Consider the following 72,089-nt stretch of genomic DNA (forward strand, 5'->3'; position numbering starts at 1 on the left):
TTTTACCTCAAACAATTCATATCAATCATTGTTTATTTTCTTTCAGATGTCATTTAAAAGCTGGAATTAATTCATGTAATGATAAAAAAAAAGCATCATTTTGTTTTTGGTTCTGAGCACCACCATTTTGGTATTATAATGTGGCTGTCACAGTGATGGTCCATTCCATAATTCTTAGAGAATGGCGTCATCAACACAATAGCATCATGTACTGGCCTTTACATGTACTGTAATTCACTTTGTTTGAATCTCAGTTTCGTCATTAAAATCTTTGTTTTACAGATTTTGTTTAGGGTTTGACAACAGATAAATTTAATCTTTTTGGGTTACTAGGGTGCTTCACCCCCTGCTCGCTTCGCTCGCCAACCCCCATTTTTGTTTTTCCGGATACACACTTTTAAGATTTATTTTTTTCTTTGAATTGTTGCTATTTCATTAGTTTCACTTTTATTTCAGAACTTCTGTAAAAACAATATTTGGAATCTTTCGAGTCGTGTGCTGAATCTTATTAATGAGGTCAGTGAGACGTGTGTTGAATGACTTTGTACCATAATTCAGGATAGGTTTCTCTGTTTGGAATTTCAGCTCAGACAAAACGATCTTCATCATCAGCAGTTAATCATTTTTTTTGCAAAGTAACCAATAAATGCATGTGAGGTAAACTCCGTTTTTGAAATTCTCTTGACTTAAACTTCAAAGCCTTACAATATTTACATACTTCTGACATATCGCTTATGTCCATATATTCAATCTCTATTCGCCTTTTCATTATTTCTCCAAATAATAATTTCTATTTCTTTGCTCTAATGCGATCTTTACTTTCTTTGTTTTGACAGTGCCATTTTTTTCTGCTTTCATATTCTGTATCTTGCTGTGCATGTGTATCGCGCCTACGGTTTTTTTGAGTCTTTTGAATTCCGGTTTTCATTTTCTCTAACCTGCTCTGCATGTGTTTGGCCCTCTTATTTTTTAACCTCTTTATGACGTTTTACTTTGTTTTCTACTCTTTGTCTTTTATTTCTGACCTCGCTTTGTCCTGCTTTTGTTTCAATGACTCCTGGTCCGTGGTGATTACTTTCCCTTTTTCAAGTAACAATTTCTGTTTGTTTGCACTACTGCAATCTTTACTTTCTTTTTTTATACTTTCTATTTTTCCTACTTTCATATTCTTTAACTTTCTCCACATGTGTATCGCACCAACTTTTTTTTTTTTTTTTGAGCCTTTCGAATTCCACTGCTTTCATAATCTCTTACCTGCTCTACATGTGTATAACGCCAATGTCCGGATTGGATATTCTTTTTTTTCAGTTCCACCTGTTCCGGGCTGATAATTACTTTCCTTATTTTCTGAATTTGCACCTTGATAATTCTTTTTTGTTCTTTTTTCTCTCCAATGCTTTTGACTCTCTTTTCTCCATGCTGCTTTCTTCTTCGCTTAGTCATCTACGTTTCATTTATAACGTATTGTTCTTATACGCTTTATATGCACTGAGAGCCCTGGATCTGTGTGTGCTCAAAGCCAAAACACGACTGAGTGTGTTGCTGCCCGTGCTCTTATTTATTTGTAAGTAGGGCATGTCTTGCAAGAATCTCATGTTCTACATCATCGCGAGATGGTCCTGGGTCAATTTCTTGGCACAAAGTCTCATGTTTAAGGTCCCCGCGAGACGCTCTGTGGCCAGTCTCTCTAGTCTTGCAGGTCTTTAAAGTGTCTTCTGTGATCTTAACATGAAGATCACGTCTTGTCGCTCTACTGTTTCTCGCCAGGATTTTGTTTTATAATAGAGAGATGACCTTGGCACAATATTTTGACCTCATCTCTTTCTCCCAATCTCTTTTATTAAAATATTTTTCGTTCGAGGATGAATACCTTTGTCATTTCAGTCTCACTGTTATTTGGTTAACCAAACAGTCTTAATAAGTGGGTTAACTAAATTGAAGCACAAGCATGTTGCTTGAATAATAAGTGTTTTAATCGTTTCAGCAGCCATAATTGGCTTCAAAATTAAAAATCGTTGGCAACAAAAACTTGCAGCCACTATTGCTCTCCAGGACCAAACTTGTGGAATCCCATCTGAGAAGTTGCATTTTGTGTCTAACACACTCTGTCTCCATTAGCTTTGCATTATGGGTGTTGAGACAGGTTAGTCAGAGACATAATATGTCAAAACTTACATCTGCTTATGTCAGCTCTTTTATCAGTGTTCTTGCCTCACACTAGTTCGATCTTATTGTGGTTCCTGGCTGAGATTCTTCTTGTAGACAGTTTTTATATTTTTACTATGTCTGTTTGTGTTTCTTTTAGAAATTTTGATTTCTTACATATTCTAATAACCTGCACATAGGACAAATGAGAAGTCTAAATTGAGCAAAGTGGTAAATGTATTCTGTAATTGGCTGGCCTCTCGCCCAGGTCTGGTTTCTTTCTTTCATACAAAGCTTTCATGATCAACTTCAGATCACTGAAAACGTGGACTTCATGAATTGGTTAAGATAATTGGTGAATGGTCTGCACATATGCTGTTTTGCTATGTAAAATAAATCACAGGGTGCTGAAAAATATCCTGGCAGATGTAGGAAGAACATTTAACCTGAATGTGGCACTAGTCCATCACTGAGCTATTTCATACACAAACACCATTTCAATTTGGAATCATCATTCAACCTGCAGTGCAAGTCTTTTGGGGATGTTGGGAGGAAATACATACAGCAGGTGTGGCGGATGCTCTGTGCTCCACAGATCCTACTCTCACTTGGCCAAATCTGAAACCACAGTCCAGATAAGTCTCTAACCTTTCCAGTGCTTTTAACACCATTCTGGGGGAAAAGCTCAAGACTTTGAATCTCGATGCCCCCACAATTTTCAATCGTGGACTACCTGACCAACAGACAGCAGTTTGAGAGGCTGTGGGACTGTGTGTCAGAAATGGCGGTGTGCAATACTGGAGCACCTCAGGGAACTGTCCTGTCTCCCTTCCCGTTTCCCCTCTACAAAACACAATTCCAGAACAATACCCGTGCCTACCATCTACAGAAATTTGGTAATGGCTCACCTATCATAGGCTGTATTAATAATGGAGACAAGTCACAGTACAGGAGGCTTATGGAGGACTTCATCTTGAGGTGCAGGAATGTGAACCTATTTCTCAAAATCAGCAAGATGAAAGAGCTGCTGGTGGACTTCACAAAGCCTCTGAGACCGGTCATCATTCACGGGGAGGGCATGGAAATGGTTTATCAGTAAGACTTAGATCGCAAAATACATGTCAAAAATAAGTTCCTTGTATATTAAAACCTCATAAAAGATACTGTACATAAATTGACCCAAACATTACAAGAAAGCACTAGAAAAATAAAAAAATTAAATCAATCACACCATTAGCTACCTGTTCACAATACATCTCCTATTTCAAGTTGAACTGATAGACTCAGACATGAGTTTAGTGAATAAGGCCTATATTATTAGATATATTATTATGGACTTGAACAAAATATGATTTGGGTGGCGCAGTGGGTCATAGCTGTTGAGTCCAAAGTTCATCTTCCAGCCCAGGCTTTCCCTGCACAGAGTTGGCACCTTTTTCATGTGCTTGTATAGTATTCTGATTTTCCTCCTACATTTCAAAGACAGTCATGTTTAGTTGATTGTCATCTCTAAAATGGCCCAGTTACACTGAACCCGTGAGTGTGCCCTATGATTGGTTGTCTGCCAATATTGATGCTCTGTCCCCTTGGGATTAATAAAGTATCTATCTATCTACTATGGGAAATTCAGAATTCAAGAATGAAGAGGACAACAAATATTTGCAAACATTTATACTCACATTGCCCACTCGCTCTCCAAACCGAGTAATCCAATTAATGATTGCCATTATGTAAAACTAACCAGCAATGAATGGAGTATCAGTCCATTACAGGGTACACTCACTCAGATGGGGCCAAAGAACCAAAGAGATTAATGTAACAAAAGTGTCTTTACAATATGACAGGAAGTCTGAAATACCTGGAAAAACTGAACTCAAACACAGGGAGACAGAATTACCTCAGGCACAAAGCAGGCAGTTATTTCAACCAAGAATTTTACAGCTCTGAGAATGCAACATTACCTACTACACCAGAAAAAATAATAGCTTATTTTAGACACTATTTAAAATGTAAATTTCAAAATCAATTACATACACAAGAACATTCCTTTAGTTACTTAAATATGTTTTATTGCATAAAGTTATTCTTTAAAATGTACACATGTTAATATACACAGCATAGCTTGAAAGCTAGTTTAACATTGTATTTATTCGGCCATGAAAAAAAGAAAACTTAGTTTTTGTTCTCATAATGTAGTGCAAGTCATAAGAAAATTGAGAATCCATTCTGCAAAGGGCACTGTAGATTTCTTCAGAATATCAGTGCCAAGCCATCCCATGGCATAGACAGTGTTGGTTACAACTCATTGCTGTAGCTTCGATGCCAATCTCTAAATCCACAGTCATTTCGCAGGTAGAGCACTCTAATAGGATCCCTAATCTCACAAGATGAAATGATAAGCTTGTGCAAATGGTCATAGATCTGCAAATATAAGTTCTTTCTGACCGTTATTTTGAGAGGAGAGGCTGTTCACTTGTCTTCAGTCTTCAGTTTGGATCTCTTAAACCCATACATCGTCGCATTGTTAGGAGGATCTCCTAGTGCAATAGCAACATTGCAACAAACTCTAGCCAGTTCACATTTGGTCACTCACTAAAACTGATTACATCAAAAGTCACACTTCAATGATCTTAAGCTGTCGTAAAAGTCAGCAGAGATACCTACGGCATTCACTAATTAGCCTGGTCACCCACAGGTTCCATTTCTTTCCAAACACTCTGATACTGTTTAGTGGTAGGCAGGTAGATGGAGTTCCTCAGCTATATCCAGTGCACATCAGAAAGCCAGTGAGATACTGTCTAGTCACTAAAAGATGAGTAAGCTTCAAAAAACATGTGAAAATGAGCTATTGAGGAAGGTATCGTTTTGCTTCACTTCAGCAAAAACAAAAAACAATGCTACCTTAGGTTTGACTATAGTTTAAGTTTTTCTTTACAGTATTTTTTCCCACAAGGTCAATAGGCATTTAAAGTCAACCATGCCTTCCTCTTCTTCATACAATCTAACTATTTTCCACTAACTACAACCATCAGAATAATAATAATTATTATTATTATTTACAAAACAAGATGTATTGTCATCTTGACAATGGTATTTCTTCTCTTCTGTCCAAGGGAACCACAGCAGGCTTCACAACAGAAGGGTTTGGGTTTAGTAGGCCGTCACCCTGAGAAGCAGACCCTCTGAGTAAAGTGGGTCCTCGATGACTTCCTGAATTTCCTGTACACAGAATGCAAAGACAGGAACTTGGATGGTGAAGTCCGTGAGCAGCAGAATAGAAGGTAGGCTGTCTCAGACTAGCTAGTAGGTCAGGTCGTGGGTAAGGAGGATGAGAGAATCGCAGAGAGTCCAAGGGCCGGAGAGGGCTGCTGAATGGTCCAGTAGCTGGCGCCCCAGTGTTAAGTCCCATGGGAGAGTACAGGTGCAGAGGCATGTGAGGAAGAAAGGTGTAAGGAAGACTAGCAGCTGCCTGGCTCATCATGTAGGCGTAGAGAGTTGGGTCCATTGGGTTCGGCCAACCTAAAGTGTGCCTCTGCCTCTTGTCTTTCATCCTTCTGTTCTGGAACCAGACCTAAACATAAAGAAATACAACAACTTTGAGCAAATTTTGAAATGTATCATATGTGATGTTACATGTCTAAGAACTCTGTTTGATTCTCTATTGATTCCTTACTTAGTCATTTCTATTTGCTTAACTCTGTTTTACGTAAAATTATTTTATTAAGTCTGCATGGATAAAGAAATAATAATACCAGACATTTGTCTTTTTTTCTAGCCCAGTAATGGCAATAGAAATTTGATTCAGCTGTCAGTTCAACTTTTTAGAAATCTGTGATACTAAAACGATGGTTTTACCTCTTACAGCCCTTCTGTTTAAAGGACAGTTAAGGGATTTTGTTTTGTGTAGAAAATTCAGAAAAACCCAAAAACCAGAGACATGCAAAAACTGAAAACAAGGAATCAGCACAATCTTTCATCAGAACAGGGATGAAACAAGAATCATAGTTTAAAATTCAGAAAACGAAGACTTAAACTAGAAAAACACTAAGAAATAATCGCAAGTTTATCCAGTCTTAGATAAATGAATGCATCAGTATTTATATAGGTGCATCAACAATGTCACATGTGGCACAGCCCTGGAGAATTCTGGGACCCATCATCATGGCAACAATCAATGCTTTTGACAGAAATGTGGTGACATCCACAAGAAAACAAAATGGTGTTGCAGCAGCAAATAAGAATAAGTAACTTTATCAATAAGACTTTGATCGCAAAATACACGTAAAAAATAAGTTCCTTGTATATTAAAAGATACTGTATGTAAATTGACCCAAACATTATAAGACAACACTAGAAAAATTAAATAATGAAATCAGTCACACCATTAACTACCTGGTCACAATACATATTTAATGGAGACAAGTCACAGTACAGGAGGCTTATGGAGGACTTCTTCTTGAGTTGCAGGGATGTGAACCTATTTCTCAAAATCAGCAAGATGAAAGAGCTGCTGGTGGACTTCACAAAGCCTCTGAGACCGGACATCATTCACGGGGAGGGCATGGAAATGGTTTATCAGTAAGACTTCGCAAAATACATGTCAAAAATAAGTTCCTTGTATATTAAAACCTCATAAAAGATACTGTACATAAATTGACCCAAACATTACAAGAAAGCACTAGAAAAATAAAAAAATGAAATCAATCACACCATTAGCTACCTGTTCACAATACATCTCCTATTTCAAGTTGAACTGATAGACTCAAACATGAGCTAAGTGAATATGAGCTATTTTATTAAATATATTATTATGGACTTGAACAAAGTATGATTTGGGTGGCACAGTGGGTCATAGCTGTTGAGTCCAGAGTTTATCTTCTAGCCCAGGCATTGCCTGCACGGAGTTCACACCTTTTTCATGTGCTTGTATAGTATTCTGATTTTCCTCCTACATTGCAAAGACATTCATGTTTGGTTGATTGTCATCTCTAAGGTGGAGTGGTGGCTCTGAGGTCAGGGATCTGCACTGGCAATCCAAAGGTTGCTGGTTCGAATCCTGTAAATGCCAAAAGGGACTCTGCTCTGTTGGGCCCTTGAGTAAGACCCTTAACCTGCAATTGCTGAGTAGTGAGAAAGGGCTTTATAAACACAAAGAATTATTATTATTATTAAATTAGCCCAGTTACACTGAACACGTTAATTTGCCCTATGATTGGTTGTCTCCCATCCTTATCCAGAGCTGCTAGAGATAAGCACATCTCGCCGCAACCCTCATATGCTGGGAAGAAAATAGATGGATGGAAATAAGGGGAGACTTTAGCCTCCTTCATCCAGTTGCTCCCACTGATGTGACACCCTTAAAGTAAGTAGCAGTTTTAGGCAAGGGGACTGTTGCTCCATCCTGCTTTATTTACTAACTTGAACAATGCTTCTGGAATAGGCACTTTACCCTGTGATTCAGAAGTAAACTAAATGTGATTGCAAATGTTATTTATATTATGTTATGTGGGACGTTCAAAACGTTTCCTCACTTTTATATTTTCGTTGAAAACAGTGAAGGCGGGAGGAATAGTAATTGGTCGTGTCTGACAGTGTCATGTGACTGGGAAAATTGCATTGCAAAGGAAGGTGACTATGTAGAAGAGTGATGTCATTTGTTTTTGAAATTCTTCATATAAAGAGTTTAACGAAGTGCTGAGACTTTTTGAACATCCATTATATTTTCAAGCATTTAGAAAATATGCAATACTATTTTTGAACATAAAACTGTAAAAGATTATAACTCAGTTGACAAATACTAAATCAGCATTACTAATTGTCACTTTTCAAAATGACAGCCTAATACTTGTATTACAGATAGATGGAAAACATTCTTTTTTATTTGATCTGATAAAATAGTTACATATCCACTCTTATCACAACATATCTTACCTTGTAAAACAAGCCCATTCAGTATACAGGACATTCTATATGATGGTATTAATTTCACTGAACAATGTAAATTATAGAATAAAATACTTTGCATTCTAGTCAAATCCAAATTACTTTTTCACTAGCAGAACTGTTAGGGTACAGACCTATCAGGTTGTTGCAGGCAGTCACACTACCTGCACTTCAATAAAAGTCATCCACCTGAAGCTAATCATGCTTGGGCCCAGCCAGTACTTGGATGAGATGCCATACAGGAAAAAACGTGGGTTGCTGCTGGAAGAGATGTTGGTGAGACCATATCTGGGGGCGCTTACTCTATATGGTCCGTCTGTGGATCCCAATGGCCCAATGCAGTAATGGGGAAACTGTGCTGTGAAAATTGGTGTCATAGTTTAAAAAAATGTAAAACGGAGGTTCTGGCTCTTTGTGGTCATAAAAGATCTCTGGCCATTTTTCAAAAAGAATAGGGCATTTCCTGATGCCCACAATGGCCTAGTCATTCTGAGCCCCTAATTATCCCTGTCTATCTCTTTCACCATTTCACAGCATGATAATCCATCCATCCATTTTCTAACCCGCTGAATCCGAATACAGGGTCACGGGGGTCTGCTGGAGCCAATCCCAGCCAACACAGGGCAGGAACCAATCCTGGGCAGGGCGCCAACCTACCGCAGGACACACACAAACACACACCCACACACCAAGCACACACTAGGGCCAATTTAGAATCACCAATCCACCTAACCTGCATGTCTTTGGATTGTGGGAGGAAACCCACGCAGACACGGGGAGAACATGCAAACTCCACGCAGGGAGGACCCGGGAAGCGAACCTGGGTCTCCTAACTGTGAGGCAGCAGCGCTACCACTGTGCCACCGTGCTGCCAACATGATAATCAATATGTGGTGAACACCATATTGAATAAATGGCTGCTGCTACACCATCCAGGTAGATGTTTTACATTGGAAATGGTTCAAGTAGCTCTCCACTGTCTATGTAAAGCACTTTGAGTAGGTTAGAAAAGTGTTATATAAATGTGCTTTATTATCCATCTCCATCCATTTTCCAACCCACTGAATCCGAACACAGGGTCACGGGGGTCCACTGGAGCCAATCCCAGCCAACACAGGGCACAAGGCAGGAACCAATCCTGGCCAGGGTGCCAACCCACCGCAGGACACACACAAACACACACCAAGCACACACTAGGGCCAATTTAGAATCGCCAATCCACCTAACCGGCATGTCTTTGGACTGTGGGAGGAAACCGGAGCAAACCCACGCAGACACGGGGAGAACATGCAAACTCCACGCAGGGAAGACCCGGGAAGCGAACCCAGGTCCCCTAACTGCGAGGCAGCAGTGCTACCACTGCGCCACCCTGCTTTATTATTATTATTATTTAGTAGTAGTAGTAGTAGTAGTAGTAGTAGTAGTAGTAGTAGTAGTAGTAGTAGTAGTAGTAGTAGTAGTAGTAGTAGTAGTAGTAGTAGTAGTAGTAGTAGTAGTAGTAGTAGTAGTAGTATATGCACAAATCAGGGCATACGTCAAATGTAAATTGTGAGAAGACATATAGTAGGCTTTTATATTCTATAGTTTGGTGTTAGAATATGTCATATAACTCCAAAGCTGTGTAACAACAACCTCCCCTGGAACCTACAGTTTTAAAAGTGATGGTGAAAATGTGGTTCTTCAGGGTGATGCCATAGAAGAAGCAATTTTGGCTTCCAAAAGAAAGGTCCACAATCTTAAAATTAAGGGTCCCTGAGTGGTTCTTCAGAAGGATGCCTTAGTGGTTCCCCAAAACACCCATCCACATGAACATTCCAAAAAGACTCTTTTATCTATTTACATCTGTAACAGGATCCATACTGTAAATAACCACACACAGATGGTAACAGATTAGTGAAATACCCATAGCTCCTGATTTTAAAAGGACTCTCATACACACAGTAGCACAGGCTAAGTTCAAGTAGCCTACCATACATTAAATATTTCAGTTTTGTCCATATATTAGGAAGTTTCTCAAGGCACAAAATGCCAATTTTATATACAAAGAACCCAAGCAACAGATCTATGGGGAACCACTCAACACAGTAATGAACCCTACAATGCTATTAAAGAACCAGGATTGTTAAGAGTTTACATGACAGTGGAATAAAGAATCGTTATTGATTTATTTAGATCTTAACAGGCACCATAAATAACCATAAATAAATAATAGCAGAGTTATGAAATACCAATAGGTTACTGAAATACCAAAAGAATCCAAATAGCAAGGAGTTCCTGATTTTAAAAGGACTTTTGCTGCATACAACATCACAGGCTAAGTTCAGGTTTCCTTCATCTGCATGTTAGCTGCTATGTAACCTACTAGATGTTAAACATTTCTGTTTTGTCCACATATTTGAATTCTTTTCAAAGTCCAAAGAAACACTCCCCCAAACCCCCATGTCTGAAAGATGTACCTGTTGAATTGATGATTTTAACTGACCCTGTGTGATATGGCAGTAAAGTAGTTTGGAGTCATGAGTATAAATTCTAGGCCTGGTTGTTTTTTGTGAGAAGTATACTCTTACAAATAAAAGTGCCAGACTGGTTCTTCCAGCAATGCCACTGCTGGGGAACCATTTTTGGCTCCCAAACGCACCATCAGTATAAAAGCTTCAGAAAGAACCTTTGTTAATTTTGATCAGTAACAGGTTCCATAAATAGACATACTATAGATTATAACAAATTTGTGAAATACAAATGGGTTCCTGATTTCCTGCTGCATACAATAATACAAAGTGACTTCAAGTTTTCTTGACCTGTTTGTGTAGATAGCCTACTATACAATAACGATTTCAGTTTTCTTTAGATATTATGAACTTTTTCAATTGTTAAAAAAACAAATGTCAATAACACTTTCCAGAGTAAAACTGCTCTTTATCAAGCAATGAGTCTACAAGGAACCACAAAACCTAGTGAAGTGTCATTAAGAAACCATCATTTTTAAGAATGTAATGAATATGTTTGCATATTGGGAGTCAATCAATTTTGAATGCATTATTTTGGGATGTGGAATTAACTAACTCCCATTATTCACATGAGGATAGTACACTCAGTATATTTATTTTAGCATATTTAGTGTATTATATATTTTTATTCTATTGCTTTTTTTAAATTATACTATTAATTGGATGCCCGGTATTCTGTATTTTTGTTATGGTATGCATTTGAATTGCCCTAGAAGATTAATAAGAGTATCTAATTTAATTTAATCTAAAATAAAACAGTGACGTTTGAACCCAGTCTCCTGGAGCCCTTGCTATTGCACCATCACCGAAACAGTCGCGTCCAGGAGACCATTGTCATCATACACGGATACTACATCTGAAGAAAAGGATTTGGCTTTGCTGGAAATTGAATTTTACGTCTACCTTTATTGTAGTCTCCGGCAGGTTGAGCGCCGCGGCCAGCTCACAGCGCCTCGGTCGTGACACGTAGCTTTCCTTGCAGTATTCCTGCTCCAGGTGGGCGAGCTGCTCCCTCGTGAACGCCGTCCTGTGCCTCCTCGTTTGATCCATCCCACCGTGGAAAGAGCCTCGAGAAGCCGAAGAATCCTCTTCGACAGGATCGGGGTCTCCGGACCCCTTTATTGCCACGTGGGAATCTCTGTCTTCGGCCACTGTTAAAGATGCAACCGAAAGGAAAAGGATCACGGTTTTTAACTAATGAAAAATAAAAATGTTTCAAGTATCTACCATACAATGTATTACTAATCAACTGTTTCGCAAATCAAATTCCTGTTGCAATAAACACTTCATTCACACTACTGTAATAAGAGCACAACAGTAATTACATAGTGTATTGTCTGTGCATGCAGAACAATACAAACAATTAACAACATTAGTTGTATAAAAGCATGTAAAATGACTATTTTCTATGTATAAAATTATACACTTACACATTGAGCTTTTATGGAAGTGCACACCGCATACACAAATATCCTCCTGGTGAAAGTATATATATATATATATATATATCCCAAAATTTGTAAAAGAAAAAGACAAGGAATAAATGTCCCACTGGGTGTTTCAAAAAGTTCTCAGCGACAAAGCCAGAATTCCAGAAAATTGCAAAAAGCGAAGCAACTTGTTCAGCGAGTCAATTCAGGCCAGAAGAAAACTGAAAAAAGTGCGGCATCTCCTCTCAGCTGTTGCGCGTGTGTGTTTTCTCCCGCTGTTTGCTTCAGACTTCAGTCATGCTTGTTTACTCTGGGGAAACCCTAAGTGCCAGTTGCTTTTTATATCGCTTGGGTCGTGATATCTTCCTATAATAGTGAGACGAGGTCTATCCGCCGCGGCGCCGCCTTGATACTGGGACATGAGGAGGTGTTAACAACCCTTCGGTCACAAGATAGTCTTTGTACTTTTGTTATGGTGAATGAAAAAGACCACCTTCTTTTTATTGTAAAAGAGGCTCATCTATTGTGATAAGCTAAACAATATTGTTCTGCTGCGTTTGAAGTTTGTGTTTTGGAGGCAAATCATGAGTTTTCCGATACCACGCTCTGAAAGTTGAAATCAGAAAATAATTCGGCTAAGCGATCGATAAAAGCAGTGTTATGAAAACTCATTTACGGAAAATATTTAAAATGTAGACCTTCACCTACTTGTGCAACATGTACTTTTCAACAAGTAACACTCTTAAAAATAATAACACTTTAATGGGTTGTGTGGTTTCTCTCAGAACCATTGCTTAACAATCATTAGACTTCTTTGTGTATGAAGTTCGTTCGTTGGACTTTAATGTTTAATGTACACTCTTAAAAATTAATGTGCCAAAGCGGTTCTTCAGAGCGATCCCATATAGGGAACCATTTTTTGGTTCCCAAAAGACCCATCCAAATAAAGGTTCCTGAAAGACCATTTATTTATTTGGGTCCTTAACAGATTTGTGAAATACTTATGGCCCATGGTTTTTAAAGGATTCGTACGGCACACAGTCACAGAAGTTTTCTAATTCTGTTAGTGTCCGGCTAGGAACCCCATACCTTACAATAAAGATTTCATTTTTTATTAGGATGTTTTTGAAAGCACAAACAACCAACTTCATATACAAAGAACCCATCCCAGAATTAAACGATGTGCTTGATCAAGCAATGGTGCTAAGAGGAACCACACAACTTAGTAAAGAGCTATAAAGTGCCATTAAAGAACCAAAACTTTTAAGAGTGATGTGGCACGCTACATAGGATACAATAGATGAACAAAACCCGAACTTAAGTCTGTGCTATTTTAATGTTATAGAGATCTTTAACAACCAGGAACCATTTGATATTTCACAACTCATAGATCTGGATCCTGATACGAATATAAATACATAAAAGTTATTTCTAGACACTTCATGTTGATGGTTCCTTTTGGAAACCAAAAACGGTTACCTTATGGGATAGCTCTGAAGGACCACATTGGCACCTTTAACTAATGCTCAAACATTGATTGAATATCTATGGTTCATTCGTTTTGTGAAAACGTCAAAAGCCGCCGTTTCACGGGTCCGTTTGATGCCAGTTCACGAAACATGCAATCACCTGGTAGTTAGTAAACCAGAGTGTGCGAGAAACTCTCATGGGCGCGCGCAAAACCTTTTTCAGACACCCATGGGGTAACCGAAACAGAGTTAATAATTGCGATATTTGTGTGAGTAAGAACATTTTACTTTTTAAGAACAAATGTCACAAAGTGCTTTACAAATAGTCATCACGGGCACTCGCACAAAAACGAGAAAATAAGTTAATGAATTCAAGCCAGTAAAATGTTTAGACGCACAGAATAAAATTTAACAACACACATATTACTGTACTTTTAGATGTATAGTATATAGGCCAGTCGTACTGTATACCTGTAAGTAAATATTTAGTTTCCATTATAGCAAACGGACTGAATGTAATATACCAGGAGAAAACTGACTCCCTATATTTCTAAAAGTTCTATTATGCGCATACCGCTCTATTTACAAATAATTATATACCTGTTAGGAATCTATGTTATGACTGCAATACTACTTACAAGCTTAACCATTTTACCCAAATTAATATCATTTACCGTAATTAAAGCTTATTTTTTTGATCCGCTGTTATAATTTATGTTAGTGAGAGTGGTGTTTAAGTTTGCCGGAGGGATTACAAAAGCGTAAGAAATATAAAAAAGAATTTTACAAGTAGTAGTATATATAGACAATTAAAAATCTGTTGCCGATCCAAGCTCGCAGGTTTCTTATTATGAAGTCATAATGTCAACTGTGTTCTTAGTGATTGAAGTAAGATTATAATTAAAATGTTTTGAAGATGATTGCATTGCCTATAAACTGTTCAAAACACAACATTAAATAGACTACACACAGAACTACAGACGGTAAGCAGAGCTATAATGAACCCACCGCATCTACTCTCAAAGTAAGTCTAGCAGAATTAATATTTTGCTTTGCAATGAGTAATTTAATCCTAATTCCATATTTTGTGTTAAGTATCTACAGCTCCACATCATAAGTTACTAATTACAAGTGTTCTTCTTAGAGTGATCTGTATGCCACTGACTAGTATTTTATTTTCTATCAGAGTAGACGCTCAGAAAAGAAATTTAGAAAATAAATAGATATTATTAAGGCGAGTTAACATTAGATCAAGTGTATTTGCTATAATTCAAATTTAATTCATATAGAACAAAATTTTCAAACAGGGTTATCTAAAGTTATTTTTATTCTTTAATTTTTTTCGAAATCATTATCTTGTGCAAGAAGCTTAGACTGAGAAATCGCGCCATTATTTTAGTTATCTTTTGTGCAAACCAATTTCTTGAAAAATTCAAGAAGGAACTGTTTAGCCGCTTACCATTTGCGAATATTGTTTTAAATTATCAACTCGATACTAGTTGTTGGTTAATGATATCTAACCATGCGAGACAGCGAGTTTTCAACTGTTTTTTTTTTTTTTCTACTGCGATTTTTATCATTTTTGTAATAAACTTTGTTAATTCTTCAAGTGAATAAGATAAATGTTGGAAAGGATACTGTTCTAAATAAAGTTCAATCATTTCTTCGATTGTCCTGTTGTAATGTAAGCTAATAAGAAAGCTGCAAATTAGACGGAATTGGCGTCGCATTGATTGCATGCACAACAATAGACTTTTCATCAACTGTAGTCCGATTTACAGCCTAAGTAGGTCTCCTGGCCATGAGAAAAAATAGTTATTTTGACGGTTAGAGAATAGGAAGCGTCAAGTATCGAATGAATGTCTTGCAAATTACTGGCGCGTTAAGACCTTAAGCTTAATCCTTCTTTCTAACATTAATATGAAGACGTCTTTCTTTCCTTGCTTTTTGATGCACCTATAACGTCAGCCATTTCAAAATACAGTAAATTTAATTTGGGTGGTTAGAAGAAAAAAAAAAAAACAATGAGCTAATTGGCTAATTCGTCTGATGAAATTAAAACACGCGTATAGAGGGCGCCACATTGTTGGTTTCATGTTTCGGTTCTCCGAAACTTGCCAGTTGATAATTAAGACGAATCTCATTTATCCGACTGCGATTCAGACCATAACGCACAGGAGATGTATAGGACTAGAACATCTGTGTGTCGGACAGTAGTGCTGCTGGGTCGCAATAAGGAGACTACGGTTTGCGTCCCGAGTCCTCGGTGCGCGAAAATTGCATGTTCTCCCCGTGTCGGCGTGGGTTTACTCCTAGTGTTTTAGTTTCCTCCCACTGTCCAAAAACATGCAGATTAGGTGACTTGGCGATTCTAAATTGGCTCTAGAGAGTGTGTGTGTGTGTGTGTGTGTGTTTTTGAGGGTGAAGGGTGCGTGTGTTAGCCCTGCGATGGGCTGGTGCTCTATTCCCTGCTCATGGGTCTTGTGTTCGCTGGCTCCATCAGACCCCCATGACAGTGACTGACTGACATTTCTGTTTCAGTGGTGGAAAGAGAAGTTTGTTTGGATTAAGGAATTCTACATTTTAAGAAAACTGACCCTATGTGACTGTGACAGCCATGTCAGAAGTTTTCTTACTTTTTAATTTTCTTGCTTGTCAGTCGTTCTGGTTTGTGTTTCAGAACATATTGCATTTATTTATTTATTTAAAGAGCTTCAAAGCTTCTGTCTATCTAATGGATAGATTGCTGGATGGGTGGGTAAATAGATATCCCCATTTGTGACAGGAGCTTGGGTGATGTTCTGAGTGGTCAGATCTGTGCTAGAAAGATAGCACAAACAAATCCATTCATCCATTATCCAACCTGCATGGGGGTCTGCTGGAGCCAATCCCAGCCAACACAGGGCACAAACCCTGGGCAGGGTGCCAGCCCACTGCAGGGCGCGCACACACACACACACACCAAGCACACACTAGGGACAATTTAGGCTCGCCAATGCACCTAATCTGCATGTCTTTGGACTGTGGGAGTACCGGAGTACCCGGAGGAAACCCACACAGACAGGGGAGAACATGCAAACTCCATGCAGGGAGGACCCAGGAAGCAAACCCGGATCTCCTAACTGCAAGGCAGTAGCGCTACCCACTGAGCCACCGTGCCACACAATCAAATCCACTTTGACATTTAAAATGTAAGCCTAAAATGCAATAAATATTTCAACTGCTGTGACGTGAAAGGTTTTTGCAGGTATACAAGTGAACTTCACTTTTAAAAAGAATGGCTCTGTAATGGCACTGGATTGCATGGCTCCTAATCCTCACAGAACCATTTCTTGAAAAAGAACCATTTCATTCAGCACTCTTAAAAATAAAGGAGACAGAGTGATTCTCCTCCCATATAAGGGAGCCATTTTTTGTTCCCAAAAGAGCTATCCCAAAGAAGGTTCCAGAAAGAACCTTCATTTATTTAGATCCCTAACAGGCTCAATATGGTGTATATGGTAATCAACTTTACATGCAAAGAACCCTTCTCAGAATGAAGTAGTTCTTTGTCATTGTCAAGCAATGGGTCTCTGAGTCTATGAGAAACCACACAACCTATTAAAGAAGCATATACTGCCATTAAGGAACCAGTATGTTTAAGAGTGTGGAGAGATTTCTTTCTGAATAAAATTGGCTCTTTGAGATTTGAAAATGTTCCCAATATGCGATTGAAAAAGAAAAGTGCAGGATATGAACAATATCTCCACATCTCTGTGTTATACACAGCAAGAGACCCTTAACAAGGAACACACACTGTTAACTGTCTCTTCATGGTTGGTAATGGTGTTAATGGAATTCTTTCTTAAACTTTCATGTGGATGCATCATTTGGGAGCCAAAAATGGTTTTCCCACAGCATCACTCAAGAACCTTTGACATCTTTATTTTTAAGAGAGCAGGTGCATTCATTTGTCTTTTCTCCAGTAGTGCTTGTAGCTGTGCGCATGGATGCACCCTGCCATTGAATGTAAAGTGAAGTCCCTGCCTCGCACACCGTGCTGCCTGGGTAGGGTAGGTAGACCCAGAAATCTCAAAGCTCTCACCAATCTCGCCATGGGAGGCACCTTTTAAGGGGTGGACATTTTTAATAAACTTTAGAAGACTTTTTAGATGTTTATGACAATTTTGTTTGACAGGGCTTTGGCAAGCTAATTTGTGTTATCTATGTTAAAATTAAAAACATGCAGACTCCATGCGGGGTCTCCTTACTGCGAAGCATGTAACGCTAGCCTGCACTGCACCACCGTACCTCCCTTCAGGACGTAATGGGTTTAGAAAATAAAAGGATGGATTGAATAAAAATATTTAAATGAATTCATATAGTGGTTTTTTTCAAGCTTACTGAATGTGCAATGCCTGTGCATATAAAATATGTTATGTGTCAGTCTTTATTGGAATTGTCTGGAATCTAAATGAAAATAAAAAATGAAACCTGATTCGTTTCTTCCAAAAATCTGTCTAGTCCCTTAATCCTCTTACACAGTCCAAAACGAAGGTTTCAAATGATTCTTCATGCAGGGCGATGCCATAAAGGAACAATTTTTGTTTCTCAAAGGAACCATAAATATGAAGGTTTTAAAATGACTATTATATGTTGTTATCTGTAACCGTTTTTTCTCAATAACTATGAACATATTCATGAAATACCAACAGGCTACTGATTTTAAAAGAGCCTTTAAGCAGGCTAACTTCAAATTTTCTTGATCTGTTAGTATCCTGCTTGGTTGCCTATACAGATTGTTTTGTCCATATATTGGGGACTCTTTCAAAGCCCAAAGAACAAACATCATACACAAAGAAACTTTCCCAGGATGAAATAGTTCCTTGCAAAACACAACCCTGAAAGTGCCATTAGTATTTTTAGTGGGTAGTCTAAAATAATGTGCTCGTATAAAATAGAATACAAGTCCTCCAGCATTCAGGGATTAATCCAAGATAAAGATTAAGCTAAAATAATCTATATGATAGATAGATAGATAGATAGATAGATAGATAGATAGATAGATAGATAGATAGATAGATAGATAGATAGATATTGTATTGATCCCAAGAGGAAATTCACATACTCCAGCAGCAGCATACATACCGATAAAGAACAATATGAAATTAAAGAGTGATAGCCATGCAGGTATAATAGACAGACAATAACTTTCCATAATATTAACGTTTACATCCACCCCCCCGGTGGAATTGAAGAGTCACATAGTGTGGGGTCTCCTCAGTCTGTCAGTGAAGCAGGACGGTGACAGCAGTCTCTGGCTGAAGCTGCTCCTCTGTCTGGAGATGATCCTGTTCCTGAATTTCCCATAGTAGATAGATAGATACTTTATTAATCCCAAGGGGAAATTCACATACTCCAGCAGCAGCATACTGATAAAGAACAATATTAAAGTAAAGAGTGATAGCAATGCAGGTATAACAGACAATAACTTTGTATAATGTTAACTTTTACCCCGCCGGGTGGAATTGAAGAGTTGCATAGTGTGGGGTCTCCTCAGTCTGTCAGTGGAGCAGGATGGTGACAGCAGTTTGCCGCTGAAGCTGCTCCTCTGTCTGGAGATAATCCTGTTCAGTGGATGCAGTTGATTCTCCATTATTGACAGGAGTCTGCTCAGCACCTGTCGCTCTGCCACGGATGTCAAACTGTCCAGCACCATGCCTACAATAGAGCCTGCCTTCCTCACCAGTTTGTCCAGGCGTGAGGCGTCCCTCTTCTTTATGCTGTCTCCCCAGCACACCACCGTGTAGAAGAGGGCGCTCGCCACAACTGTCTGATAGAACATCTGCAGTATCTTATTGCAGATGTTGAAGGACGCCAGCCTTCTAAGGAAGTATAGTCGACTCTGTCCTCTACACAGAGCATCAGTATTGGCAGTCCAGTTCAATTTGTCATCCAGCTGCACTCCTAGGTATTTATAGGTCTGTACCCTCTGCACAGTCTCCTCTGATGATCACGGGGTCCATGAGAAGCCTGGGCCTCCTAAAATCCACCACCAGCTCCTTGGTTTTGCTGGTGTTCAGTTGTAGGTGGTTTGAGTTGCACCATTTAACCAAGTCCTTGATTAGGTTCCTATACTCCTCCTCCTGCTCACTCCTGATGCAACCCATGATAGCAGTGCCGTCAGCGAACTTTTGCATGTGGCAGGACTCCAAGTTGTGTTGGAAGTCCGATGTATGTTGGCTGAACAGGACCGGAGAAAGTACAGTCCGCTGTGGCACTCCTGTGTTGCAGACCACAATGTCAGACCTGCAGTTCCCGAGACGCACATACTGAGGTCTGTCTGTAAGATAGTCCACGATCTTTACCACCAGGTGTGAATCTACTCCCATCTCTGTCAGCTTGTCCCTAAGGAGCAGAGGTTGGATGGTGTTGAAGGCGCTAGAGAAGTCCAGAAACATAATTCTTACAGCACCAATGCCTCTGTCCAAGTGGAAGAGGGATCGGTGTAGCATATAGATGATGGCATCCTCCGCTTCCACCTTCTCCTGGTATGCGAACTGCAGAGGGTCGAGGGTGTGGCGGACCTGTGGTCTCAGGTGGTGAAGCAGCAGCCGCTCCATGGTCTTCATCACATGTGACGTCAGAGTGACAGGTCAGAAATCGTTCCAGTCTGGTTTTCATCCCCTCCACAGTACAGAAACAACACTTATAAAAATGACTAATGACCTCCTTATGGCAGCTGATTCTGGTTTAATTCCTGTTCTCGTCCTCCTTGATCTGAGTGCAGCCCTTGACACTATTTGTCACACTACTCTTCTCAATAGATTATCTTCAGTTGGCATTACCCACACACCACTAGATTGGTTCAGATCCTTCCTCTCAGGGCGCACTCAGTTTGTTCAACTTAAAACTTTCACATCCCAACCCACCGCTCTTACTTCAGGTGGGCTCTGTCCTGGGGCCCCTCATTTTCATTATTTACCTCCTTCCCCTTGGTAATATCTTTTGTAAATATAACATTAGCTTCCACTGTTATGCTGATGACACCCAGCTCTGTCTCACCAGCAAACCTTACTGCATCCTTTCCACCCTCCTCCCTTACTGATTGCATAGCAGAAATCAGATACTGGTTTTCTTCAAACTTTCTTAAATTAAATAAGTGACAAAACTTTGGTTCTCCTCATTGGTACAAAATCAACATTATCCAAAACTGATCATTTTTCCTTTGTTATTGATAATTCCTCTGTCTCCCCTTCCCCACAGGTTAAGAGTCTGGGTGTCCTCCTTGACAGTACTTTATCCTTTCAGTTCCACATCAATAACATCTCCCGGTCTGCATATTTCCACTTGCGTAACATTAATCGTATTCGCACCCCCTTCCCTCACTCCCCACACCACTGCTATCCTTGTTGATAGCCTTGTCACTTCTCGTCTGGATTATTGCAATTCCCTTTTCTTTGGTCTTTCTCGCAAATCTCTTTATAAACTTCAACTTGTCCAGAATTCAGCTGCCCACCCGCATCATTACTAGAACTCCCTCTATTCACCATATCACTCCTGTTTTGCAGCATCTTCTTTGGCTTCCAGTTCAGTTCCGAATTCAATTCAAAATTCTCCTACTAACTTCTAAGGCTCTCCATAACCTTGCCCCTCCATATCTATCCAACCTCCTCAATGTTGCCATTCCCTCCCACACCCTCATATCCTCTTCCTCCATACATTAGACTGTCCCCTTCGTCCGTCTTACCACTATGGGGAGCAGAGCATTAAGTTGCTCTGCTCCCCAGCTTTGGAACTCACTACCACCTAAGCTTAGAAATAATGAATCATTTTCACTTTTCAAATCTTAACTTAAAACTCATTTGTTTAAGACGGCTTTTTCTCTTTAATTACAATTGCTCTGTCTGACTTTAACTTCTGTGTTTTACTTTTGTTTATAATCTGTGTTTTGTCTATTGTATTATTATTATTATTATTATTAAAGATGAGGGTTTAAGCATCTCAAGATAAAGTGAGGGTTTGAAACCCAGAATCCAGTCTTTGAAGATAACGCCATATTAACTGACCAGATGTCGTTACTCATGGTCGATGAGTTTAAAAGCGAATTTGAACCTTAAATACAAACTGCCTTAAGGAACGCTATTACCGGTATACAAGATGGGCAAAAGGCAATAAAACATATAAGCCAATGTATACCCATATAAGATTAAAATAACTAACTGGCCCAGTCGCCCCACAGAGCCTTATTTCATGTTATTTTTTACATAAGGTTCAGCACATTTATATCATATGATATACCTTTTCTGAGAAAGATTAATTGCTTGTTGATTGTCCCGAGACCTGAACAGCTCTGTGATACAAGTTAGCGCATTAAAGAAAGAACTGAAAGAAGAGAAAACTAAACTTGGAATGAAAGAAACATCAAAGAAGTGCTTGGTGCCATTTTATGAAGAGTTCACGCAGAAGAAACCATTAATAAGATATTTTAGGGAGGGAGGCTGAGACAGACTTGAAAGGATGAAAGACAGGAACCGAGATATAGAATTTGGAAACTTAGAATGAAATTCGATCATACGATTACACTGATTTGGTTGTTTTAGAATGTAAAAGAACCCTGTGAAGGCTTGCTACCCATCCAAGGATTGTTCCTGCCTGCACCCGTTGAGTGCTGGGAGAGGCTAAGGCTGCCTGGCGACGGTTGAATCAACGACTCTAGAAAATGAAATTTAAAATGCTTAAGAGAAATAATGTGCAATGAATGAAGTATTTGCTTACGTGCCGGTGTTTTGTTATTTTTTTAATCGCATGAACACCGGCAGCTTTCACGTCCAAGCAATGTTTTGACCTCTATAAAGGTCTTTGCAATTGAATACTGGAGCAACCAGGAAAGAAAGATAAATGGACAAACTGAAAAAGGCAAAATAGTGGCCCATTAACTCTCTTAACAATTTTAAGTCCACATTTAATTTATAGGAAATGTTTGTTTACATTTGCAACAATAAAAGGAGAAGCTCCAAAAATGACTACCCCACTTTTTTTTATAGTATGTGTGTTTCAGTACAATTTTTTAATCAGGTGCAAAATTCAGACTACGTGGAGCTTCACACAAAAATCACAACGTCATTCTCACAAAACCTAAACTGAACAAAATGTTCTTCTCTGTGAAAGTCCTTTTGCACAAATTTCCCACTCTCAATCACTTCCTGGGTTAGTTAACTACAGAATTCCCAGGCTTGCATTTCTGAAAATGGCTACTGCTAATAATTTCAAGAGCACATTTATCATGGGCACTGCATCAATGGGGCCTATAGAGGAGCAGCGTGCTCACTGCCACATGAATCTGGTTTTCTATACCATAACTGGCACTGTGTTTTCTTTGCTTGTAAAATGATTTAGATAGCAGTGAATGATACAGCCGATTGTTTTTGATAAGTGTATTATTAAACTGCACTGATCCACTTAATGGCATTTTCTGTTTTGGTGCATTCATGGTAACCTCCACCTGTAAGATACATTTCGTCAGAACCATTTGAGGGGCTGTTTACACAGTTGGCCTGGAATTCTGCCCTCACACCACTCACGTCCTCCTTTATAACCTTATACTCAGTCAAAGACAGGGCTTATGTCATCTGCCTGTCACTTTACCCCAAAGGTTTAATAGAAATGACAAAGAAATGTGGCAGTCAGTACCTTGTTTAAGAGACTACCACTTTCCCCCTCTCTAATCATTCTCTATAGTTTCAGAGGTTCACAATTTAAAAAAATGATTTTGCTCTTGTTGTTGCCTCATAGCAAAGGAGCCCCCCTTATAGACCCTTGTCTGCATGGGTTTTCTCCCCACATCTCAAAGATGTGCATGTTGAATTGGTATTTCAAAACTGACCATGTGTGGTATGGTAATCGATGTGCTGATAGGGCATCGCCGCAGACTTAAAAATAAAAGGTGCCAGAACGGTTCTTCATAGTTCCATGGTGGAACCATATTTGGTTACAAAGGAACCTTAATTTATTTAGATCCATACCAGGTTCCTTGAATAGTCATGAACAGGTGATAAAAGGTTTGTGAAATCCCAGTGGGTTCCTAATATTCTGATACTTATAATAACACAGGCTGAGTTCAAGTTTTCTTGATCTGGTAGCCAGCTATACACTCCGAAAAATACTGGTTCTTTAATTGCATTTTATGGTTCTTTATTGGGTTGTATGGTTCCTCATAGAACCTTTGCTTGACCGGCACTACTTCATTCAGGGAAGGGTTCTTTGCATATGAAGTTGGTTCTTTGTGCTTTGAAAAAAACTTCCTAATATGTAAAGAAAAACTTAAATCTTTAATCTATGGCAGACACTATTCCTAGAAGGGTTCTAACAGATTAAGAAACCCTGGACTTGGCCTGTTTTATTGTGTGAAATGAGAGTCCTTTTAAAATCAAGACCCATTGATATCTAACATACCTATTACTATCTGATCATAGTTATTTATTGTATAGCGCCTGTTATGGATCTATATAAATAAAGGTTTTTTCTAGAACCTTCATGTGACTGGGTCTATTGGGAAACAAAAATGGTACCTCTGTGCCACCGCTCTAAAGTACCACTCTGGGACCTTTATTTTTATAAGTGTACAACACCCTTTAGACTAAACCGTGTAGGCCAAGCACCCACTTGACAGGAATGATGTCCATTTCACTGTTCTGTGACATAATGCATGAACTGTGTTATCAAACAGCCATTTTTGACTTAGTGTCCTGCTAGGAAACCACACATTTGATGATTTTGGGCTTTTTGTACATATTAAGAGGTTTATCAAAGCAGAAAAAAAACAACCTCATATGCAAAGAACCCTTCCTAGAATTGCATGGTTCTTTGTCAGTGAAAAGTTCTATGAGAAATTATTCAACCCATTAAAGAGACATATAGTCCATTGAAAAAACAGTATTTTTAAGAGTTTTGTCCATTTCCCCCAATATTTAAAATATATTTGTATTAAGTTAACTGGTGTCTCCAGATTGTCTCAGTATACTGTAAGTGAATGTGTAAGGGAGTAAGGATGTCATGTGAGAACAGGCATCGTAAGGGTAAGATTAGGACCTGGCCTCACAGACCACAACAATATAATATAATATAATATCATATCTCTATATATAATCTTCATTTGGATCTTGATCTTTGTTTGTCCGCGAATGAATTAGAAGAAGAAGCACTAGATGGCAGTAGAGAGACAGCTAAAACATAGGCATTGCATTAAGAATCTCCTCCAGGCTTATACTACTGAAGACTGTAGTACTCCAGTCACACCTCAAAACACAGACATTCAAACAAAACAAATTGTTGTTCTTTAAATTAGCTAAAGAGATCTTCATTTAGATCTTGATCTTTGTTTGTCCGTGAATTCCACGCATTTGTAGACCACCTTCCAGTTTAGTACGTTGTTGTTACTCACGGATGTCAACAATGTGCCAGAATAACGAAAGGGGTGGTGGACAGTGCGACGCTGGTTAGCTCCTGAGGCCTGGTTAGAGAATGAGATTGCCAAAGATAAAAGGTACGTGCCTACGTAACACATGAATGAAAGAAAGACAGTGGGTAAAATGACAACGTAACAGCATGTTCTGGAATTTATTATTGTTACGTTGTAGCCGGCGAGTGCTGCACGTCTCACAGTTGTACTGTGCCCTGCTCACATGTCAGTGAAGTGATCCCTATTTATGCTTTAAAGAGCCTGGATACCTATGTGTCCCCCTTTTATAACCATTGCTCCGTGTATATTGCCTTACTCTTTGGATTGCCACAAAACAACCTGCGAGACTGGAGAAAGGTTGAGAAGACATCGTGAGAGGAAACGATAGCGTTGTGAAAATGAGACGGACTGTGAACGGACAGACGCAGAAATGCTCCTACACCAGCACATAATTACGATTCAGACAGTGATTCCGAGTAGGCTGTTCCTATCGAATCAATGTCCAAGGGTTTTCTTTTGTAATTTTGTTTCCCTTATATAAAATCATAATGCTGTGCGATGAAGGGGCCAGTTCACGACTGGCTGCCGCTTTTAAACAGGGAGCCCTTCACAGACAACTTTAACACGCGCAACGTAGTTGGGCGCACATGGCTAGTAATATAATATACGTCTCCCGGCTGGCCTGGGAATGCCTTGGGATTCTCCCGGAAGAGCTGGAAGAAGTGGCCGGGGAGAGGGAAGTCTGGGCTTCTCTGCTTAAGCTGCTACCCCCGCGACCCGACTTCGGATAAGCGGAAGAGGATGGATGGATAATATAATATGGGTGGCATGGTGGCGCAGTGCGTAGCTCTGCTGCCTCGCAGGTAGGAGACCCGGCTTCGCTTCCCTGCGTGGAGTTTGCATGCTCTCCCCGTGCCTGCGTGGGTTTCCTCCGGGTACTCCGGTTTTCTCCCACATTCCAAAGATATGCAGGTTGGGTGCATTGGCAATTCTAAATTGTCCCTAGTGTGTGCCTGGTGTGTGGGTGTGTGTGCGCCCTGTGGTGGGTTGGCACCCTGCCCGGGGTTTGTTTCCTGCCTTGCACCCTGTATTAGCTGGGATTGGCTCCAGTAGACCCTCGTGACCCTGTAGTTAGGATATAACGGGTTGGATAATGGATGGATGGATGGCTAATATAATATAATATAAAAACACTTTAGAATACTGACTCAATTTGAAATCAATCATTTTTGGCCCTTTCCATACTCTTGCTGAAAAATGTTTACAACAACAAAACAAATAGGGTTTTATATCTACTGCATGCATGAAAATAACATTTCTATACATACATTTTAAATATTTAACGCTGGAAATTTTGTTGGGAACTACTTCGTTTTGCAACATACATTTGCCCTTATTTGCATAACACTTTGAAGCTGGGACAGTTAGAGACATGCCTACACTACTTAGCACACTTTAAATTTTAACATTTATGGTGATATATGTATTTACAGAATGTAAGAGAGAGTATTAATAATCCCAACTTGTTTTTTTAATTGTGTTTTGTATATTTACCTTTAGCATAATTTGTTAATCGTTGTAACAATATGAAATTAAAAACACAATTGTTTTAACAGGTCATTGAGTAAATGTAGCGTTTGGGTGGCTCTGTGAAAGCCTTCCCTGTATAAGAAGAACTTCCAAAGCCTCTCCGACTTTGCAAAGACTCGACACGCAAAAGCTGGCTTATGTGAAAACTGAAATAGCTGCATTCTTTAAAGTAAAGGTGCTGAGGTGGTTCTTCACAACGATGCCATAGGTGAACCATTTTTGTTTAGCAAAAGATCCATCCTCATGAAGTTTCCAGAAAGAACCTTTATTTATTAAGATAAGAAAAAGGATCCATAAATAGCCATGAATAGATGATCACAGATTTATGAAATCCCAAAGGGTTCCTGATAAAAAGATTTTCGCTGTATACAATAACACAGAGTGACATCTAGTATCATGCGATAAGTAGTATACATGAAGTGTATCTGTTTTATCCACAGGTTTGTCATAGTTTCAGATCCCAAAGATGTTTAAAATCCCGCGTTTTACACCGCAGTGCATGTTTTAAATTACGTCTATTCTTCAATAAGTATTTATCTGTTAATTGAATTAATCAGTTTCAACTCAAGGTCGAGGAGAACAGAATACAATATAAAAAAGTCACAAAACAATAAAACAGAAGGCCTTTATTTTTAAAACACTGACGAAAATTATTATTGCAATTGCCAATTTAACCACCTGTTAATTGTGGTTAGTTTTCTGACTCCGCTTAGTCCTACTGCATAGTATGGCTTGCTGTTGTGAACGCGAAATAAGTTATAAAGCTTCCAAGAAAGAATATATGATAAATGTAAAATACAGTCAAATTTTACTAAGTCTTTAATGTTTCAATCAAATTTTGCTTACTTTTACTTTTTAAATTTGCTTTATATTTAAGAATGAAAGAAAAATATCAAAAACACAGAAATATACTTCTTCAACGACTACAGTGGATTCACTTTTTGGCATTTAAACAAGAAATAGTATAAATTACATTGAAATCACACCCCTTATTTTGATATTTTTTACATATTGAATAATGGTAATCTCTTTCTGTTTCAATTTTTCTTTTTATTCTATGTTGCAGGTTTTTAGTCATCCTTTTGTCATTAAATAAGAGTGCGCTAAAGGGCTCTTAAATGCACCATTAACAGAGTACGTTAGACTCAGTTTCGCATTTTGTATCTTAAAGAATAAGTGAATTATTAAAATAAATTGAGTAAAGTTTTAATTACTGAACTAATGGATTATAAGGTTAATTACATTAATGTGACAAAAAATTTGCCAAAATGAATGGACTAAGGAAGGTGTCTTGTTACAGTTAGGGAGTTCAGGTGTTTCTGCCAACTCTTTTGCAAACTCTCAACTTGTTATAATAACGATTTCAAAACAACTTTGAACAAATTGATTCGATAGCACGAAAACAAAACAATGATCGAATATATACGTTTAACTATAGAATTCACTGTGCAAAAATGTTAGTGTTATAAGTTCACATAGGTTTGCAAGAATACAACTTTACACTAATGTCTTTTTCGCTCATTTATAATACACATAATGGAAGTCTGTAAAAATGAGAAATGCATTAATCGCTTAGGCATCTGTTAACACTTTTTGAGGTATTTAACATTTTTTAAGTATTTAAATCACTTTTAAAATGCATATTAAAAAGAACGGCAATATTGCGTATCGTATTCAATATATTCGTTATCCATCCATCCATTTTCTAACCGGCTGAATCCGAATACAGGGTCATGGGGGTCTGCTGGAGCCAATCCCAGCCAACACAGGGCACAAGGCAGGAACCAATCCTGGGCAGGGTGCCAACCCACCACAGGACACACACAAACACACCCACACACCAAGCACACACTAGGGCCAATTTAGAATCGCCAATCCACCTAACCTGCATGTCTTTGGATTGTGGGAGGAAACCGGAGCGCCCGGAGGAAACCCACGCAGACACGGGGAGAACATGCAAACTCCACGCAGGGAGGACCCGGGAAGCGAACCCGGGTCTCCTAACTGCGAGGCAGCAGCGCTACCACTTATTAATTTGGTAAATAAAACTTTATAAGAAAGGTAATGTGTATTATCTATTTTCTTAACCTGTGCTATCGAGTACACTTTCGAGGAAGAACGAGTTAGAAAAATGTTTAAAGTCTGGATGAAGTGCACTGAAGCAGAATTTTTCTTATACATTTTAGTTTATATAGATTTCTAGATTTTAATTATATATTTTAGTTTAATTTTTATTTTATTCTGTTATTTTTGTTTGATTGCGTGAACAAGCGCTCCTTCCAGTCTTCAAAAACTGCAAAACTTGTTTGTCGTGCGCACATTTGCCTTTTAAAGCCATGCGTGGATTCATGTATTTTCAGTCATGATTTTCTTCAGCAGCCTACAAATGACATATTTTTTCTCTTAATCAACCGTGTTTAAAAGTTTATTAAAACTATATTATTTGCGTGCTAAAACACAGAAACATGTTATGCTTCTGCAGGGTTAGGCTGTCGCTTTCGCGAAGGAGAATCAGCTAAGATATATTGAATATGCTTGTGGATTAATAGACATTTCTGCTAGTGTACGTCTGTTTCTATTTTCTTATGACAATGACAATTAAACTTTGGTATTGTTTCTGAAATTCTATTTTTCAGATGGAACTTGCGCCGGTGAGAAGAGCTTGGCAGACTTTCACTGGCTTTGTCGAAATGAGCGACATTCGCAGTCCCGCGTGAGAATCATGAGAATCGGCTTATTGGTGAGGAGCTTTTGATCAGTTGAATTCATATGGTACTTACCGTGTCGGCATACAAAACACTGATGTTTCACTGCACTCTGTTCTTCAGACACTGAACTTTTCGACAAAGACACACATCACAAGAGAATAAATGTCGAAGAAATATTGAAAATATTTATTGGCAAAGCAAATGACTAAGAAATGGTCTAAAAAAGCAGAACAGTTACACTACAACCCTTTGTTTAAAGTTGAATAAGACCGAAGTAGCCCCGGATACTAAACGGCTGGTCCACTAAAAGAGGCTTTTACAGGTTCTTTTTGGAATGTCCTGCGAGATGCACTGAATATTTTGTCATTAATCATCTCGGTATGTGCAGTGCCTATCATTGTCCCGCCGTATATAACATGACCAGCAGACAGTCAAAACAAGGTGTCTTGCATTTTATGTACTTCGAAATGTGATGGGTGGTATTGACCTCATGACACAAATATTATGATCCAATCCCCAATGTTCGTAGAAAAGAGCCTCCTTCCCTAAATATGAGAATGACGTGCGAAACCAAGTTCATAATAAGGAAGGTTGTGGCCAATTTGCCAGAAACTGTGTAAGATGCAGCAATATAACCGACCTGCAATGCTATGGCAGACGAGATTTCATGGTGTGTGGCGTTTGGAAGACAAAGGGTTATCTTTAATTATTATCAATAACAGTTAATTGAGTTACCAATCATGTTGTTGTCAGACATACAGACCATCAGTATTATTCATCGCTACAAATTTAGTGCTTAGAAAAGTGAAGTCATGATAACTGGAGGAAAAGGAACAGTTGCTTTTGTAAGGTAGGGTATGCTGCAGGTTCATCAGTTTATCAAAATTAAATAAATAAACAAAGCACAATCATTTTCCACAAATAATCTTCAGCGCACAGAAAAATAAGTTTGCAGGCCATCTTTAAGGTTTTATTTCTTACAGTGCGAAGGTGTGGGAGTCATTTACAATGCTGCTGCATAAGTTACTTATGTAAAATCTGATAACTTCATGCTAATTTAGTTTTCTGTGCCATTGTGACTTTACAACAATACAATTATTCACAAAACTATACTTGCACTGTGAAATAATTAACTGATAAACATTGCTTAAAATTAAGTGCATTCAGTGTATTCACCTATTTTCCCCAAAATTTACATCAAGTTGAATTTTGAAGGATCCTGAACTCTTTCTCCTGTCGATCTCATTATTGGATCACTTACTCCTTTTGTCTCGATTTCTCTGTGTGAATGAAAACTTTCTAATGTTTACAACAACAACATTTATTCATATAGCACATTTTCAAACAAATAATGTAGCTCAAATTGCTTTCTTTACATTATGAAGAAAAGAGAGAAAAAAGACAAGGTAAGAATTAAAATAAGACAATACTAGTTAACATAGAATAAGAGTAAGGTCCGATGGCCAAGGAGGACAGAAAAAAAGAAAAACTCCAGACGACTGGGAAAAAAAAAAAAAATCTGTAGGGGTTTGGAGGCCACAAGACCACCCAGCCCCCTCTGGGCATTGGTGTTCATGTAGCCAGGATTTCATTTTTAACTGTCATCGTCCCACACAACTAAGTGAAACTCTATGAAAATGCACAAGCTGGATGTGTCCCACGATGCAAAGCGGACCAGTCCAAGCACAATTTTACAGTAATTTGCTGTCTTGTGACACAAGATGGCTTAGCCTGCTGTGATTACATAATACATTGTTCATTATGGCGTTTTATTGTGAAAAATTAGAGTTAATGCATGTGAAATGCTGGAAGTTGTTTCACACAACTTTACACATCATTCTTGTCAGGTGAGTGAGATACAGTATGGACCCTGACAAACAATGAAAGTCATTGCAGTTTGTATCGGTTTGTTAATAGACGGCCTCATGTATCAGTTGTAGTGCCCTGTGGTACCCTCCCAACAAATTCGCACGTTATTTATTTGTTTTTGTTTTGGTCTTTTTTTTATTCGTCCTGGCTCTACCTAATCGACCTACCACAACCAACCTTCAGTCATTTTCTTCTCAATTTCTATGCATTCTCACCGACATTTCTTCAAGGTCTTTGCCATTCATTGAGGTCGGATTTTCCTCCTTTATCATACGATAATTGTACATTCCATATACATTTGCCTTCTCGACATGCCCCTTCTCCAATACTGGAATTTATTTACACACTCAGTGTCTGACAATCGTCAATGCTCCTTAGCTGCAATGCTAAGTTATTTATTTATTTACTTGATTGTTTGTTTTTTTGGAGAATCATTCATAGTTGCTTCAGTTATTATTGCATTTCCTATACCCTGACATATCGAATGCCGTTGTTATTTCTTTATTTAATTTGCATTATCATCAGGGGTTCCTATAATTTAAAATTCTCGTTAAATCTTTTGTCGACCAGACCTCTCAACACTTTTTCTGACTCAGTTTTTTTTCACCAGTGTGGGGTCCTCTCTTCTTACCAATCTTTTTGAAAGCTTTCGAGAAACTGGCCAAAGAGGTTGAGGAAAGGTAAGTGAGAACAGCATGATTGTTATCGAGAAACCAGCCCTTGGCCTCGTGTATTGCTGAGCTCCAAACTGGGTTAGACGGATGTCCTTTCAAGGGAATGTTCTCTATGTGGTTTGAGTTTCTTGTGAGCCGAATGGTACATTACGTACGCACAATATGTACGAGGAAATTAAAGCCCAATGTCTATAGGCACAAATTTCAAATGCTCCATTAAAAAAAAAAACAATAAGCAAATTGCTTGCATTACGTTGCTAAAAGCGTCTAAATAAATTACGTTGTGGTAAATGGATGGCACGTTGTGGTTGTTATCAGTCAAAAAAAAAAAAAGTCATACAATTACGGGAAGGTATGGCACCGCCAGACTGATGCCAAAGGTCCACTTCCCTAAAATGTTTCTTGCACTGAGCTTGCTGTCACAGATGATTTGCCGATCTTTTCTACAGTTCCAAAAGTCGTTTTGATCTTGATATGTTTCAATAATATAATCTCAATAAAGTCATATTTTGAAACCCGCAAATTGCATGGAAGCGTTCTTTACCTGTATATGGGCCATACACTATTGTAAGATATTGGATGGCTTTGGTAGTGGTTAGAAGCACAGAAAAGATAAAGATACTCCTAAAGTCCGCCATAAAATATTTCCTGTTTTCCGTCTCATGGGTTCTTGACGCAGTCAATCAAAATGCGAAATGGTCTACTGTTAAGATAAATATATATGCAACATTCAAACACAGCATCTAAAACGTATTCTTTATATATCAAACGTACAATTTGTAACCAACATATTTTTTTAAATTAACAGGTAATGAAAAATATAATCATACCCTTATGAAATTGCTCTCAGGGCTATAGGGTTATTAAAGAAGTACTCCTTCCCAAACTCTTAAAAATAATGGTTCTTTAAAGGCACTTTACAGGATTGCGTGGCTGTTTTTTCTGGAACCCTCATGTGCGCGCTTATTTAGAGAACCAAAAATCGTTCCTCTATATCATCGCCATGAGACCTGTAATATTCCAAAATCATTCCGCAATATATATTTCAGTATTTCCTGTACTGCCTTGTAAATTGTATGCATATGTGTACAATGAATTTATCTCATGTGTGTACTTATCAATTCTGTGTATGTTTGTCATATCTGAGACATCAAAAAACGGAGCTAAATTTAGTATGCGTGCATACTTATTTAATTTGCTTCGGTCTTGTATCTTCATTTCTGTTGAAAATATGTAGATGCCTTAAGGGCACTTTTTTAGTCTGAAAGCTTCAGATGTGGTGAGGAGATTCGCCGATTCTGTTTACTCTTCGAGAAAGCCGGCAAGTCTCCTAAGCACTTCTCTGTGCAAGGTGAGAACAGTCTGTGAAATTTCCATTAGTTTTCTTGAAAAGAGTGACACACGCGATTTTTATGAAGAATAGGTGCTTCTTCTCACGACTTGGGGATGTAGTGAGAAGGTTTCGGGCGGTTGAATCTATACAATTCTTGGCAATAGGTAATGGAAAACGGTTGCATTACCACACATCGTGTTCGTATAAGAGACCGACATTTTCTTCAACAGAGAGGAAAGTGCAGCAAATATGCGAGTGAAAGATGACCAGCTATACAAATATATACTGTATTTTGTCAGGGTAAGTGAGGACGGAATAGTTAAAAAATGTTGGTTACAAAAGCACGCCATTCACACGCAAAATCTCCGTGAATAGAAGCGGCAGCTGCAGTGTTGCAAACAGCTAAATACAACATTTATTATTTATTTTAATATGGTGTACAGGTATAATCTCCAAGTTAAGTCCGAAAAGAATTGGTAAAAGATTTCTTGCAGTAATAATAAATGTCCTGCTGTTTTTACTGTTTCACTCTAAGTTCCTCCATTGAATATCTTGATGCATTAAGAAAGTGGCGTAAAGCGTCCATTTTCACCGATATATTCAGAACCGTAACGGAGGTGCGTCGGATTCCAGAATTACAATATCTTTATTGATATTAAAACTATAGGTTTGCAGTACATGTTAACAAGTACAGTATGCGGAATTTTAGCGTCGCTTTCTCACATATGCCCGCGTACTATTACTGAATGTATACTTTTTGCGTGTACTCTGGCTTCCCTTTCATCTGAAGATGTGCGTGTCTAGTTATTTCTACGTCGTAAATGTGTCCATTGTGGTGCAGTGCTCTTGCTCCAAACTTTTATTTCTGCACCTTGCAGCCGGGAACGACGAGTCTATAGTGCCATGAACGGGCGGCTGTTTGTTTGTGTACGTGTGGATGAGTGTTTTAACTAAGTAACACACAAAGAATGATAGTAAAGGTTATTTCTGCAATATATTTGTCTTTGATGACGCAAAAAACAACCGAAATCCGAAAAATTCATTTAATCTAAACCAAGGAATCGATTAACCGCATAGCTTGACTTAGACATAAGCTAAAGTTTGGGGCCTCGCTGTGTGCTACAGCCTCTCAAAATGTATTTTTCTTTATTTTAATGCGTTACAGTAGTGCTGGTAAATCTTTAAAGTTCTAATGGAGCAACACCTTCCCCCATCGCACGAGGTTGTTATGCTATCTTTGGATATATCGCTTGGTTCCCTTGGCCAGCTTTAGGGGGCTTTAGTATCTTTTAACCCTTGACAAACAGCGCTCCCCTTAGTTTACAGTCTCGCTGCATGTCTGCCGGTATCTTGATAACGAACGGTGAGAGTTTCACTCGGGGTCCTCTCAATAGTTTTTCACCAAGCTGTTTCGTCCGTTTCCCGAGAGCTGGCGAGAAGATCGTTGAGAAGGAAGAATCGCTCACCAGTGAAAGGAGACCACGCCCAACCAAAATCGCCCCCTTTAGAGGCGCGGAGACGTAAAACTTTGAGTGAAAGTGACAGGATAAAACAGGGGACCAGGGGTGCTGTTGCACCTTTGCTATCATTTTATTGTCTTTCGTAAGGTATCCTGAGACCTCTTCACTTCTAGTACAGAAATTTATGTTTACAGCCGCCATCGTGACATTGCCTTCTTCCGAGGGTTTATTTAAACACTTTTAAAAGGTTTTATAAATGACCAAGAAGGTCAAGACTGATTTGTGAAATGACTTAGTGATTCTAGAAGGACTCTGGCATGCAGTCTTACATGCTACATTTTTTTTGTATCTGTTGTATCTTCTTGGGCAGCCTACTGTACATTACATATTTCTGTTTTGTTCAAATATGTGGAATCTTATCAATGTCCAAAGAACCCTTCACAGAATTAAATGGTTCTTTGTCGGAACCACACAACCCAGTTGAATGACATTAAGAAGCCGCTATTTTAACGACTGTGACTGGTACTGGAAGACCAATAATTTGGGACATGCGGTCAGATATACTGTCAGGGTGACTTGGGTGTACATACCATACTTGCAAAAATATCCATCCATCCATTATCCAACCCGCCATATCCCAACTACAGGGTCAGGGGTTCTGCTAGAGCCAATCCCAGCCAACACAGGGCGCAAGGCAGGAAACAAATCCCGGGCAGGGCGCCAGCCTTCGGGTAATCCAAAATACCTAATTACCGGAAAAATCCAGGTTTTCACAAGTAGAACTGGCGCTAATTGCAATTTGCTGTCCAGCACACTCCCTACCCCACTTCGAGCCTCACGATTATAAACCTATCTAAAATCAGACCTAAGTAAAAAGCTGGAAACTTCATGAGGATGGATCTTTTGCTAAACAAAAATGGTTCACCTATGGCATCGTTCTGAAGAACCACCTCGGCACCTTTACTTTAAAGAATGCAGCTATTTCAGTTTTCACATAAGCCAGCTTTTGCGTGTCGAGTCTTTGCAAAGTCGGAGAGGCTTTTGCAAGTTCTTCTTATACAGGGAAGGCTTTCACAGAGCCACCCAAACGCTACATTTACTCAATGACCTGTTAAAATAATTGTGTTTTTAATTTCATATTGTTACAACGATTAACAAATTATGCTAAAGGTAAATATACAAAACACAATTAAAAAATAAGTTGGGATTACTAATACTCTCTCTTACATTCTGTAAATACATATATCACCATAAATGTTAAAATTTAAAGTGCGCTAAGTAGTGTGGGCATGTCTCTAACTGCCCCAGCTTCAAAGTGATATGCAAATAAGGGCAAATGTATGTTGCAAAACGAAGTAGTTCCCAACAAAATTTCCAGCGTTAAATATTTAAAATGTATTTATAGCAATGTTATTTTCATGCATGCAGTAGATTTAAAACCTATTTGTTTTGTTGTATTTGTAAACATTTTTCAGCTAGGAGTATGGAAAGGGCCAGAAATGACTGATTTCAAATGGAGTCAGTATTCTAAAGTGTTATTATACTATATTATATTATATTATCAATCCATCCATCCATTATCCAACCCGCTATATCCTAACTACAGGGTCAGGGGGTCTGCTAGAGCCAATCCCAGCCAACACATGGCGCAAGGCAGGAAACAAACCACGGGCAGGGCGCCAGCCTTCGGGTAATCCAAATTGCCTAATTACCCGAAAAATCCAGGTTTTCACAAATAGGACTGGCGCTAATTGCAATTTGCTGTCCAGCACACTCCCTACCCCACTTCGAGCCTCACGATTACAAACCTATCTAAAATCAGACCTAAATAAAAAGCTTTAAAAAAAAAAAAAAAGAGTCCTGGTGTGTTTTCCCAAAGCTTCTTAACGCTAAACACTTCGTTATCTCGTACTTAAGATAGTTTTTTAATTAGCGAATGTTTCCCGAAACCCATCGTAACTAAAGTAGAACTTAATCTCTTTCGTAAATTAAGGAGGGAAATGACCAACGCGTTATTTTTAACGTCGTTCTATATTTAGATTTTTGCCTGCGATTCTGTCACAGAGAGACAGAGGTCGCCCAAAGTATATCACGATAAATGCACTGACGATTTTATTTAGACAACCTAATAACAACAACGACAATAATAATAAGAAGAAGAATAGGTTGATGTTGCCATCATAAATATAAAAATACAATGTAGGCTACACAGCTGTGTTAAAAAAAATAACAGTATAACATCTGTAACCTGATGAACCACTATTATTAGTAATATTGTTATTGCTGCATTTCAAATAATTTACTTGTAATGTAATAGAAAAACAACAGACCGAGCTGCCATAACATCCACGGTGCTTGTTCTGAGTAATGCATTCATTGAAAGGAATGGGTTCAAAATAATAGCAGTGTGGAGTTTAATTAAATAAATCATACATTCATTCTGTGAAAAATCAGGTCTCATTAATTGTCCTTTATTAAGGAGTTAGGGAAGTAAATGTTTCGCACATTGTAACATATATTTCCTTCTGAATTGCTAAGTAAAATGGTCCGTTCCAAACTTTGTTCGGAGGAACAAAGTTAATTAAAAAAGTTAATTGAGGAGTAAATATATAAAGAAGCGCAGCTAATCATATGCTGCTCAGCTATAATGGTCTCAAATGCTTTAAAATAACAACAAAAAAACCGAAACACGCGGAAGAAAACGAGCGACTACGAAGATTAGTCAGAATGGCAAAGATTCAGCCAATCGTCGCCTCCAGAAAGATCAAAGATAATTTAAAATTACCTGTAAAGTACTGTTACAATCAGAAGACATTTGATCGGAGTCAGCAAGAAGATCCTGTATAGCACCATTGTTGAAATAACGGCAGGTGTAGCATCCGTTAAAACTTGCCAAGGAACATTCTGATTGGTCCAAAGAGAAATTGCGTTACATTCTGTGGACTGATGAGAGTAAAAATGTTGTTTTCAGTCATCGAAAGTACGTCAGACGACCCCCAGGTACTAAATTCAAGCCACAGCACACTGTAAAGATTCAGTGAAGCATGGTGGCGCAAAATTCATGGTATGGGGATTTGTTTTCGTACTATCCGGTGTGGGCCTATTTATCCTATACTAGGGATCATGGATCAGTTTGAATACATCAAAATACTTGAAGAGATTATACCGAAGAGGAAGACGTGCAATTTTTAGTTTGAGTTTGAAGAGAGAAATGTTGACATTGCTTAATATTCCTTTTCTTTGCTTCCTGTAAAAGAATAACGCAGACTTGATAAGTGAATGGCTTGATTTGGATTTCAATGTGTAATGTTTCCATTACATTTGAAACATGGAAATAAAAGCTATTACAATATTTCACTGTATTCACGCACTGCTTTTGACCAAAACTGGAGATTAGCGCTAAAAGCGCTCTATAGCTTTAACACCTGCAGACAATTTATGTACGTAATGAGTTAACTAATCAAATTTGCTATGTCATCAATCACATCATTTAGAGTCGAAAAGTGAATCGCCCCTTGATGCCAGCACAAACAACGTCACCTTTCTGGAGAAATGTGCGAAAGCACCGTCCAGAAGTCGCAGATCTAAATCCTCTGCTGCTGGCGGACTTCAACCCCTTCGGACTATTTCAGTAATCAGCAATTACTAGAGAAATACAGGCTACTTGGAATTAATAACCCAATGTTTGGTCTGGTGTAGAACAAACTGGAAAGAGGAACCCACCAAAATTTTGTCCTCAGTCCCACTGCAGCTTCGAACAGCTCTCTCTTTTTACGCCACCGGTAGAATCCTCCAGAAAGTCGGTGATGCACATGACCTCACCATGGCTGCTGTGTTAATATCTGTAAGTACATTAACCAGATTACTATTGTGCCATGCATGCAACAACACTGAGGTTACGTGTTTAAATCCTACTGGCACTCTATGATTATGTCACTTCACCTGCCTGTGCCCCAACTGTTAAAACAAAATAAATGTATCCAATTGCATGTCAAACGTCCTAAGTCGCTTTGGAAAAAGATGTAGGTCAAGTAACTAAATAATAATATAATGCCTTCCATGGCACTAAAATTGGTTATAATGCCATTGCATTCATATACCCTGTATACTGTATTTGCAGTGGATGGAGCAATCATCCATATTCATACTCTCAGACTCATAAACATCATCCTACATCTGTTGAAAAGTGTCCTCTGCCCTAAACGCCCAAGTGATATGCAACTTCAGATACTCTTTACAGATATTGTGTCCAAGCAGCTTGGGAATACACCTGATACTCATATCGGGGCTCCATCTCTACAATAACAACAACAACAAAATTTATTTATATAGCACATTTTTATACAAATAATGTAGCTCAAAGTGCTTTACACGATGAAGAAAAGAGAAAACAAAGACAAAGTAAGAATTAAAATAAGACAACACTAATTAACATAAGAGTAAGGTCCGATGGCCAGGGAGGACAGAAAAAAACTCCAGACGGCTGGAGAGAAAAAATAAAATCTGCAGGGGTTCAAGGCCACGAGACCACCCAGCCCTCTCTGGGCATTCTACCTAACATAAATGAACAGTCCTCTTTGAATTTAGGACTTGATGATGATGATCATGTAGACTTCCGGCTTTTAATCCATCAATGTAGGAACATCACGGTGCTTTGATTAGGTGGTGATGGTGCAGGTTGCCACCACAGAAAACCGGGAAAGGAAAGAGTAGGGGTTAGCACAGATTTTAGAGCCACCATGAATAGTTATTATAATATATTGAATATACAGAGTATTAGGATTAAATTAAAATGAAGTTATGAGATGGCCATGTTAAAGTAATGTGTTTTCAGCAGTGTTTTAAAGTGCTCTACTGTATCAGCCTGGCGAATTCCTATTGGCAGGCTATTCCAGATTTTAGGTGCCTAACTGCAGAAGGCCGCCTCACCACTTCTTTTAAGTTTAGCTCTAAGCAGACACTCATTTGAAGATCTAAGGTTACGATTTGGAATATAAGGTGTCAGAAACTCTATAAAATGGAGCGAGATTATTTAAGGCTTTGTAAACCATAAGCAGTATTTTAAAGTCAATTCTGAATGACACAGGTAATCAGTGCAGTGACATCAAAACTGAAGAAATTTGCTCGGATTTTCTTTTCCTAGTTAGAATTCTAGCAGCTGTATTCTGCACTCGTTGCAAACGATTCATGTCTTTCTTGGGTAGTCCTGAGAGGAGTGCGTTACAGTAATCCAGTCGACTGAAAACAAAAGCGTGAATTAATTTCTCAGCATCTTTCAATGATATAAGAGGTCTAACTTTACTTATGCTTCTTAAGTGAAAAAATGCTGTCCAAGTGATCTGATGAATATGCGATTTAAAATGAAGGTTACAGTCAACAGTTACCCCTAAATTCTTTACCTCGGTCTTGACTTTTAATCCTAATGCATCAAGTTTATTTCTAATAACCTCAATAGATCCATTATTGCCAATCACTAAAATGTCTGTTTTCTCTTTATTTAGCTTGAGAAAATTACTATTCATTCATTCAGAAACACAAGTAAGAGATTGTGTTAGTGAAACAACAGAGTCGGGGTCATCAGGTGCTATTGATAAATACAGCTGTGTGTCATCAGCATAGCTGTGGTAACTCACGTTATGCCCCGAGATAATCTGACCTAACGGAAGCATGTAGATTGAGAAGAGCAGCGGACCCAGGATAGAGCCTTGTGGAACACCATATAGGATATCAAGTGTCTTGGAGTTGTAATTACCACAACTAACAAAGAATTTTCTACCTGCCAGGTAAGATTCAAACCAATTTAAGACACTACATTACTTAAGATCTCTAGAGTGAGTCAAACGACAAGTGATGGTGCATTTGCCAGAGGCTTGGGAAACAGTGGTCATCCTTTTTGCGAATACCTGCTAACTCCATTGTCGAATCCCCATACCGTGACTGAGGAAACCAAACCATATGCACTATTGCAGATTGAGTTTATTTCCTAACTCTTACGTAGGTTGTTTTAGCTCCTCTTTTGTGTAGTGTTGCGTTTTTCTTAGCATTGCTCACCTTTAGTCTTCTTGCAAGAAACAAAGTCACATTTTGAGCCTGTTTATAAATTATCGACTAATAGTTTAAATAAATTTTACGTATTAGTCAGAATTATAATTTATTTGTGCTTTTTGCTTGTCAATTGATTTTTATTATTTTTTTACTTTTGCACATGTCTGGTGTAACAAAATAACTCTTTACAACTGAAATACGAGGAATCAATATTCCTGTTATCGGCAGTCTGCTTTTGTGACGGAGAATCTATGAGCGCAACAAAGTACTTTTCGTAAAATGTCGAATAACGAAGGCACTCGCCAAACCAATTCGTTCTTTAAGTACACTCTTAAAAATGCTGTTGTTAATGGCACTATATGATTTTTTTTTTTTATTTGTGTAGTCCCTCGTACCTCCAATGCTTAAGCCAGCACCATTTCATTCTGGGACTGGTTTTGGTATGTGAAGATGTTTTTTGTGCTTTACAAAACTTCATAGTATGTAAAAAATCTTTAATGTATGGTAGGGTACAAGAAAACCTGCGTTATTAGACGTACACAGTGAGAGTCCTTTTTAAACTCCTTTCATAAATCTGTTGCCATCTATTAATGGTTATTTATGGAACCTCTTATAGATATAAATAAAAAAAGGTTCCCTCTAGAATCTTCACCTGGATGGGCTTTTGGGAACCAAAAAATGGTCCCCCTATGGCATCGCGCTAAACAACCGTTCTGGCCCCTTTATTTTTAAGAGTGTACGTCGCTTGTTATCTCGTTCGTTATTCATTAAGCTCGATCATTTTTGGGAAAGCACCACAGAAAAGTTGAACAATCTCATAACAGTGACTTTAATTTTTTCCATATTTGATGTGTTACCCTGCCGAAAAAAAAGTGTACATTCAAAATTAAAGCTGAGTGATATGACAAAAATAACAAAAAAAAAAACCTTTAAAACTTCGACACCTGAGTCTTACTCCATCCTTAATTTGGGATTAGACTAAAAGGCATGGACGGACTATAGCGGTGCTGTCAGACAGTTATCCAGTTGTCGGGAGTATTGTAGGGCTCTGCCCTGATGATGAAGCGACTTTTTAATAAACCAAAACGACTCGTTTGTTTATTTAGCTTTTTTCTTTTTTTTCGTTCAGGGCGCGTCTCCAGCGAAGGACAGGGAGTGCTTCATAGGCATCAACAAATACTGATAGATGGTAAGAAATGTCCGCTCTACCCCAGACGCCATGCACCATAAAACTCACTTTCTCCCAGACACTAGTACTGTAGTCAGGGGCATATTCATTTCGAGAGCGTGGACATAAAGTACATAAATCATAATTCCGTCTGTGATCAGTCATTTGGAGCTGTAAATTTAAAGAGGGGTTCAAAACTGAAATCCACCCCTGGTTATATACGTCTATGATAGCTATTCGCACATTGCTCCATCTCCTGGCAACTTCTCTTCTAAAGAGTTTCCACTCTCTGACAATTTCCACATTTTCGAAGAGATGTTATTCTCCACTGGCAGTTTTGGGGTTCGATTAAGGGGTTTGATTCCAATACGCGTGTTGTCAACAACAGTAATCATATTTGGAAACTCGCAATTGGCATTTAGACCTTCTTTAGTCTATCTACAGGCCATGCATGTTATAAACTGCAGTGAAATTGACTGTTTAGGTCCTGTATTCGTTTAACGCGCATATCCCGGAATATTCCGAACAGAAAGGTATCTTTTTGAGTTATCAGAGATTTTCTGGTCAGGTGAAGTTTCGACTTGTTTGCCGGAAGGTTACAGTGTAAATGTTCTGCTTGTTTAAACAATATGTTTAACATCTCACTTAGCTCAATCAATATACGTTTTAGATATTTTTTCATTCGTTTCTGCGTCGTCGTGCCTTTGACTTTGAGGAGTATTTCTGAGATTTAAGAACACGGCGTTTATAAACGGATCTTTTCCCGTCATGCAATACGTTAAGAACTATAGACTCACCCGTGGAGTTGACTTTCACGCACGGTCGATTGCATCGCTTATTTCGAGGAAGACACTGAAAGCCTTGTAAGTTTATCTCACACGTGAAAGGAGTTCGATAAAGTGGACCAGTCTTGATTACCTGGTTAAATTCTTTACAGTAATTTGTATAATGATATAAAGAGCGCGTACAATTTATGCCGGCTGCTCCATTACCATTGTTAGAATTTCAACCAAACGGCATGTGTGCAAACTTTTCCCTCTGTTGTGTGGAACCCAAAGCGGTGTTTTATGAACATGTTGAATATCTTCTTTTTACAAATGCACATTTGCTTTATACGGAAAGCGTATTAGGGCCACGGTGAAAAAAAAATACATACACGTTTTATGATCGATTGGCTGTTTACATTTCATGTTTCGTGGCATTTATTATTTCTGTTTCCTTCTGCATGTATTGGTTGTTGAGAGAACAACACTCACTGGTTTCATAAAGCAAATTAAATTTCAATTTGAATGTAAACATTTTCTAAATTAAAACATTATAAAGCAAGAAGTATGCGTGTACAACATTTCATCAATTATTTTTTTATTATTTGTTTCTAAATCAAGACACTGTTACTTCGGTGCTCAAATAATAAACTAAGGAATGTGAATGTACATGGATTGAAGTCTTTCACAGAAAACAAGACTTATTTTCCATTTAGGGGTTTTAATCTACGTATATCCACATATTTAAACGTATACTTTTGCTTTTGACAATTAAAACATGCACGTGCGCATTCCCATCATTCCTGCAATATAAGCAAATATATGTTTTATTAATGTTCAGTTTAAATACACATTTTTTACTTCGATTTTATGTATCCGTTCATTTATGCATCGGATTAATCATACAATTTTATTTGATAAAATATTTAAATTGCAAAGTACAAAGCAGTTTTGCCAATAAGCCTAACGCAAAAACATTTGGAATTTATGGGAAGCATCAAAACTGAGAGGGATTTAGAGGCTGGTAATCGGACCTGGACGCTTAAAAATCCTTGTTATTTCATGGCACTTTACTGGGTTATGTAGTTCCCGGAGACCTATTGCCTGACATATACAATTCCATTCTGTAAAATATTCTTTTCATTCGAAATTTATTTTTTGGGATTTGAAAATATTTAAATATGTTGGGAAGCCTGCTTCAGGATACAACAGGTCAAGGACACCTGAACTTAATCTGTGTTACTGTATGCAGCAAGAGACCCTTTAAATTCAGGAACTTCGCAAATCTGTGATCTTCTATTTATGAAATATTTTAAGGACCTAAGCAAAAACGATCTTTATGGAACTTTACTATGGATGGTTCTTTTGAGAACCAATAAATTGTTCCATATTGCTTTGAAGATCCACTTTGGCACCTTAATTGTTAAGAGTGTGGAACTCTAACACCGAGACGCAGCATTGTGGTTGTGTAGTCATTTTGATGTCATTATAAACACTCCAACAGAGGAGGTTTACAAACTGAAAAAAGATTTTAGTCTAAGAATGCTATTTTATATTTACTTTCGGCCGCTGGGCATGACAAATACAAAAATATGGCTCAAGCATGAGATGCTAGACTTCTCACTCAAACCAGAACCTTGCTGTTTTATATGAACGCGTCTAGGCTTTTAATTCCAATTACAAAATATCAACAGAACGTGAGGAGAATATATCTGATAGTGAAATATTCAGGTGCTCAGCTGACGACTCCAAACAGCACTTATCGTATGTATAAGTCTCTTCATGTAGACTGTAACACCAAATCACTTTGATAAAAAGAATTCATCGCTTCTCCGAATTCGTTTTCCCAACTAAAGGGTCGCAAGAAGAGAAAGCAATTTTACTCGCATGTAGCGTCATATTTAACACGAGCTCCTTCAAGGAGCAACAAGGAATTAGAAAAAGAAAAACAAATCTGCCCAGAAACTTTGTTCTGAGGATCTGACAGCACAGCAGAAGAATTCTCTGTAAAGCACTCAGGTGTCAATGAAAGAGTATTATACTTCACCTACTGCATTTTAATAAATATAAAATGCACTCCTTGAAATGAAGTTTTACAAAAGAAAGAAAACCGGTTTATAGTTTACTTTTCTTTTTACAGAAAGTGTGTCGGTTAATTTAAATCCCTCGGGCGCTGCTGTTTCTGCCAACGCAGCAAGTTTAGCGTGTCCAATTCGTATAGAATTAATGTTTTAAATTGCACTTACTCAGTTAATTTTGTATACAGATCAGGCCATTTCGTAAGATGTTTCAAACGCGAATGCTGCCGTTCCAAAACCAATCATTGCATCAGAACCTTCCAGGAGATGGAAACCGTGTTACCTGGCCGCGTAAATGACAGAACGATCTCGGGCTCAAAACAAAATAGTGGCAACCAACAGAAAAAGTTAAAGTCAAACGCATGAAAAGAAACTGTTGAATTTGTGACGTCAGTGGGACAAACGCAAGTAACTAACCCTCGACAAGTGTGTTGACATTCAAGTTGTGTTTACCTTTCATTTTAAACATTCGTTTAAAGTGCCCATTACAGGGGAACTGCGCTTCAGACCTTCAGACACAGGCATAGACACAATCCATCCATCCATCCATCATCCAATCCGCTAAATCCTAACTACAGGGTCACGGGGGTCTGCCGGAGCCAATCCCAGCCAACACAGGGCACAAGGCAGGAAACCAGCCCCGGGCAGGGCGCCAGCCCACCGCAGTAGACACGATCGCAATACTTAAATATTTAAATATATATACATATTGGTAATGGGGTATTTAATATTTTCAAAGATCAATTTAATTTTTTTCTAATATTTTAATTTAAACATTTCAAAATGTAATGAATTGTAAGTTAGCATATTCGTTAAGATAACTGATAACATTTCTATTTAAAGTGAGTAAATTAAAGACTAAACAGATTTTGTAGCACTCCTCATAACGCAAGTTGTGAGGAATATGTAAAATATTTCTCATATTTTTTCCCCCCACAGTCGTCCATAATCTTTACGGATAGAGTTTTCGAGACAGTGAAAGGCTCATGTTAGCTTTCCAAAGAAGTTAGGGAGGGAGCAGTCAGGGCGACGAAGAAATACACAACACTCACTATCTTGTTAAGTTATTAAAATGCATATGCAATCGTCCAAATGAAATTAATAGCACACAGAAACATGGGTGGTGAAACCAAACTGAAATTGTAGACACACCAATATTGCCCTATACTCCAACATATACGGAAATCAGTGATTGAATAAAAGACAAAATAGACAACTGAAAACAATGATGGCGTTCTATAAACAAAATATAAAGCGATCATAAATATTTTGGGCTCATACTACATGACGCCATCTGACTAATTAAGTTAGCTCAGGCGAGATTTAATCGGACATCTGACCCTCCCAGAAACTGGTCCCGTCTTTGTCGTGTCTGCCATTCAGTTCTCGTCCTGTGACAGCTTTTAAGCAGTTAGTCATATATCTCAAAGGATTTGAAGAATATGACGATATACTCTTACCAACATTAAACTACTAAACGTATTAGAAACTTCATGACAACCTGTGTACAGCGCTTTGTTTCTTCACAGTCACGCGATTGTTAAAATTTCTTCCTTTTCCAAAGTGGTTAAAGCTAAACCGACTTATTGTGCCTTGGTTAACTTGCAAGTCTTAATTATAAATACTATAGAAGAATAATCAAATGTTGTATAGAATATGCACATTTATTCTATAAAGGCATACATTCCTCAAACAACAGACTACTCGGAGCTCGCCAAAAGAGGAGGTTTAGATCGCATTGCCCCATGATGCGACTCCTCCATTATTGGCTACACACGTCGTAAACAGAATTTCACACCAATGACTTTATGATTCCAATCGAATCAGTTACAAAATTTAGAAAGATAGTCAAGCAATAGGTGAGCACTGCCGTATTTTATCTGTATGGTTATTGGAGTGACTTCATATAACTTGTATAATGAGCGTGCATTTACAAAACCAATGTGTCTTCAAGAATTTGCTGTCTCTGTCTGCCCCTAAATGCATTCATCGTCTGAGGTTTCATACTAATTAGTTTCATACTAATGTTAATTCCTTCGCAAGTATATTTATTCTCCGAGGTGGAGTTTCTCACAAAGTAGAAGATGAGTTACTATTAATAATGACCCACCTTTTAACAAACCACCTGATATAGTCAGTTTGTAGTAGCTGGAGACGTATGGAGAAATCAGTGATAGAAGTAATCAGAATAACCATACATATCACAAATGTGCACTGTTAAAAATAAAGGGGCCAGAGTGGGTCTTCAGAGCGTTACCTATGGGGAACCATCACAAAAGAACCATCTATGAGAAAGTTCCAGAAAGAGCCTTTAATTATTTAGCTTCCTAACAGGTTCAATAACCGTAATCAATGATAACGGATTTGAGAAACAGCCGTGGCTTCATAATTTTTAAAGGACTCTCGCTGCATATTAAAATTAAGTTCAGGTCATGATTTGTTAGTCTTCTGCTAGATTTCTGCTTTTTCCACATATTTGTCATCTTTTCAAAGCCCAAATTACTAACATATGCAAAGCAGCCTTCGCCGAATAAAATGGTTCTTTGTCAAACAACTGATCACGACGAACCAACCACACAACCCAGTAAAGGGCAATTTTAAACCCGTTACTTTTAAGAGTGTGGCAGAAGCTGCACTCCATGCATATTATTGTTCGCAAGCATAAATTTGGTATCTAAGCACAACTTCTTTGGAAAATATTGACAGTTTTGAGTTAAATAAACTCATATATTGAACTTGTTTTAAGAACTTGAATTGCTATAGGTTTAACCATTTAGTGTTAACATTTAGACTCATAATGTTATTTAGGTATTAATCTTTTACATACGAATGAGATTAATTAACACAACGGCTATTTAAAAATGCAGGTATGGACTATTGACAATCAGACAAGGCTTCTGCTGTTGATTTTTGCTTTAAAAAAGTTACTAATATTTGCATCTTGTAAATTGAAATGGAGTGTATAATAATTAAATAAATGATTAGATAAATCGATAAGAAATGAGAGGATGCAAAAATGTATTTGTATATCATACATTCAGACTAAAATAAATTAGGTAAAATTCAAAAATTAAACCATTTTTCATAGACCTCGTTTTTTTTTTTTTATTTATTAATTTTATTACAATCAATACATAGCAATCAAGTTTTTACAAAAAAAGAATTATGTTAAGAACAGATCGATCCCCACCCTTGAGAGAGAGAGCAAGCCAAACGGTGTAAAATTTAAGGCTTGTAAAAATACCTAAATTAATAAATTCTCTGTGCTTTATAAACTTATTTTAAAATATTACTGATTAGATCCTGCCATGTTTTGAAAAAAGTCTGTGCAGATCCTCTGAGTATTTGATTTTTTCCAATTTTAAATAATATAACACATCAGTTTCCCACTGACTTAAAAGAGGAGAGTTTGGGTTCTTCCAGTTTATCAGAATAAGTCTGCGTGCCAACAGTGTAGTGAATGCAATCACAATTAGTTTGTCCTTCTCCACTTTAAGACCTCGTTTTAAATATGAGTATTATTTTGCCTATCTTGGGGATTTTTCTGAAGTGCGTGTTTCCAAGTGATTAATAAACACCAGTTAATTAAATTAGTCAATACGATTAGTGCTGGTTTTATGTAGAGTACACATAGCAAAATTAAACATTAGCTTTTTAGCAAGGTTTATCACAAGTATCTTTCTGGATTATTCTCATAAACTCAATTAACTACGAGATTTGCAGCTTCTCTCAATCACACATAAAGTATGCAGAATTTTCGGTCTGAGATTTGAAACTTACATTTTAACTGTAAATACGCAACATTTTTACTCACTTTATTTTTATTATACATTTTATTTATTATGATTATTTTATTAATTAAAGCTACGCTATCTAAACCTTTAAAAGATGGACCAATAGTGTACAGAAAAGCAATACGCCTCCGCAATTATTGTTTACGAAAATAGAAATGCTTTTCTACTTCGCCCGTAAAAAGCACGTCGAAACCTAGAAAACATCTACCTCACAGAAGTGGAAACTGATGAAGAAGAACTACTGGTTTGGGATTTATGATTTTTTTTTTAAATAAGAATTGATTTTTTAAAATAACATTGTTAGAAAGTGGTCCCAAATCTGGCCATCTCAAATCTTAGGTATATTTCAGAAAAATTCAATCTAATAGGACTTGATACGTTTAACGTTACAATTCAACTCGTTATCGAGTCTTTGACTTTAAAAATTCATATTTATTATTTTAAGTTTAAGCTACTTATTAAAATAGAACATTTTATAGTCTATATGTTCTGATCAACTCGGTCAGCTAGTCAGTTAGTCAGCTAGCCATCCATTAATTTCCTGAAATCATTTTTGTCATTGCAGGGTCGAGAAGCTGGTGGTTACCTGCACAATCACCGATTTCATCATTAAGACGGCCAGTCTCCACAGTGATTTCACACTATGCTTCGTATCCCTGCGACGAACTATAACTTCGCCCCACCCACCCTTCCGTGACCACAATATTCCAAAAACCCTTTCAGGACAATCTTTGAAAAAGTAATATGTCACCCAAGAGTGAATTGTCTGTTTGATGATTAAGATTTCAAATCTACATTTCCTGAATCGTGAGATAAGGGACCCATCACTACAGATAATATCACCAATAGGTACTTCTAGTTTCACGTTAACTCGCGGATAGTACTTTTAACCGTATTTTGAGATACTGTCCTTAATAAAAATGTAAAGGGCATTTTACCATTGATTTCCAAGTTAAATATCTCTAACTTAGACGAGGAAGCTTAATTTGTCAAAATAATGGACAACTGTGGGTATTAATTTGGCTGCAATGAATTTTGCATTATTATTGAGCGCACTGGATTGTTGCGAAACTTTCAAAATTGGCGTATTCAAGTATAATACATCATTTTCATATAATTCAAATGTTATATAACTACAAAGTTAGCATTAACAAAACTATTGTTGTATGTTTATATATTTATGCTCTTTTGCATGCAATTTATGTGGCACACAATGCTGTAGGAATAAGTAATAGCAGGTATAGTCTAATTAGTAATTCATACAGCTAACTGTGCAAAGCAGCCGGAATTTTAATCGTAAGAACTACTTTGGTTGTTCCTAAATATTACGTTGAGAAAAATATGAATATAAGCGTTAGCTTACACAATATGTGCTCGATAAACATGAAGGACAGCTGTAAATTGCATACTGCGTCTGTAGAGTATATGCTGTGAATAAAAGCTGTCCACGTGCCTTACACTATTAATATAGACCTTTTAAGGTTCTTTTTTAAACAACATTTATTACATTTTTAAACAAGTTGAAGAATGTTTCCATTTAGAAAATGTAAATATGCAATCGAAGGCTTGATTGGATGCTACAACGACACACAACTGAAGTCTCTTGCCATCCACGACAAAAGAAGAAATACATTTACTGCTTCCTCACTTTGTTCTTTCTCAGGGGGTTAGCATAAACTTGTAAGGTGCTGCAAAAATAACTCGGACAAGAGCGCCTCTGTCCTTGCAAAGGAAACTCCAGTCCTTGTTGAAATTACTAACTAGCAAACCCGAGTGATAAACCAAGTCAAGTTACCTCCAAAAGTATACGCTAAACATTATTCTTATATAATAATGGAATCATTAAATTTTGCTTCAAGGTCGAAAGGTCTGATGTTTTCACTAATGAATGAACCCTTCAAATAGATGCAGATTTTGATGGGGTTTAAAGAGGACATCTTTCGTAGAGAGGGTTTTTTCAAGGGCTGTAGATGTGCCAAATTGATCCCTCAAGCTTCACGGAAGAATCAAGAGTATTCCTATTGCTTTCTTCAAATTACTTTTAATCATCATATTGTGAAAGCCTCACGAGGCGCGTTTGGGAACTAAAACGTTCAGCTTTATCCAGAATATCTCCACTATAGTATACTAGAATGTGCGGTTTTCTTTAAGACCTTCAATAATTGATTCCTAAGACCATCACTCGATCAAATTTTGACAAATGAAGGTTCGCGGCTTTTTTCACGAAGGAAACTTTTTATGTGAAAAAAGCGGGGACACTTTGACACTTTGTGTTTGTAGACGACTTAAATATCGCGTTTAAGATCTTTCTCGGAATTTATTGAGTGAGTAATAAGGGAAAAAAGAAAACTTCGGACTGTAAAATATATAGTTTTAATGTTCAAAAATGGGAGCAGATTTAATGTCACGTTGAATACATCAGATTATATTGATGTGTCTCTTAAAATCTCCCTCACGTCTGTAAAATGCTACAAATCATTTTACATTTTGCATGTGTAATATCGTTCTTCCGTTTCTTTCTTTACTTAAAAGAACTGTTTTGAAACCAAAATTGAACTTTAACTGTAAAAACATTTTTTTTCTCGCAATTTACAAAATTTCCTTGTGTTAAATTTGGCCATTTATTAGATCACGTCTAATTCAAAGACGTACTTTCACCTACAATGCGCCACAAATTGCCACTTCTGTGGACTAAATTAAGAGATTAAAATGAATGAACGGATAGATGGGCTGTATTTAGTGCTTAATAGGTATTATTTTTTCCAAACGAGTAACTATTTGTATTTAATGATAAGAATCTTTCAAATTAAATCTACGTTAACAATATTAATTAGTGATGTCCTATGTAATTTATTTGAAATGAAATACAAACTTTTAACCAGAAATTACTATAATACTTCACAGAAACGAATATCTGTTCAAACCTTGAATACTTTGTACAATTTAGCTAAAATACTATGACAGTTATAATGTAATTTCTCATATAAACATTTCAATATCAAATGAACTTTTTTATTTATTTATTTTTTCTTTTTTTTGCCGAAGTCGGCTGGAACTTGTTATACAAATATTTTCTTATTGCAGAAGGTTCTTTCTTAACCTGTTTTTTTTTTTATTTCATAAAAAAAGAAAATTAATGAAAAATATTATACATCTCGTATAAAGCAGCCGTTAATCAGTTGACATGCGCATATGACACATAACTGCCGGGTTATAAATAATGTGTTCTTTATTTAACATACGCATTAGCATAGACTTGCTTCAAAACGTCTTAAAGTTCAAACTGATTATAACGAATAAGTAATAAAAATACTTTTGAAGTCATTAAACTTACTTGGATTCCAGCGCGGAATAAAGTAGGCCCGTCTGTCACCCTCTATTATTAAAAAAAAAAAGAAAAAGGAAAGAGAACAGCAGTCTGGAGTCGCGGATTTAAAACTCTTTACTACTTGTTGAATAAGTAAAAAGAATGCAGGAAGCTTTACTGCAAATACACTGAAGGCATTTCCTGGGTATAATTGTGTTAAGTAACTACGTAAGCGTGAGTAACCCAGTAATAGGTGGTCAAATATTTCACTTAAAGGGATTTCTGTATTTACACTGACCACAGAAACCACATTGTAACACGCTGCGTTTTCTTCTTCTGTTTTATATTTTATTTTTCTATTTTATAACATTTTTTTGCAGGGCTTTAGTGCAAAACAACTTCATTTTGATATTTGCCGTCGATACTTTTATAAAAGAGATCGAATAGGAATTGTTTTTCAAGGTAAAGGTAAAAAGCGATACGGAATTATTCTGGCTAGGTAGGCTCTTTATGTTTATGATTAACTTATTTTCTCATGAAAATTATCAGATGCAGGGGTAGCATACATCTTTTAAAAAATATTAACACCTAAAAAGTTTAGAGGAACATACAATATTTTAGCTATGGCATCCAAAAAAATATATTTTATTGGCTTTGCCCCAAGATAAAATTTGGTGGGATGAACTTGACTAGACTTTCCTTTGTCTGGGGGATCGCGTACACTTAAAACACCTCCACTGGCGGCTAGACTTTCAACTTGGCCTTGACCCTGAAGCCAATGTCTAACCCTTGTGTGAAGAAGTCCTTTGAGGGTGGTGTGAGAAAAGTGGGGGGAAGTGTTCTGGGATTGCCATGTGTCTACCAAGGACTCCGAAATCGTAAAAACAAAGAAGTTTACAAGTAAGAATTGTGTACGCTGAAAAGAAGCAAGCTCTGTCTGGGGTCATTTACATACATGTCTAGCTTTAGAGTATGATTCCTTTCTTGACACGCAACCTGTCAGTTTGTATTGGCTTGATAATATTCACTTGGAAAGAAAGAAAGAAAGAAAGAAAGAAAGAAAGAAAGAAAGAAAGAAAGAAAGAAAGAAAGAAAACATTACTGCAACGCGGAGAAGAAGTAGCGTAACAGAAGTCTTATAAAGAAAGCAAATCTCTGGCCCGTTTCCTTGTTGTATGCATACTCGATTGTTTTTTATTATTCTTTAAGCAGTTTTAAAAACAGCTTTATTATCACTAACCGACTTGCTGCAGAATATTGCCTTTGAGTCTGATTGAAATCGACGTTATACATTCCAATGTAAACAGCTTTTGCAATGATAGAAACTTTTGCTGAATATACATTGATTACTTTCGCACAATGTATTTAATTTTGTTGTTAACAGATTTTTCATCACGGAAAAAAAAAACCTGACTGTGTTAGTGTTTTTAACGTTTGGACTTCAAACCCTGGGATCGTGTAGGCTTCAAATGCTGCTCTTCACACTGAGGAATACTCTTTAAGTATAAAGGTCGCATGAATGGTTCTTCAGAGCAATACCATTTTTTGGTTCCCGAAATACCCATCCACGCAAAGGTTCCAGAAATAACCATAATGTATTTAGATCCGTAATATGCTCCTTAATAAACACAAATAGTTGGTAACAGATTTGTAAAATAACAATGGGTCACAATTTTAAAAGGACGCTTGCTGCCTACAAGAACATGTAAATCCAGGTTTTCTAAGTCTGTTATGTTCTGATTGGCTGCCTACCACACTTTAAAGAGTTCAGTTTGTTAGGACGTTTTTCAAAGCACAAAGAACCAACTTCGAATGAAAAGAATCCTTCTCAGGATTAAATAAATCAATGGTTCTACGAGGAACCTCACAAACCGCTGAAGAACCTTATAGTTCCATTAAAGAACCAAGACTTTAAAGAAGTGAAGTCTTTCCCCCTGTTTTCTAACTAGAAAAACTAAAGAAATGTAACCAATTGTATCTCAAATCTTGGATAAAGGCACCAATCCAATAAGTACATGTGAATTATTCTACTTTTTAAACTACTGCGTGTTAGAGACGGTTTTTGCCTGTAGATGTACGCTACGCTAATTCTATCACTAATGAATTTATGTTCTATCCAGATACAGTATGTTTATTTCCACGTTAGTAATTCGCAGTGTATAAATTAAGGATTCCACTTTTGCCATTAAACTGGTATCCTAAAAGCATAAATCTACTTTTTAACCCTATCCTGTTGAAGAAAATGAGATTATTGATACTCGATTGTATTTATATGAATTTTTTGAATTTCAAAATAGTCTTTAGTTCAAATACGTTAATTCAGAGTTACATGGAAAATAATCACTAGTTTTGTTCACTTGATGCGAGATATACTGACAAGAAAATATAAATACTCCTGACTTCCAATAGAATCTAGATAATAAATGCAATTTTCTGTTTTTCGCCAAGAGACTACCTTCTGTTTTGCATGTCACGTGGAGCGAGCCGTAGCCAATCAGAAACACCCGCACTGCACTCGACTTTATTGCGTCAATGCAGAAAGCGGAATGAAATTCACTATCCTGTTCAGAAATCCTGTCTTTTATAAGAGAATCCTTTTCTCGCATGGTGAACGTGATATGAACACATCCCTTGTACTCAAACCTCGTTGGGTGGATACCGTGATGTTTGTATACGACAACAACTTGGATGAAATCAACAAAAGCATGGAAGGGCTCGTGGGTGCCGGTAATTTCTCAGCCAACCAGTGTCGGAATCTGATGGCCCACTCTGGTTTAGGGGGTCATGCTTCTCCTTTGGTGCACGGCTCTGCTTATCCAGCGGTTGATATGTCAATGTCAGGATCAGGGGAAACAGGTAAACAATGTCCTCCATGCACAGCTATGCCACAAGGCTCATCTCAAGCAACTTTACCATACGGATATTTCGGCAGCAGCTATTATTCTTGCCGCATGGGGCGTGGATCGCTCAAGACCTGCACCCAGTCTTCTTCCCTGTCAAGCTATCCACCAGAGAAATGTATGGATAACGTGATTCCTCCAGAAGAGTACCCCAGCAGGGCCAAGGAACTTGCATTTTATCACAGTTATGCCAATCCATATCAGCCTATGGCAAGTTATTTAGATGTTTCTGTAGTCCAGACAATGGGAGGAGGTGGTGATGGACGACATGAGACTTTGCTCCCCATGGACAGCTACCAACCGTGGGCTTTAACAAATGGATGGAACAGTCAGATGTACTGCTCGAAAGAACAAAGTCAGACTGGACACATATGGAAATCCGCAATGGCAGGGAAAAAAAAAAAAAAAACTAAACAAAATAAACACAATTATGGGAAAAATATATCATACAAAAACTTACGTCCACATTCATAAAGCCGTTTACACGCATGTACGTTCTTCATGCATCTGCATTATATAGCATGACATATAAATAATAACCAGAATCATTTTCATTTCACGGCACGTGTACAATTATTGAGCAACACAAAGACATATAATTTTATGTTTGTGTTTTAACATTAAATGCCAGCTTTTATCTACGATGAAACAAGCTAACAAATATTACAAAAAAGTTACGACTACAGCTATGCTTTTATTATTAATTCCAGACGTGGTGGTTCATCAGCAGGATGGGAGCTCATTTCGACGTGGTAGGAAGAAAAGAGTCCCATACACGAAAGTCCAGCTTAAGGAACTGGAAAAAGAATATGCGACCAACAAATTCATCACGAAAGACAAGAGGCGAAAGATCTCAGCTGTTACCAATCTTACGGAGAGGCAAATAACTATTTGGTTTCAAAACAGGAGGGTTAAAGAAAAGAAGTTTGTGTCCAAAGTCAAGACCAGTTGTGTTTAATTATGGACACAGCTGACAAAAATTGAAAGAGATTTTCCATTTAATTATCTTTTAATTAAATTGTTACTCTGAAGCAAGCACTTATTTTTGTTTCCTTTCTTTCTCCTTTTTGCTTTTGTTTTATTGATTTCATTTTTTTAAGAAAAAGGGGCAAAAATAAAAGATTTTATGAGCTATTCATTCCAGTGGGGATTTAAAAATAATGTAAATATGATTGACACTGCACATACGTTAACTTACCAATCTACTCAGTATTACTAGAAATGAAAAAAATAATGATGTAGCGTCATTTTAAAATGCTATTTTTTTTTCTTAAAAATGGTATACTATTTGCTTGTAAAAAATATGAAAAATATTGTTACATATTAATAAAGGTCATGTATCAATCTTCGGTTTTGAAGAGGTTTTTCGAATGCAGTTGTTTTGTGCACTTGAATTTAATACTTCACAAGAATCAATCTTAACATTTTTATTGATACAAAATTTCACATTTCATGTGATGATACGATTTGTTAAATACAACAAACAGGTTTTTTAGTTATCTTCAGGTTCGTTAGTTAATCGTGGACACAAAATTAGTTTAAGTAAGTGCGTTATGGGACGAATCAAAAAATAAACAAAAATGTATTTATTAAATGTAAAAATGAGGCAGTAAAAAATGAAGATTTATGGGTTTCAAATATTTACTTTTTCTGAAGTTTGTTTTGCTTTATTTATATAGTTTTATACTTTTTGGGAAATAAAAAAAAATTGAATGTTGATAAATTATGTCAAAAATAAAATTATCAGTCCGTGCATGGTCTAAAGACTTTTAAAGATATATATATATATATATACTGTATATATATTTTGGCAACGTATTAACAAATTTTAATGTGTGCTTTTGTTAATAAGTACACAAACACTGCACAATCCATGTAGACAGATAATTATTACAATCTAAAACTTTAAAGCAAAGTGATTTTGAAATAACAATAAAAATATAGGTAAAACAAGAATACACTTTTTCCCTTTCAGTGAGTTTTACTAGGCATGATTCCTGTTCTCGGCGGGGAGTGTGGAATTCTTGATGCACGAAAAAAAGAGAACTGCAGACAGCAGCACTAAATCAGTGTTTAACCTTGACCTTGAACGTCACGTGAGAGCGTGATAAGTAATAACCTTGATCTTGATGAACAATCAGACGTGATTCAGCAAGCAAAATTGTCCCGTTCGGGAATTCTGCAGTCATTTTTATCGTAAGAATGGCGCCATCTTCTGGTAAATTTATATAATGTTTAATAAAAATGGTGCTAACATTATAGGCCTTTAGACAACGGACTGATAATTTTATTTTTGATATACTTTATCAACATTCAATTCTTTTTTTAATTTCCTCAAAGGTATATATATATATATATATATATATATATATATATATATATATATATATATATATATAAGAAATAAGATATAATTGTACTTCACCTAAGCTGAGACATTTTTCCAAAATGTTTTAATAAAAAATGTAGTATAGCTCGTAATGCACCAGTTTTAAAAACAAAAAACATTTATATGAAATTAATTACTAGTCTGCAAGATTTACAAGTTTGTCTACAAAAGTATAAAACTATTTAGATATATTTGTAAAATGAAACAAAAATAATACTTAATTTATATTATTTCAATGCACCAATCGATAAGCTGAGATACTTTTTCCCAAAATGTTTTAATAATACACTAAATTAAAAACAATCTGTTGTTACTTGGCATATACCATTTACATGAAATTAATTAACTGGTCTACAAGAGTTATTTCAAACTTTGTTATGAATTGCGTACGCATTTTCTTTCTTTCTTTCTTTCTTTCTTTCTTTCTTTCTTTCTTTCTTTTAAGCATAAGCGTACAACATATTCCACTGCTGATTTAGTTCCAGCTTTGTCCTGAATATAAGATATTATGGTTATATTTGCTTTATAAGATTCGTTTATCCGTGTGTTTGATTGAAAACATTTTCAGAAGTGCACGTAGGCTCTAAAATATTTATTTCTGATGTGTTATTTACGAGGATGATCATTTGAGACCTGTTAACTGTAATATTTTAAATGTTTTGCAGCTGTAAATAATTTTACAAAGAGAAAGTCCATTAAGGTTAAATGTGATGTTTTTGACTGTTTCTTATCCTTCCTACAATTTAATCCGTGAATTTTATGTTTTCAGAAGTACTGCAGAAGTCAAGAGGAAAGATTTGCCTGGAGCGGAAAATCATGCGCATTAAGTGCATTTTTGTAAAATGAACGTGGATGACAATGTTAGAATATTTAGTGTGTATTATATACGACATGGAATCTGAGTTGAATACATTAAAAACCACGTGTAACCCTTTTTTAAATTTACCAATTGTTTGAATGTTTTAACACAAATGTAATATTATTATAAACAATACAAACATTTTGTGTCGAGTGGTTGCTGCATGACACGCAGGGCGAGAGAAGTTTAAGAAAACAAGAATTATCTATTTGAATTTGTCTTTAACAGACGGTGATGCTTTGTATTTTGGCATCATTCTGTATAAGAGCAGAGCTGCAGCTTTTCTTTTGTTTTTATGTCGCTTCTTCTTCTTCTAATTATTATTATTATTATTATTATTATTATTATTATTATTATTATAGTAAGACCACGTTTTTCATTAATGAGAAGCGTTCAATTAGCAAATCGAATATACATACCTACATATATATATAAATGTATATATATATATATATATATATATATTTCTTTACGTTTCAGGACTTAATAATTTCGTTAAAAATACAAGCAGGTTCGTCTGAAATCTTTAGGAATTCTGAAATATAAAAATCTCCTGGAGTATTAGACATGTTAAATTCTAGAAAAACAATTGGAATAAACGTGAGCACGATGTTGAAGTTATTTTAGTCGCTGTGTATTATCCCTTTCATTTCAAAAAACGACTCATTTCATTTAACCGATTCTCGCCTTTGCCTTGGGCGTTGAAATGGTGTAGAAATTAAATTAATTTTAAAAAGTGAACTGCAATTATTGTTTGCATTTTCAATTGTGTGGTGCGGTATAACAAAATGCAAAGAGAAAAAGGCAAAAACGTCATAAGGAAAATAAAGAAATAAATAAAAAAAAATAATAAAGCGTTCCCTGTTGCAAAGTCAAAGGCGAGATTTTTGTGTTGTAATTTTTCTTCTCATATTTCATCCTGTTTTCTGTACTTTTTTTTATTTTTAATGGAGTCCCTGTATGAAAAATGTCAACAGTTAACGCTTTTCTGTGTGAATACGTGGGAAAACATCTTCTAAAATATATAAAACGATTGTACGGGTAGTATAAATATATGCACAGAAAAATAAATTGTTTCAAAAAGATTCTATTACTTCATAAATATTAACATAAATAGTTACATTAATAGTCATTTTTATTATTAACTTTTAACTTTTTTTGAAATGCACAAAAATAGGACAATAACAATGGGCCGCCTTCTCCTGTTATCGATTTTTTATGAAAGCCTTGAAACAGACAAAAGGTTTTCAGAATTAATGCCTTTAAATAAAATTAGCTGGCATTATACAAAAATAAAACATTGCCTCAAGAAAATGTTATGAAATAAACATTTCCGTTCTGGTCATTTATTCTCTCTTTTCACAAGTGACAAGAAATGGCTAAAGGTTCGTTGATGACGTTACACTCTCTCATTGCGTGTCATAAAATTATATTTTCATATTTGAGGGAGCGACCACGTATGATAAACGCTTAGTAAACACGTCGCTTAACTGAAAGCTGTCAGAGATGAATCGGCGTGTCACGCGGTGCTTGATAATAAAGCATCAACCGTTAAAATAAATACTGTAGCTGTAAAACGTAGGCACATATAAGCACCGTGTTAGCCAGTATTTCGCCACACTGGTGACCAAGGCAATGATTAAACATTGAAGCAGGTGAGCACCGAGTGCAGCGTTTCGTCGTTTTTCCAGCTGTATACTTTAATTGTATCATTTTTTCTTCAAATAAACTCGCCACTTTGAAGAGGAAAACATTATTAAAGAATAAAATGTCAAGCTCACTAGTTATCACTGTACTTTTTATTTGATACCCATGTTACTCATTCATATTTTATACAAAGGAACCTGAACAGATTGTGCCTCACAAACTCACACCGACCCTTACTCGTCACACGATGCCATCTTCTCACAGTGTTGTCTGCAAAGGGGGAAGACCGTCAGTTGGGCGACTTTGCAGTTGAACTTGAGACATCTTGTAAACAGTTACTAGTCTGGCGGCTGTCTGGAAAAACACTGGAGGGTAGATGGTTAGTTCCATTCCACACGAGGTAAAGCGGAGGGCCGAAGCAATAAAGCTAAAGTAAGTTCAGCCACATTCACGATACACACAGCACGGGGCGTCCTAAACGTTTTCAAGCTGACTGTTTTTTTGTTGTTTCACGTAGCTGTAGTATTTTGTTTTAAATGCACACAGTAAATACAAGGTATATTAAAGAGCCGCAATTTCTGGTACTGCAACTTATCAAAATTAGCGCGGTGCTGCATTTAATTAAAACAAAGTAATGCTTGCTAATAAAAGGAGTCATTTACAGTGCAATTTCAATGATCTGTGAGAATAATGATATATAAGGCGACCTTTAATGGAAGAGGTTTTTAATGCTGTGGTTGCATACTTCCACTTGCTTAATTCAGATGTCACTTTCACTCTTTTGTGGGTTGTCGAATGCCACAAATGCTTCATAATGCTCAGTTTATTGGACTGCCAAACTGAGTTAGTCACGGTATGCCGAGAATTGACATCAGGAATCTAAAAATACACAAAGTAATTTAATTAACAACTGCATTTGCCATACAGAGTGTTTTACATTGGGTGTCTGAGTCTTTATTATTTTTTACTGTATGGCTTCATTTTAAGTTGGCAGTATAAACTAGAATGGCTGGGGAAGGGTGTTGCTTCACAATGTTCTTTTCCTAATTAAACTGTTTCATTTTATATCCTATGGCTTCCTTCTGAATGCTTTCATTACTATATGTAAATCTTTGTTGTTAAGAGGGTCTCTGTGATGCCATTTTAGTGACTCTCATTGTAACAGCATTAAGATTTTCTGTTCAAAAGACTTTGTTTGGGCAGTATGGTGGTGCAGTGGGTAGCGCTGCTGCCTCGCAGTAAGGAGACCTGGGTTGATTAACAACCCCTCTACTATGTAACTGACCAGATCAATAGCCCACAAGTTTCATTGACTTGATGCTATACTCTTATTAAAAAGTGTTCCTTTAATTTTTATAGGGGTGGCATGGTGGTGCTGCTGCCTCGCAGTATGGAGACCTGGGTTCGCTTCCTGGGTCCTACCTGCATGGAGTTTACATGTTCTCCCCATGTCTGCGTGGTGCTCTGGTTTCCTCCCAAAGACATGCAAGTTAGGTGCATTGGCCATCCTAAATTGTCCCTAGTGTGTGCCCTGAGGTGGGCTGGCGCCCTGTCTGGGGTTTGTTTCCTGCCTTGTGCCCTGGGATTGGCTCCAGCAGACACCCGTGACCCTGTAGTTACGATACAGAGGGTTGGATAATGGATGAATGAAAGACTTTGTTTGTTCTGTATTTTCTCCCATCGATTTTCACCTTTTTTTATTTTTTCTCCTTTCCTATTTTATTCTTCTGCTTTCTTAGGTTTTGTTTCTAAACCCTAAATGATCTAAATTTCCACCATGTGTTTTTAATTTCGATTTTTTGTCACCTCCTGCTGCTTATTAGCTGATTACGCAAGTCAGTGAAGGCCTCAAGTCATGCACAGTTAAGCAGTAGAATTAGAAGCATTGGAAACATTTCGGACTGGGAATAGAGACTCAGACCTCCAGCAGAGTTTTGTTGATGATGGACAACACCTTCACGCGGTGCAGACAAAGTTGGCTTTAAGATAGGACTGTGCAAAACACAGAAATGTACTTGGCTCCATCAAGCTGCTAAATGCAGAAGCTGAAGGTGAGTTGTTGGTTGACAAGTTGGCTGCCATAACCAGTACAAATAGAGATGACGCCTTCAAATAACAGGCCAATAGAATGGACAGTGGAGTTTTGCTTCTTTGTTCAAACACTTAAAAAAAAGTTCAGAAAGTGCAGCTGTTCAGGGTGTAGAGGGACCATTTTGTTTTCCAAAAGAACTATCCATGTGAAGGTTGAAGATGACCTTTTATTTACTGATTTAGATCTGTAACAGGTTCCATAAATAATTACGACAGACTTGTAAAATACCAGCGGTTTAATGATTTTAAAGCTACTCTTACTACATATACTCTAATAACACCGGCTCAGTTCAGGTTTTCTTGATCTGTTAGTATCTTGCTCGGTAGTCTACTATACTTTACAGGTTTCTCTGTTGTCCACATTTTAGGAGGTTTTCTAAAGATCTCCCTAGAACCAATTAAGACATACAAAGGACACACTCCAGTGGTGGGCTGGCGCCCTGCCTGGGGTTTGTTTCCTGCCTTGCGCCCTGTGGCGGTTGGAATTGGCTCCAGCAGACCCCCGTGACCCTGTAGTTGTGATATAGCAGGTTGGATAATGGATGGATGGATGGAAGGACACACTCTGAGTGAAATTGTTCTTTGTCAACTAATGGTTCAATGAGGAACCACACAACCCAACAAACTGTCATGAAGAAACTGTTATTTATAAGAGTGCAGGTAGAAGATGCTGCACTTGTTTGTTTGCCGCTCCTTTTAATATTATTACAGGTCAACAAAGACGTCCTTGCAGCCTTTGTTGATTTTCGTAAAGCGCTGGACTCAGTTGATCTAGTTGCCTTGTGGGACATCCTGAGGCTGATGTTGAATAGTTCCTCTAACTAACATATCTTCTTCTTCATCATCTTTTTCTGCCTCTGTGTGGGGTCGATGTGCTTGATCTGCCTTTTCTAAACATCTCAGTCTTGCACCTCCTTCCCAGTCAGACCCTTTTCCTTCAGATCTTCTAATTTATCTATCCACCTCTGCTTTGTCCTCCCCCGTTTTCTCTTCCCCTCTTCTTCCATTAACATCGCTCTATTGCTCACATATTCATTGTGTCTCCTCGTCATATATCCATCCCACTTCATCCTACTTTTCTGCACTTTCTTAGACTTTTGCGGTACCTCTGATGGTCTAATTTCTTATTCTGTCCTTATTTGCAACTCCACACATCTAGCTCAACATTCTCATTTCTACCACATCTAACTTCTTCTCCTGCACTCCCCTTACTGGCCATGTCTCAGCTCCATACATCAATGCTTGTCTTATCACTGTCTTAAAAACCTTACTTTTAACCTTTGCCTTAATTCTTTGATTGATTAATAATCCTGATATCTTCTTCCAATTGTTCCATCCACATTCGACTCTGGGGCAGCACGGTGGCACAATGGGTAGAGCTGCTGCCTCTCAGTTAGGAGACCAGGGTTCACTTCCTGGGTCCTCCCTGCGTGGAGTTTGCATGTTCTCCTCATGGGTTTCCTCCCACAGTCCAAAGACATGCAGGTTAGGATGATTGGCAATTCTAAATTGTCCCTAGTGTGGGTGTGTGTGTCCTGCGGTGGGCTGGCGCCCTGCCCGGGATTGGTTCCTGTGTTGGCTGGGATTGGCTCCAGCAGACCCCTGTGTTCGGATTCAACGGGTTGGAAAATGGATGGATGGACATTAGACTTTGTGGGTTATCTCTCCATCTAGGTTTCCATCTTGGACTGCCCCTGATTGTAAATATTTAAATGCTTCCTCTCTTTTCAGTTGCTCTCCCTGTTGGTAACTCCTGAATCCTGATCATCATTAAACCTCAGGTATTCTGTCTTCTTCCTTCTATTTATCTTCAATCTTCTATCTTGTGAAGCCCTCCTCTATTCTTTCAACTTCCTCTCCACTTCTTTTCTGGTGCTACACAACACAATGTCATCAACAAAAAGCCTGCACCAGGGGGAATGGTCACAGGGACAGTGTGACAAGATGTTTCACTTTTGCTGAGATTTGTATTAGAAATCTTTTCTTGTTTCACATGGTGTTAATAAATCACGTTGATTTCATAATTTAAAAATTGGTCAGATTTAAAGTTACTTCATATACCCCTTTCCCAAAATTAATTTTTCAGTACAGGGTTATAGAGAATATGGAGTCTATCCCTTTAGTAGTGCAGGAAACGGTTTAGAACAACCCTGAAAGGGACCCACTGAGCACACTTTTGTGCACACTCTTAATTATTTGGATGCCTTATGTAGCTCTTGAAATAGCTGCCTAAATATCTGATGTTTTAGAGAAAGCAAAAGTGTAACATATGTAATAACATATGTAATAACAACAAACACAAACACATCAAAGTTTGGGGGTTTGGGCCCAGTATACTGTAAATGAACTGGGTCGAATATTTCCAAGAAATCATAAGACAAAAAAGAGTGGGTGAACGAACAATTTAAAGAGGCAGACGGGAAATTAGGAACGTGGAATGCTGGGAAGGCGTGGTGGTGGATGGGTAGTGGACGTCATCAGTGGGGGACCAGAGGAGAGAAAGGAACCCGGAAGTGTTGTTCTCTTGCTTGTCCGGGCAGGATTATAGCAGCGACGCTTTGTCTTTTCTATGGGAAGAGAGAGAGAGAGGTTAGTACCCCACCATTGTCCCCTGGCACGACTTGTCGCGATGCGTGTTGGGTCCCTAAGCTGCGCTCGTGCGTGACACATACTACAAAAAAGCTTCACATTTTTGTAAACATTTTATTATATCTTTTCATGGGACAACACTAAAGATATGACACAGTTTGATACAATGTAAAGTAGTCCGTGTACAGCTTGTATAACAGTGTCAATTTGCTGTCCCCTCAAAATAACTCAACACACAGCCATTAATGTCTAAACCGCTGGCAACAAAAGTGAGTACACCCCTAAGTAAAAAATGTCCAAACTGTGCCCAATTAGCCATTTTCCCTCCCTGGTGTCATGTGACTCGTTAGTGTTACAAGGTCTCAGGTGTGAATGGTGTTAAATTTGGTGTTATCGCTCTCACACTCTCTCATACTGGTCATTGGAAGTTCAACATGGCGCCTGATGGCAAAGAACTCTCTGAGGATCTGAAAAAAAGAATTGTTGCTCTACATAAAGATGGCCAAGACCATACAGCGACAGGTTTAACAGGACAGGTTCCACTCAGAACTGGCCTCGCCATGGTCGACCAAAGGAGTTGAGTGCATGTGCTCAGCCTCATATCCAGAGGTTGTCTTTTGAAAATAGACGTATGAGTGCTGCCAGCATTGCTGCAGAGGTTGAAGGGGTCGGGGGTCATCCTGTCAGTGCTCAGACCATATGCCCGCCGCACATGGCATCAAATTGGTCTGCATGGCTTTCATCCCAGAAGGAAGCCTCTTCTAAAGACGATGCACAAGAAAGCCCGCAAACAGTTTGCTGAAGACAAGCAGACTGAGGACATAGATTACTGGAACCATGTCCTGTGGTCTGATGAGACCAAGATAAACTTATTTGGTTCAGATGGTGTCAAACGTGTGTGGTGGCAACCAGGTGAGGAGTACAAAGACAAGTGTGTCTTGCTTACAGTCAAGCATGGTGGTGGGAGTGTCATGGTTAGGGGCTGCATGAGTGCTGCTGGCACTGGGAAGCTACAGTTCATTGAGGGAACCGTGAATGCCAACATGTACTGTGACATACTAAAGCAGAAACTGGGGGCCACAGGGCAGTATTCCAACATGATAACGACCCCAAACACACCTGAGGGTAAAAGACTGGCCAAGCATGTCTCCAGACCTAAACCCTATTAAGCATCTGTGGGGCATCCTCAAATGGAAGGTGGAGGATCGCAAGGTCTCTAACATCCACCAACTCCATCATGGAGGAGTGGAAGAGGATTCCAGTGGCAACCTGTGAAGCTTTAGTGAACTCCATGCCCAAGAGAGTTAAGGCAGTGCTGGAATATAATGGTGGCCACACAAAATATTGACACTTTGGGCACAATTTGGACATTTTTCACTAAGGGGTGTACTCACTTTTGTTGCCAGCGGTTTAGACATTAATGGCTGTGTGTTGAATTATTTTGAGGGGATAGCAAATTGACACTGTTATACAAGCTGTACACGGACTACTTTAATTGTATCAAAGTGTCATATCTTCAGTGTACAATACTGCTCAAAAAAATTAAAGGAACATTTTGAAAACACATCAGATCTCAATGGGGATATAGACTGGGTAATGTATTAGGAACAAAAGGATGGCACATCATTTGAAGGAAATGAAAATTATCAACCTACAGGGGGCTGAATTCAAAGACACCCCGAAAATCAAAATGATGAGGCAGGCTAGTCCATTTTGCCAAAATTTCTTTGCAGCAACTCCAAATCGTACTCAGTAGTTCGTATGGAGACTACGTGCCTGTATGCATGCCTGACAACATCAAGGGGGTCCAGCTCCTAATGAGATGACAGATGGTGTCCTGGGGGATCTCCTTCCAGGGCATCACTGAGCTCCTGGACAGTCCAAGGTGCAGCCTGGTGGTGTTGGATGGACTGAAATATAATGTCCCAGAGGTGTTCTATTGAATTTTGGTGAGGCGAGCATGGGGGCCAGTCAATGGTATCAGTTCCTTCATCCTCTCGCCACATGAAGCTGGGCATTGTCGTGCACCAGGAGGAACCCAGGACCCACTGCACCAGCATAGGGTCTGACAATGGGTCCAAGGATTTCATCCCGATACCTAATGGCAGTCAAGGTGCTGTTGTGGTCTGTGCCTCCCCAGACCATCACTGACCCAACCATCAAACCAGTCATGCTGAACGATGTTACAGGCAGTATAATGTTCTCCACAGCTTCTTCAGACCCTTTCACATCTGTCACATGTACTCAGGGTGAACTTGCTCTCATCTGTGAAAAGCACAGGGTGCCAGTGGTGAACCTGCCAATTCTGCTATTCTACGGCAAATGCCAATCAAGCGCCACAGTGCCAGGCGGGCAGTGAGCACCGGGCCCACTAATGGACTTTGGGCCCTCAGACCACCGTCATGACGTCTGTTTCTGATTGCTTGGTCAGAAACATTCACACCAGTGGCCTGCCTACTGGAGGTAATTTTGTAGGCTCTGCCAGTGCTCATCCTGTTCCTCCTTGCCCAAAGGAGAAGATACCTGTCCTGCTGATGGGTTAAGGACCTTCTAAGAGGGCTTCTGTCCAGCTCTTCTAGAGTAGCTGCCCGTCTCCTGGAATCTCCTCCATGCCCTTGAGACTGTGCTGGGAGACACCGCAAACCTTCTGGCAATGGCACGTATTGATGTGCCTTCCTGGAGAGGCTGGATTACCTGTCCCACCTCTGTAGGGTCCAGGTATCACCTCATGCCACCAGTAGTGACACTGAACATAGCCAAATGCAAAACTGGTGAAAAAACAGATGAGGAGGGAAAAATGTCACTGGCCTACAACTGTTAAACCATTCATTCCTGTTTTGCCCCTCTAGTGCACCTCTTGTTAATTTCATGAACACCAAAGCAGGTGAAACTGATTAACAAGCCCCTCTGCTACTTAACTGACCAGATCAATAGTTCACAAGTTTCATTGACTTGATGCTATACTCTCATTAAAAAATGTTCCCTTAATTTTTTTGATCAGTATATATACTGGGGCGGCACGGTGGCGTAGTGGGTAGCGCTGCTGCCTCGCAGTTAGGAGACCCGGATTCACTTCCCGGGTCTTCCCTGCGTGGAGTTTGCATGTTCTCCCCGTGTCTGCTTGGGTTTCCTCTGGGCACTCCAGTTTCCTCCCACAGTCCAAAGACATGCAAGTTAGGTGGATTGGTAATTCTAAATTGTCCTTAGTGTGTGCTTGGTGTGTGGGTGTGTGCGTGTGTGTGTGCGCCCTGCGGTGGGCTGGTGCCCTGCCCGGGCTTTGTTTCCTGCTTTGCGCCCTGTGTTGGCTGGGATTGGCTCCAGCAGACCCCCTTGACCCTGTAGTTAGGATATAGCGGGTTGGATGACGGATATATAAACAGTATATGCATACAGTATATATACATAAATGTATTATGAAGAAATAAATGGAAGAAGCAAACAGATTAAGGGTTGGGGAACTGTCCCCGTTTACTGTTGTACCAAAATAATTCAGTATGCACTGAAATAACGGTCAGGTTAATGAAAGAAACAGTTGACAAATGAGTCTGTAAAGTTTATATGAATTTAACCGGAAGTAGGCAGAAGAAAGGGTTGACTTAGTTATATAGTGACGGAGGTGATGTCAAGTAACATGTTCAGAGCTGGATGGGCGAAAACCTGGAAGTTTCTTCATGAGACGGATCAATGTTTTCTAGAGGTGGAATTCAAGGTGTGGGAGGTTTTCCTTCCTTTTATCTAGTGATGATAAGAGAAAAGCATTAATGCGCTGTCTTAAACTCCGCTCTGGTGTGTTTTCAGGCTTCATCTTGCCCTCTGGTTGTCCCTTAATCTGGCGTGTGTGACAATATATATATATATATATATACTTTTTATATTAAAACGTCTATGCGTGGAAGTGTGTGAGCTGGCAAGTCAGCCCCAAATTAATGAGTCGGAAGAAGAAGTACGAAGTATATAATTATAGATGGATAATGTGGTGCTGCTGTTTGTTCTACTCATGTTCACAATGGATTTCCTTCTACACTTTACTTTTCTTATCACCCTGACATAAATATTAGGATTATTAATGACACTAAATTAGCTTGGCATGGCAGAGCATAGCCTGTGATAGGTTGTCATTCCTTCTTGGTTTCGTCACTCACATTGACTATCCAGTCTACTTAAGTGTCCCCACAGTTTTATGCACTTCTCAAAAGCCACCTTTTGTCAAGTCTGAGAACCAGCTCCATGGCCATGTAACAATACATCACTGTTAGTGAGATGTTCTGCAAGTTTAGATTCAAGTAAGAAATATTTGAGATCATGGAGATGGAAGCCATTTGCAGAAAAAGGTGATGACAATCAGAGACAGCATAAAAATGGTAAAATACATAAAAGTGCTTGTGGGAATGCCAGTGGTAATGCAAAAAAGGAAGACTGACAATAGATATTGGCAGGGAAATATATTTTTTGTTGCCAGCATAAGGATAATAACATAAAAAATGTTTACATATTACACACACATGCACACACACACCCAAAACAAATCCTCTCTCAGTATCAGTGCCATCAGAGAAGACCTGAAGACACATGGCTCTCTTTTCATCACAGAGTATATACTTTGACCCTGATATTGCTCTTTTTGTACCAATATGGAAATATTTTTTGTACTGTGATCTAACAGTCTCTCTATGGATAAAAGAGTCAAGTAAATAAAGGTAATTTGATAAAGATAAGTAGCTGAAGGGACTTGCATATTGTGGATTTAATGTATATGTTTTTGGTGAGACCTGTTGAACAGGAAACAGTCAAAGTCAATGCATCAGGAAAGAAGAGAAATGCTGATAAGATCTACACAACAGGTAAGCAGATGGCTGAAAGCCCTGAGTTCAGTTGTGTGTTTGTTTTCTTTCATCAGGTAATCAGGAGTCACCAGGACATAAACTCAGAGCTACAGATTAGAGGTATGCTGAGTGATGCCACAAACCCCTGGGTTTCCTTATAGAACAATGCCCTTGAACGTCTGTGGCCTTCAAAAGCACGTGGGGCAACAACTGAAGGTGATTCAGTTCCATCTGAGCACAATCAGCTTTCCTACTCCAGTTCTTATAAAACATCCCTAAGCATTTTGGTCAGTATTTTGTCTCACCGGTGATTTCTAACAGAGATTAGAGTCAAGTGGCTCAAAGCAGGCGAAGGAAGCTGGAAATGACCCACTCTTAAGGAGCTTCCTGAATATCTTAGTTCCTGGTCTGAAGCTCCTTATTTTAAGATATTTAATTTATTACACAACAAAAAAAAAACTTAGGAAATCAAGTCCTTATTATCAAAAGACTTTCAATTTAGTTCAAATGTTGCTTCCCGTTTACAGATGAAGAGATTTATATTTATAGCTAAAATTACTAACAGCATTCAAAGTGGAAAATTCTTAAACCTTTTTTATAGTCAACAGATCAGTTAACATTCTCAGTCATCCATTACCAACCATCATTCCTCAAACTCCATCCAAGGCTTTCAACCACTTTAGCTATTACCTTACGTAGAGCCTGCAACTAACACACAATTCAGAGACCTAAAATTAATTTTGAGTTATAAATCTTTAAATAATTAAGCAAGCTATTTTGTATCTACTATACCTTGTCTATTTGTTCTCACTTCATTAGTGATATCAATACACCTCATTCTCACAAGAACTTCCCAGAAGTTATCTTTTGATGAAGTTCCCTATCATTGATTTAATAAATGATAACCTGCAAGTATTGAAGACCTATTCTTTGAATGCACCAGTACACGTTATTTCTTAACTCTCACATAAATCATGTCCACAGATCTAAGATTTTCCACAAACAATTTTTTTGCATTTCAGATGTGGACAAAGTTAGCAGTGGTACAGTACCTCTTTGCTTAGCACTGATCAAAACCATCATCTGAGTCTGTCAGTCCATTAGGTGACATAGGCAACAATTATGAAGGTTACAAAGCTTACACAATGAATACTGAAGGGGACAAACAAGTCGTCGAAGTCTACAAATACTGACTATCAGCTATGGACCACAAGGACCAACGCCTGTCAACCTCACCTAGAGCTCAAAATGGGCTTTGACAGACACTAATCATAAGATCCTCCTTGCCACCCTCTCTGAGCTCAGCATCTTGGATTGGACTCACATGGGTTGAATCCTACATCTCGGACAGATCCTACCAGTGTCAAGGGCACATAAGGCAAGCACAAGGGTGCTCCAAGGATTATGGCTGTGTCCTCTCCTCTTCTCCTTGTACACCATCTCACTAGGCCCTATCATCCAGTCCCATGGATTATTACATTAATGATATATGCCGATGATGTACAGCTGTTTCTGTTATTTTCTCCTATGGACCACACAGTCTCAGGTAAAATCTCAACCTATCTTGCTGATACCTCAAGCCAAATGAAGGAACACCGTCACTCACTCAACTTAGCCACAACTGAGCTCTTTTCTCATTGCATGCAGCCTTTCTATTGAACACCGTGTCTCTGCAGCTTGTTTCATTATCAGTAACACCTTCTAAGTCACTATTCAGCCTTGGGTTGGTGATTGATGACCAGCTATCCTTCACAGACCATATTGCAACTGTCTGTCATTCGTGCATTCATTCTGTATAACATCAATATCTGACAGAGTATGCAGCAGAGCTTCTGGTTCAGCCTCTGGTCTTGTCACATCTGGACTAATGCAACTCTTTCCTCTCTGCATGTGCTGCCAAGCAGCTGCAGATGATTTGGTGCATGTCACTCCTCTTTTCAGCTTGCTGTATTGGCTCCATGTAGCAGCAAGCATTGATAGAAAAGGTTCTTATAACTAAGGATAACTTAACTAGTCTTGCGTTGATGTGTTTGGTTTAAAGCTCTTCATATGTGAGATCTGTTTTGTAATCTTGTTCCGTAACACTTGTTTCAAGACAGTCGCCCCAGATTGATGTTTACTCAGGTAAGTTGACCTCTTTTTGTAAGACACTTTGGATAAAAGCGTCTGCTAAGTGAGTCAATGCAAACATACATGATGGCTCACTGCTTCACCCAATACTCTACATTTCCTCTTCATACAGTTTCTGAGGTGTAGGTTCAGTTTACATGGTGATATTACATCAATTGGCTTGGTGAAGTGTAACTGTCTACACCTTGTGGATTTAACAGTTTCACACTGCAGAGCTAGCTTCTGTCCTGGCATATTAAAGTTGTTGGGATAGGCTCCAGCAATGCTGTATTAGAAGGCATGTTTTCTGTAAATGGAAGTATTTGACCTGGGTCAAGGTCTGGCTAAATGATTACAGTGTTTCATTACTTATTGAAGTGTAAAAGCATTCATCAAAATGATAGTGCTACGGTGTAAAATAATTTAAATGCCCACTTATTTCTGAAATGCACACACACTGTTATTAACGGAAATGCGGAGAGCTGTGCCGTGTGTGTGTGTGTGTGTGTGTGTGCGATGGATACTGATTTGCATGATTTCTGTATAAAGGAAAATAGCTACCTCTGCAAAATCCTACAGTCAAGTGAAGAAGTCAAAAACAAACATGATGACAATCAAGCTCAAATACTATAAATAAATATATTTTTTAAATAAATGTCTTAATATTAAGTTATTACATGACAAATGAGAGTTCAATTTGCTGTTGCACAGTTAACTTCTTCTTCCCAAGCTCTGCATAGTTAACAAATTTAGAAATATGATAAAAGCACAAAACCTCAAAATCAAAATGAAGGCAGGTGTACAAATATTTCCTGTCTTTCTATTTCCATATGGTGCAGAAAAAACAGCTTTGCATTTCTATTAAATTCTATATAGAAGATTAAATTAATGTTCCTTGCAAGCTTATTGTAATTATCATTTGGCTCCTTCTTTGGAGGTTTCTTTTTCATAACATAGA

The 72,089-nt window shown here is 38.0% G+C and overlaps 2 protein-coding genes across 3 annotated transcripts; one reads left to right on the forward strand and one right to left on the reverse strand.

Moving 5' to 3' along the window:
* Positions 1–4,300: 4,300 nt before the first annotated feature.
* eve1 (even-skipped-like1) lies at positions 4,301–37,767 on the reverse strand. 2 transcript variants are annotated; one of them, XM_039740075.1, is made up of 3 exons: positions 37,354–37,767; positions 11,499–11,746; positions 4,301–5,716 (listed from the first exon to the last, which is right to left on the reverse strand). In XM_039740075.1, exons 2-3 carry the CDS (start codon positions 11,643–11,645, stop codon positions 5,222–5,224), a joined length of 642 nt encoding a protein of 213 aa, XP_039596009.1. In that variant the 5' UTR covers positions 11,646–11,746; positions 37,354–37,767; the 3' UTR covers positions 4,301–5,221. The 2 variants fall into 2 exon arrangements, with proteins under 2 accessions (XP_039596009.1, XP_039596008.1); XM_039740074.1 differs by lacking the exon at positions 37,354–37,767 and adding an exon at positions 36,899–36,949.
* A 16,575-nt stretch (positions 37,768–54,342) lies between these two features.
* On the forward strand, positions 54,343–59,454 carry hoxb13a (homeobox B13a). The gene is made up of 3 exons (XM_039740394.1): positions 54,343–55,012; positions 55,332–55,554; positions 59,442–59,454. Exons 1-3 carry the CDS (start codon positions 54,343–54,345, stop codon positions 59,452–59,454), a joined length of 906 nt encoding a protein of 301 aa, XP_039596328.1.
* Positions 59,455–72,089: the final 12,635 nt, after the last annotated feature.

Source organism: Polypterus senegalus, chromosome 17, assembly GCF_016835505.1.
Source record: "Polypterus senegalus isolate Bchr_013 chromosome 17, ASM1683550v1, whole genome shotgun sequence".
Lineage (NCBI taxonomy): Eukaryota > Metazoa > Chordata > Cladistia > Polypteriformes > Polypteridae > Polypterus > Polypterus senegalus.

Coding starts and splice junctions, on each gene's coding strand:
- hoxb13a (XM_039740394.1), top strand. CDS start 54,343: ATGAACACATCCCTTGTACTCAAACCTCGTTGGGTGGATACCGTGATG. Junction 55,013..55,331: donor CATATGGAAATCCGCAATGG/CAGGGAAAAAAA, acceptor TATTATTAATTC/CAGACGTGGTGGTTCATCAG.
- eve1 (XM_039740074.1), bottom strand. CDS start 36,941: ATGCATTACTCAGAACAAGCACCGTGGATGTTATGGCAGCTCG. Junction 11,747..36,898: donor GTGGATGTTATGGCAGCTCG/GTCTGTTGTTTT, acceptor CATCTTTAACAG/TGGCCGAAGACAGAGATTCC. Junction 5,717..11,498: donor TGCCGGAGACTACAATAAAG/GTAGACGTAAAA, acceptor CTTTATGTTTAG/GTCTGGTTCCAGAACAGAAG.